The sequence below is a fragment of the Vulpes lagopus genome, chromosome 9 (assembly GCF_018345385.1).
Source record: "Vulpes lagopus strain Blue_001 chromosome 9, ASM1834538v1, whole genome shotgun sequence".
In the NCBI taxonomy this organism is placed as follows: Eukaryota; Metazoa; Chordata; class Mammalia; order Carnivora; family Canidae; genus Vulpes; species Vulpes lagopus.
In genome coordinates this window covers 13,953,822-14,025,910 of record NC_054832.1, presented here as the reverse complement: position 1 = coordinate 14,025,910, position 72,089 = coordinate 13,953,822, and the positions used below count along the sequence as shown (strand labels likewise).

The 72,089-nt window shown below is 43.6% G+C and overlaps 1 protein-coding gene across 3 annotated transcripts; it reads right to left on the bottom strand.

The window, feature by feature from the left end:
* Positions 1-33,685: 33,685 nt before the first annotated feature.
* On the bottom strand, positions 33,686-39,622 carry LRATD2 (LRAT domain containing 2). Of its 3 annotated transcripts, none has more exons than XM_041769477.1 (2): positions 39,158-39,622; positions 33,686-38,627 (listed from the first exon to the last, which is right to left on the bottom strand). In XM_041769477.1, the coding sequence occupies exon 2, from the start codon at positions 38,528-38,530 to the stop codon at positions 37,586-37,588; it is 945 nt and encodes a 314-aa protein (XP_041625411.1). In that variant the 5' UTR covers positions 38,531-38,627; positions 39,158-39,622; the 3' UTR covers positions 33,686-37,585. The 3 variants fall into 3 exon arrangements, with proteins under 3 accessions (XP_041625411.1, XP_041625410.1, XP_041625412.1); XM_041769476.1 differs by having other exon boundaries at positions 39,172-39,622; XM_041769478.1 differs by lacking the exon at positions 39,158-39,622 and adding an exon at positions 38,719-39,117.
* Positions 39,623-72,089: the final 32,467 nt, after the last annotated feature.

Below are 72,089 nucleotides of genomic sequence, written 5' to 3'. Positions count from 1 at the left end.
TCGGGACAGTGACTTTTCAGAGTGACTGCAGAAAAGCCTGGTTATTGCACTGAAGTCTCTTCCTACATGAGCCACTGTACTTAGCTCACAGGGACAGTCATGTATGGGAAGCAGGGATTATTTTCACTATGGTGACTGGGAATGTATGATATCTTATATTAATGAGGAGACAGGAACAGATCGTGTCAAATGCACATTAACCTTCAATGTGATGTCCTTCAGGATCCAGTCCCAGCTGGAATCTCCAGGTTTATAACCCATATCCCAGGCATATATACATATCTTTCTTTCCAGCCTGACCTAACGCGAAGTTCCTGGGAAAGCCATGCCAATTCACTACCTTATTCGCAATTCTCATGCGAGCACACACTTCCTCTACCCTTTGCTTGGTTCTTACTCATTCCGTAAGATTCAAGTCAGGTTCTTTTTTAGGAAGACTTTGAATTCGAAATCCCTGCTTTGACTTCCATGAAATTCTATGACTCCCATACTATATTGTGTTATTCATTTTAGCACTAGACCAAGAGGTACTGAAAGTAGCTGTTGACTTTCCTTGTTCTATCTCTATTTTCTAGAGAAGGACAGAGAACATAGTATTTTGTGATTATATGTTGAATGAAAGACAGTATGACACAGAAAATAAATATTATTTAAAGTACCTCTCCTTCTAAGGGAGTGGTTCTTTGTAATTGAAGGTTTCTTTGCTGAACACTGGATTTCTTGTGAGTGTACCAGCATGGAAACAGCAGCCTGAGATCTATTGTTGTTCTTCATAGTCAAAAAGAAAAAGAGAGAGAGACTTCGAGAAAAACAAATATTGTTAAAATATCCATACTACCTAAAGCAATCTACAGATTTAATGCAATCCCAGTCAAAATGCCAACACCATTTTTCATAGAACTAAGACAAGCAATCCTAAAAATTGTAAGAACCACAAAAGACCTCAAAGAGCCAAAGAAATCTTGAGAAAGGAAAGCAAAACTGGAGATATCATAATTCCAGATCTCAAGTTATATTGCAATAAGGTAATAATTGAAACAGTATGATACTGGCTTAGATCAGTGTAATAGAATAGAAAACCTAGAAATAAATCCTCAGGTATATGGCCAATTAATCTTTGACAAAGGAAGAATGAAGATACAACAGGAAAAGGCAGCTTCTTCAACAAATGTGTTGGAAAAACTGAATAGCCACATGCCAAAGAATGAAACTGGACCACTTTTTTCACCATACACAAAAATAAACTCAAAATGGATTAAAGACATAAATGTGAGACCTGACCATAAAAATCCTTGAAGAGAGCATAGGCGATATCAGTGATATCAGTGATATCTCTGATATCAGTCACACACAGCAAAATTTTTCTAGATATGTCTCCTAAGGCAAGGGAAATACAAGCAAAAGTAAACTATTGGGACTAACTACATGGGATTAAAAAGTTTCTCCATAGTGAAGGAAACAGTCCACAAAACTAAAAGGTAATCCAACTGAATGGGAGAAGATATTTGCAACTGATATATCTGATAAAGGGTTAGTATCCAAAATATATAAAGAACGGATACAACTCAATATCCTAAAACAAACAATCCAATTAAAAAATAGGCAGAACACATGAACAGACATTTGTCCAAAGAAGACAAACAAATGACCAACAGACACATGAAAAGATGCTCAACATCACTCTTCATCAGGGAAAAACAAATCAAAACTACAATGAGTTATCACCTCATACCTGTCAAAATGGTTAAAATAAAAAACACAAGAAACAACAAGTATTCATGAGGATGTGGAGAAAAAGGAACCCTTTTCCACTGTTGGTAGGAATACAAATTGGTGCAGCCACTGTGGAAAACAGTATGGATGTTCTTCAAAAAATTAAAAATAGAACTACCCTACAATCCAGAAATCATACTACTGAGGATTTACTCCAAAAATACAAAAACACTAATTCAAAGGGGTACATATATCCCTATGTTTGTAGCAGAATTACTTGCAACAACCAAAGTATGGAATCATCCCATGTGACTATCAATAGATGAATGGATAAAGAAGATGTGGTATTTATATACAATGGAATATTATTCAGCCAGGACACCTGGGTGGCTCAGCGGTTGAGTGTCTGCCTTTGGGTCAGGGCATGATCCCAGAATCCTGGGATTGAGTCCCGCATGGGGCTCCCTGCATGGAGCCAGCTTCTCCCTCTGCCTGTGTCTCTGCCTCTCTCAGTGTGTTTCTCATGAATAAATAAATAAAATCTTTTTTTTAAAGGAATATTATTCATCCATAAAAGAATGAAATCTGGCCATTTTAAAAAACATGGATAGAGCTAGAGTCAGAGAAAGATAAATACCATATGATTTCACTCATATCTGGAATTTAAGAAACAAAACAAATGAAAAAAGGAAAACAAAAAAAGAGAGAGACAGATAAACCAAGAAAGGAACTCAACTATAGAAAACAAACTGATGGTTATCAGACAGGATAACCCAGGAAGTGACCGGGCAGTCACCCAGGAGGTGACTGGGGGGATAGGGGAAAAGGGAAATAAGGATTATAGAGTACACCTATCATGACAAAAAATTAAGATAAAATATTTTTTTAAAAAGAGGGAAGAGTTCTTCCAGCTGGTGCCTAGAGGATCTCAGACCATACATACATATCCATTGAACACAGTTTTATTGAGCACTTACCCTGTGCCAGGCAGTAAAGATGCAATAGAGAGCAAGAGTGCTGTGTTCCTTGCTCTCAGGGAGGTTACAATTAGCTCATAAAATGTCACCATAGCAAAACGATAGTGTGGTCCCTTCCACTTGTCCGTCCCCCTCCCCCACCAAGAGATTTGATTTTCTCTTTTGTGGCTTTTGTATGTGTGTGTGTGTGTGTGTGTGTGTGTGTAATGGTCACTTTAATATTGTTGTGATATTTGTTCATTTCCTAATAAAATTGTCCAATGGGGGAAAGAGAGAGAGAGAAAGAAAGACTTGGAGGAGTACAAGATTAGAAACAGTGGAAAAAGAGTACTTTCTGGCTCTATTAGTTCATAGAAGGCTAGTGGCTATAACAGATACATCTCGAAATACCATTGACTCAATACAATGGAAGTTTATTTCTCACTCACATAAAGTTTAATTTTCTTTTTTTTTTAAAAGATTTTATTTATTTATTCATGAGAGACCCAGAGAGAGAGAGAGAGAGAGAGAAAGAGGCAGATACGTAGACAGAGGGACAAGCAGGCTCCACGCAGGGAGCCCGAAGTGGGACTTGATCTTGGGACACCAGGATCATGCTCTGGGCCAAAGGCAGGCACTAAACCACTGAGCCACCCAGGTGTCCCTAAAGTTTAATTTTCATGGACATCAAGAATGAGAAGAGTCCTGGAAAGACAGAAGGCAGAGAAAGGGCAGATGGGGTGGGGGGGAGAAGGACAAAGGGAGAAGAGAAGAGAGACAAGAGAAGAGAAAGAGAAGAGAAGAGAAAGAAGAGAAGAGAAGAGAAGAGAAGAGAAGAGAAGAGAAGAGAAGAGAAGAGAAGAGAGAGAGGAGAGAAGAGAAGAGAAGAGAAGAGAGGAGAGAAGAAGAGAGGAGGAGAGGAGAGGAGAGGAGAGGAGAGGAGAGGAGAGGAGAGGAGAGGAGAGGAGAGGAGAGGAGAGGAGAGGAGAGGAGAGGAGAGGAGAGGAGAGGAGAGGAGAGGAGAGGAGGGAGAGGAGGGGAGGGAGAGGAGAGGAGAGGAGAGGAGAATTGGGAGTTTGTGGGGAACTTGTTATAGTTACAGTGATAGCCTTGAGTCTACTGTGCCTTTTCCATGTGCTACATTGATCGATCATTATTGTACATGAGAGGATATATTTGCAAAGGGACCAGAATTATAGGGCCAGGACAAAGCTAACATGTGGATTATAGAATGAATAATTTCAGAGATGACACGTTTCTTCCAATGATGATCCATCTATCAAAACATGACTGACACTCTCTTTGGATACCTGCCCCCAGAGCCAATTTCCAGCCTTTTTAAGAAAAACACAACTTTTTTTTTTTTTTTTTTAAGAGAAAGCCACTAAATGAAGACCCTAGTTGTGGCAGAGCCAGGACTAAGACCCAGTCTAGAAATCCTATTGTCTCTCTACTCCACTAATGGAGCTAAATATGGGACAAGAAAATGGGAGCTCTGGGCCACTCAGGAACTGAGAAAGCAGCCTCCATAATCCACATGTGGCTTTATCTCGCTAACTACACCTGACCCCTGGATAAGGTGGTGTCTTTTTCCCCATTTACAGGTAAGGAAGCAGCAATTACCAGAGCCACATGGCTGGTCACTGGCAGAGGAATAAGAATCCAGACTGCAAATAGTATCGACAGCAATAATAAAAGGTGGTATTTAGTGAGCACATCTTCTACGCTAAGCAGAATTTTAAGAACTTCACCTGAGTTATTGAACTTTAATCTCAAGGCAAATGTATGAGGGAGGTACTAAATACTGTTCCCATTTTGCAGATGAAGAAGCGCAAATACAACCAACAAATCATTTATCCAAGTTTTCTCAGCTGTTGTGCAAGACGGGTGGCATTTGCACCCAGGTGTTCTGAATTTTCCAGATTAGCTTCCTCTCTCCCCAGTGTCCAGCACAAATCCATCTCTGTCGATTACACCCATTGCTTCCCGACAGCACATTCACCATGTAAAAACCCCTTTGAATATTTATCTAGTCAGAACACCCAGAGGAGAGAATATATTCTGGAGCCTTATGTCTGAGAAGATCACTTTATGGTTCTTTCCATCTGGATGATTAACCATCCCAGTTTGCCTGGAACTGTCCCAGTTGTCACTCGGAAAGTCTCGCATGCCTGGAAACTCCTCAGTCATGGACAAACCAGGAATGTCTGTCACCCTACTTTCAACTCTGAAATCTGTGTATTTATAAATTTTACACCAAAACCTCTGACCTACCCTAAAAAGAAGAAGGTCAACTGGACACACCCCCAGAATCTTAAAGCTTCTCTTGTTTGAAGCCAAGTCAACCACACCGTACTCTCTTTTTAACCCATGTCTTACAGCTGGTTAGGGAAAACATGCAAAAAATGTGACACCGTTGGCAGGAGTGAGAAGCTCGAATATTCTCAGTGGATTGTGCAGTTTTATCATCTGTGAAGACTGCAATGGGGAGGACGTTCTTCATTTTTAGTAAGTCATCCAAGCGGTACATTTGAGACGAGCCACCATTAGAAATTAGCAAGCAAGTCTCTCTCCGGCCTGTGCTGATTGCAAACCAAGAGAATTAATGAAGCCATGGACAGAAGCTGAGATAAGAAGCACTCAGGGGAAGCTGGCACAACTTCTTTAGGGACTTTACGTGTGTCAACACTGTCGGGGGTATAACCCTGGATTAGTGACTCAAACGGAGCACAGAAGTAAGTGAGCTTCAGCAACATGATCGTCTGAGCTGAGCATGTTAGCAGGGCATCTGGAGAGGAAAAGTTTGCCTGGGTGGGATTTGAGATTCGAGAAAAAATTAACCATTACCAGTTCCTTCACATTACTGCAATTTCATTTTAAGGTGTTATTTCTTTAGTTCACCACCCTTAACAAAAGATGTCATCCTCTGTGTCTTGGTCTACCAGGGCTGATATAACAACATTCCACAGACCAAGTAGCTTAACCAACAGGCATTGATTTCTGACAGTTCTGGAAGCTGTGAAGTCCAAGATCAAGGCACTGGTGCATTACGTTCTTGGTGGGAGCTCTCTTCCCAGCTTGCAGATGGCTGCCTTCTCTCTGTGTCCTCACGTGCTGGAGGGTGAGTGAGCTCTGGCTCTCCTTCTCTTGTTATAAGGATGCTGATCTCATCCCTGGGGCCTCATCCTCATGTCCCCATGACCTCATCTAAACCGAATCACTTCCCAAAGGCATCACCTCCAAATGCCATCACATTGAGGAGTAAGTCTTCAACATATGAATTTGAGGGCACACAAGCATTTAGTCCATAACACCCTGTGTCAGGAGCTCCCCGACCTGTGCAGGTTTGCCCCATCTCTGCAACTGATCACAGTTTTACTCAAGGTTAAACAAATACACACACTTGCACACACACACACACAATTTTGTTCTAACAAATTTTTAATTTGGGAATAATTTAAAATTTTTAGAACAATTGTAAAGATAGTACAGAGAGTACCCATATGCTTCTCGCCTAGTGTCCACTATCATTAACATCTTACATTATCATGGTATATTATCAAAGCTAAGAAACCAACACTGTTATATTATTTTTAATGAAACTCCAGACTTTATTTGTATTTTACCAATATTTCCATTAATGGCCCTTTTTATGCTCCAAGACCTAATCCTGGATTGTACTTAGTTGCCATGCCCCTTGAGTTTCCACTGGTCTGTGACGGTTATCACAGCCTTTCCTTGTTTTTGAGGACTTTGACGGCTTTGAGCAATACAGATCAGATATTTTGTAGATTGTCCCTCAGTTTGGATTTACATGATGAAAAACAGTTTTTATTCCATAATGCATCAGCCAGGATTTTGATTCTGCTCTGGCCAAATGACCTATAACAGAAATTGGGCCCTGCCTAATTTTTGTGAATAGGTATCCATTTTACATGCAGAATTTCTGTAGCTGGGTATTATGTCTCTGTCCTCAGTCCCTCCATTACTGAAGGGTGTCTGATCCAGAGGAAAGACCATAGGCATTAAAGCCATAAAAGATTGGATTCAAACCTTCACCTTCAGGGCACCTGGGGGCTCAATGGTTCAGCATCTGACTTTGGCTCAGGTCATGATCCCAGGGTCCTGGAATCAAGTTCCACATTAGGCTCCCTGCAGAGAGCCTGCTTCTCCCTCTGCCTGTGTCTCTGTTTCTCTCTCTCTCTCTGTCTCTCATGAATAAATAAATAAAAATCTTTTTTAAAAAGCCTAATTAAAAAAAAATAAGAATAGGGGCACCTGGGTAGCAATCAACTGAGAGTCAGACTTGGTTTCAGCTTGGGTCATAATCTTAGGGTCTTGAGACCTAGCCCTGTGATGAGCTCTGCACAGTCTGCTTGAGTTTCTCTCTCCCTCTTCCCTTCACCCCCATACTCTCTCTCTCTCCCTTTCTTAAATAAATAAATAAATAAATAAATAAATAAATAAATAAATATTTTTAAAATGAGAATAAAATGCTGGTTTCATGGTATTATTGTGAAGAATAAATGAGCTACCATGTAGCACTTGGAATTTTACATAAAACATGTGGGTATTTAATTAACATCCATTTCCTACCCCTTACATTTGCTCTTTTCAGCCATCCAGAGCCTGCCTCTGAATATCATGTTGTCACTTGTTCATAATAAGAATATATGGAAGATGGACTCATCACAAGAAAAAAAAATGTGTAACTTTGTATGGGGACAGATGACAAGTAGACTTACTGTGGTGACCATTTCACAGCATATATAAATATCAAATCATCATGTTGTATGCCTGAAACTGATATAATGTTATATGTCAATTATACCTCAATAAAAAGGAAAGGAAGAAGATGGAGGCTGGGGTGGCTCCCCAGCTCACAACACCCCAAGAGTGTAATTATCTGTGTGATTCATTCCTTTCTTATAGTAATGGATCTGCTTCACTAGTGGTCATGGAAGGGACATGTGACCCAAGTTAGCCAATGGTAGGGCTCCTCTTTGGCCATACTGATTGGTGCAAACCCAGAAAATCAGGGTCATTCCCTAGGAGTTTTACCACTGGGGTAAGAAGAGAAAGTTCTCTTTCATCTCTGGCCATGCAGTTAGTTGTAAGGATGAGCTGCTTGTAGACTCGCTTCCTGCCTTGTGGAGATAGCCAGCCTGACAACAGGAATTGAAGAATGCATGAAGAAGCAGAGCTAAGAGATAGAGAGAGAAATCAATGGAATTCTGGTACTTGGGTCCATTGATTCCTGAGGTCAGTCTACCTCTGGCCTTTCCATAGTTTGGTGATCTGGTTAAATCAATGATCCTTTTTCCTTAAGCTACTTTGGATTGTGACTTTATAGAGTACAATTAAAAAGATCTCAACAGATTGCTTTACTGAACGTTGCTGCCTACCATGACCTGTTTCGAAACACCTTGCTCCATACCTGTAATCTTTTTCTTCCTTTCTTCCATAGTCTAGTTGGCACTGAAGTGGCTTCCCTCTTTGGCTCTTTTCCCAACACTGGCTCTAAAGTTAAAAGTCTCAATTACTCTGACACAGACAATCTATTAAAGGAACAAGAATCAAAATCTCTAGGAGTGGGTCTGTGAGAATACACTGAAAAGAAATAAAATCACAAACAAGGTCACCTAGTTGTTCAGAACACACGCTCCAGAGTCCATCAGACCTGAATCCATATCCTGCCTCTGTCACTCACTAGTGGTAGGTAACCCACTTCACCTCTGAGCCTCAGTTTTCCTGTTAAAAAATGAAGATGAGAATACCTTTTTCATGTAGTTCTTGTGTGACTTCAACAAGATAACATACATGTGATGCCAAGCAGAGTGCCTACTATTTTGCTGATATTTAACTTTATAATATTTAACTTTATAATAATAGTCATTATTAATAATGATAATTAAAATTGTGTAAATCACCCAAATCCACCAATTCATCTTTGCCTCAGGAATGTTGGGTAGTCAGGCTTTGTGTCTGCCCTGATGTGCTGTAGTATGAAACACACATGAAGTACCACTCATGAAGTGTTCTTGCCACAAACATACAAACACACACACACAATCAAAATCAGAATCAAATCAATCCTCAAGGGCTCATTTGTAAGAAAGGGGCATGAGAAAGAAGAGGTTAAATGAAACCGTAAGGAAACAAACACACAACCAAAAAGTGGGACATAATAAAAGACAGATGACGATTTCTGCAATGAATCAATGGCAGAAGGAAAAGAAAGATAGAGAGAGATACAGATAGAGACTGAAAACAAGCCATGGTTATGATATTATCTTAGCATATACACTCAACGGAGAGATTCTTTAATAGAGTATTGGTTTTATGAGCCAGGTGGCTAGAGCTCATATCCCGATCAGCTATTGTCATTACACAAATAAACTCATGATTCATCAAGGGGTGAAAAGCCAAGAGTTGATGCAAGGTTCAAATGAGACCATGTCTACCAAATATCTAATACGAAATTGTATCTATACATAGTTTTGTAGACATCTCATTTAAATATCTATACATAGAGTTCCTGCAATGCCGACCATTTCTCTCCTTTTGCTCATTCTGTCCCCTTGAGTGTTTCAAGCTTATCTATAGCCTGCCACTATACCCATTAATGCAGTCAACAAACTCATATTGAATAACTATGAGTCTCAGGATGGCAGTAATTATAAGCACAGTAAGACAAAGTCCCTGCCCCAAGAGGATTTTCAATGCAGTCAAATTGTCGAAGCCACACGATGAAATAAAGGCAGAGGCTACTAAATGTGGCAAAGGGTTTGGGGCAGGAGACATGATTTCAAATCTCAGCTCTGCCATTCCCAGCTGAGTGAGTCAGGTCCACTCTGCACCCTGAATCACCTTGTTTTTGGCTCTGAGAGACCCATGTGTAGAGACAACTTCAACAGGCCTGATGCCCTCTGGCTTCCTACTGGGGTTGACCCTCCAGAGGAGCTTGGAGGCCAAGAGCAGAGGCAGGCAGGACAATTTTCTTCCTCGTGACTTAGGACCTGCTGTATTTTACTACCTGAGGTCCCTAGGGGCTGCTCTCACAATGGCCCTCAAGACAGTTCTCTCTTTCCCTCCTCTTTTTAGCCTTTGGGTAACAGCCCTGACGCTAACTAGTCCTGGAATACTGCACTATCCCTGTCACTTCCTAATGCTGCCCACACCTTTTAAAATAATCCTTTACTAGACTGTTATGAAGCAGTCTCCTTTGTGTGAGCCACCTGTTTCCTGATGGAACCTTGACTAGCCCACGGGGTGATCTCGGGTAAGTCTTAAACTTCTGGAGCCTTTGTTTACTCATGTGTAAAGTGGGACTAAGTGTAATCCCTTCCACCTGGCCCTAGGCAACTTTGATTAAGGAGAAGGCTGTGAGGTACAAGGAAGACTAAACAGGGGGAAGGAGAGATCAAGGTTCAAATCTGACTTCTGCTCTTACAAGTTGAGTAACCTTTGGCATTTGGCAACAGATAGCTTTGCAGCTCAGTTCCTTATGGATAAAGGACAATAGCCTAGGTTCAATAGGACTAAGTTTGGCTGAGATCCTAAAGGGGGACAAAGCTAAGTAGCCATTGTTCTAAAGAGAGGAGCTAGGCCCCTCTCCAGGAGAATGTCTGGTCTGTATCCAAATCAACATTCCCAACAGCTTGCTTACAAGAAGACTAGAAGCTTCCTTAGAGAGGAAGAATTCTTCCCAAGAACCCTAGTAATATTGGGTGTGAGGTCATTTCCACTCACCCATAGCAAAATGATGGTGTCTAGAATAATCAGTCTTGAAGAGAGCATTTGTTGCTAGAAAGCAGACTGGATGCTTGTGAGATGTGGAGATGCAGGGACCGGTCCCAAGCTGTATAGTCTTGGAGCATAGTGGAGTTCTTGGGACATCTTCAAATATGTTCTATTGGCATTAGTTGTTTAGAGACTAGTGCCTAGCACTTCCCTGGAGAAGACGGAGGATGGGGCCCATCAAAGCAGCCCAGGATGGCAAAGCAAGTATGTGCACATTTAACCGGGGCCGGGTGAATACCATGGAAGGTAGACAGCTTAACTTATCTGCTTAAGCAAACTAGGGTACCATGAGGTACAGAAACTGAGAGAAGTCACAAGAGGTTACTGTAGTGCATTGCCAAGCCAGTGTCCCTCATGAAAGATGCCACATGAGTGAGACAACATTTGGATCCTACCATTTGTAGGGACTTTACTAGCTAAGAGAACACTACGAACAGTATCCACCACCAGATCTCTCATCCTTCTCATTACCCTAACCTTGAAAAATCCATCAACTATTAGGGAAGTCAGGTAAGAAGCGGAACGAGGATTATTGAAGAATGGATCGAAGGCCCCATGCCTTTACTAGTATCTGAACATCTGGACATGCCTGAGCTGGGCAGAGGGAAGAAGCTCTAAACTGGATATGAGATTAAATTTTGACTTAAATTGGACTGGACATTTTAATACTTGTAAGTGACCAAGAAGTTATAGACCATCCCTGATATGCCATCAGGGGAAGGAAGAGGCAAATGAGTTTGAAGGCGATAGGGAGAAAAGTAAAGCTATTTTCCGATTGTATCGACCAGGTCCAACCTATTTCCAACAAACCTATTATATTCATTTTGCAGAGTATTTGTGAAAAATAACTGAAATAACCCATCATGCTATATCCTCGTGAATAGCAGTGGTATTATTAAAGATTCCAATGTATATGTTACACGTGCAAGTTAACACACGCAGTAGTCACATTCCAACAAGGTTAATGTGGAAGAGTGGTTGCCCCAGTGTGCTTCAGCCCAGGGATATGTTTTGAGGGAACCCCTGGCTCCTGAGTGGCCGGGCTGCTATCCAGAAAGCTAAAAGCCAATGCGAAAGGTCTACACAGTCTTTAACCATGACCACTGAACTGACATCCAGTCCAAATCCACAACACCAGTTGTATCCTTTGTTTATCGCACCCACATAATAGTCTTCAAATTCTTAAAGCAGCACACAAAATATTTGGACTCTGGTTTCCAAACCCACTTTCCACAAATCCTACATTACCTGTTATTTTCTTCTCCCTAGAAGCCGTCTGCCCTGCTTTTTGGTCATGGTTGTTGCCCTTGCAGGACAATCAAATTCTTTCCATTAAGACTAGAATACCTAGGTTTCTATGTTCTTCTAGGCTTCTTTTTTCTCCTCTCTTCAGTGATTCACCAACTCTATCATTAACTCTTACATCTCCTAAAGGCGGGTTAGGTGAGCAAACTTGCCTGAATTGAATGAGTGACAAAAATGAGCCCGGGGCATTAAGAAAATTGTCAAAATTCACATGCAGGACACAGGCCTTGAGACTTTAAGGAGATTCACTCCCTGGGGCAGCTGGATGGCTCCGTTGGTTAAGTGTCTGACTCTTGATTTCAGTTTAGGTCATGATCTCAGGGATGTGATATGGAGCCCCATGTCAGGTTTCACACTGGGCATGGAGCCTGCTTGAGATTCCCTCTCTCCCTCTTCCTCTGCCCCTCTTCCAACCTCTTCTCCCCACCCCACCCCCCAAAAAAGATGACGAAGAAGAAGACTCACTCCTTGTTTTTGCGTGCTCAGTGAATGTGGAGTGGATGTGCTTGTGACCGCACATTTGTGTGAATACCCAAAAGTGATCGAAGTTTCTGTGTAATCAGCATGTCCCTTCCTGACTGTATCCATGTGACAAGGGATGAAGGAGGAGTATCCTTCTTTAACCACTTCATGGTTAGCATTATGCAGACTACACAGATTCAAGAAGCCAGCTGGTATCAGAGTCTTGGCCACAACACAGCTTCAACTATCACTACTTCTTCACTGTGCTCCACTGCCTCTGCACATAGGTCTCTCAATGACCTCTGAGGAAGGGGTGAGACTCCTTCCTAGAAGCTAAGGAGAAAGGGAGTTTTTCTTCTCCTATGAGTTTGCCTAAAATATACTGGGCAAAGTTTACAGAATGTTTCAACTAACCCTCCAGTCTAGTAGTTCTTCATGTTTTGGAGGATGTGCGTAATAGCCATGGGACTCTTCTGAAAGATTTGGAAATTTTCTCAGAAAAAGAAGGCCACAGAAGACATAGATATACAATCTGTATAAGTATCAGAAGGTTCATGAACACTATCTATAGACCTTTGCAGATCAGTGAATTCCAGGCTCAGATTCCCGTCCTCATGGAAGTAAAAAAGTACCTCCTTGTCAGGCACCCTCTGAGTATCAGTAAGAACCAGAGGATCAATGATCCAAAGTGGTTCCTCTTCCAAGGAGTGTAGGGGGAAAGGGGACAAGGTCAGTTGGGTGAATGCTACTGAAAGCAGCTCTGTGAGAAGTCCTTGACTGAGCTTCCCCTTGCACTTTTTATTTAAGATTTTATTTATTTATTCATGAGAGACACAGAGAGTGAGGTAGAGACACAGGCAGAGGGAGAAGCAGTCTCCCTACAGGGAGTCTGACGCAGGACTAGATCCCCGGACCAGGATCACACCCTGAGTCTGAGCCGAAGGCAGACACTCAATCACTGAGCAACCCAGGTACCTCACTCCTTGCACTTTCTTGCAGCAGAAAGCAATGCTTGTAAGTGCCGCTATGCATTTCCAGTAAATTTGGTTCAAGTCCAGCTTGGATTCATGACTGCGATCCGTGTTATATGGATCATCATAATGTTCATGGGCCAAGTACCTTCTCAGCTGATGAATTTTATGAAAACATCTTTTTTTAATATTTAGCAAACTCCTTGTTGGAAATCTGCTATATGCCTTATATTTCATGGCCCCTGATTCCAGCATCGTTTCTCCTCCTCTATTACCCAGGCTGCAGAGGAGACTGATGAGCACACGTTAGAAATATAGTGAACATAATTTAGGGAACATAAGGGTCCCTGTCAGAACACAGGTGGGTGTCCATGAGGGAGCTGATCCAGAGTGCCTGGGGGAGGAGGGGCAGTCTGCCCTTAAATGCCATCTTAACTGATTTTACCATTAAACACATTGACTTTGGTGGAATGAAGGGTGGGATGTATGGAAATGAGACCAAAGGTATGGAATTCTCATGATGAGAATCATAAAGTCAAAAAGATTCTAAATTTTACAGACTGAAGAAAGTGGACCGGAAAAAGAAAAGGAAAAAAAAAAGATAAAGAAGGAAAAGAAAATCACAGCTAACCCACAGATGAACTACTTAAGCACCCATCTCATGGCCCGGTGTCACCCTGGCTTAAGAAGGCTCAGCAAGCCCCTGCAGCAAGAGCTTTTACCTCAGGGAGGATGAGGAGGGGTGGTTTTTAAATCTTCCCTCATAATAGTCATAAGCAGGGTGAGGAGGCTGCAACTATTGGGTTGATTAGTAACAGAGGTCACCTTGCTATCTGCACAGCTTTCTTGTCTGCTTTTTTCTCTGGTGGGAAGCTTAAGACCTGAGACAACACACTTAACCCCTTGGTTGTTTAGATGGGACTGTCAAGAAACAAATTTGTTTAAATAATGGAGGTAGCAAAATGATATAGGAACCCCCGAGGGAAGCTGCTTCCTCATTATCATGGTCACTGTCATCATATCGTCATGATTACCTGGCTAGATGCAAGAGTGGTGTCGAATGTGTGTGTGTGTGTGTGTGTGTGTTTGTGTGTGTGTGTGTGTGTGTGCATACATCTTCCCAGCAACCCTGCAAATGTAGATTTTGAGTTGTCATTTCATAGATGAGCACACTAAAGCTCCCAAAGACTAGATGTCCTCCCCAAGGGCTCTCACTTCACTCAAAAATCAACAGCACCAGAATTATGTTCCGGATGTTATTAGCTCCCAACCCCCTTGGGTTCCATTATTTACTTTATTTCCAATTAGTCATTTAGTAAATGGATTTGCAGACCTTGGCTATGATGTGCTGGACACCGTGCTAGGCTGTAGGGATACCAACATGAGGAGACACCATCCTTCAGGAAGTCCACAGCGTAGTAAAATAAACTACTATCTACTGGAATATTTGGAAATTTGCCTTCACTACGAAAGCACTGTACAAATACTGGCTGCTCCGATTGGACTAAAGCAGTGTCACTCTCATCTTTCACCCATTTCTTCAGGAGCCCTGCCAACCTCACTTACACCTTTGCACTCCTTATCTCCTTTCCTCCGGGGCTGACTTCCAGGCTACAGGTCAAAGTCTGCATCTGCTCTCTGTGTCCCTCTCTGTCGGTTCCCAGGTCACAGTTCCCTGGCTCTCTTTCTGTCTGCCACACACCCTGCTCCCCTTCCGGCCCTCCCCCTGGCCTGGTCCTGCTGTTAGTGCCTGGACTCAATCAATTTCTTAATGCTGTGATCAGTGGCTCAGTCAATTTGGAGAGAGGAAGGGAAGGCAAGGAACCAGGTCTGAAAGGCTCTGTAGGATGCCAAAGGAGAAGAGTCTGGCTCTGAGGGAGTGCCCCAGGAGAGGGTAGATTAAATTTATTGAGTGTCGGTGTTAAAAGCAAGGACTTTGGAGTCTTATAGACTTTTTCTCATCAGTCTTTCTAGCTATGTGACTTGGAGGAAATAATTAATCATTCTCTGCCTTGGTTTCTGGAGACTTACTAAACTCCTTACAGTGTGACTCAAAGTAGTGACTGAGTTATCAGAGCAAAATAATTATCATTATACAGCATTTGGCATTTAATTCAAGGAGTCTTAGGTGGCCGTATGAACACTCAATGAGATGTGGTCCCCATGTGCCGGACATGTTCAACTGACCAGCCCCAGATTCTCCATCCTTCCCTGTGCACCAGGAGGCTGACCTGGATGACTCCATTATTGGGCTCCCTTGCAGTTTGGTTTATCCTAGGCTTTGGCCAATTAGAAATACCAGCAGAAGAGGGAGGGTTGTGAAGTGGGCTGTTTATTCTCAGTCACACCTGGAGCAGGCTGTCTCCTTTCTCCTTGGGTCTCGTTTGTGTCAGACAGCTTTCTCCATACTGGTCAGGCCCTCTCTGTTTCTGTTCCATATGCCACTCTGTCCCTCTTTCTCCTGGACCTGTTCTTATCGTGTACTGCTTCTTCCTTCAGGGTTTCTCTATTCCCACATAGGACGTCAGTAGTCTCTTGATTAAAGTGTCCTTGAGTGTGAATAACCTGAAGGTGATGTCTTCTCCCAGGACCCTGACCGAAACCACCCCCTTCACTTTGCCTGAGATGCTGCTTGCTCCAAAAGAGGGCAAGAATCCAGTTTTGAAGTTCTTGTCTTCTGGCTTGAGTCTGTGTTGTTGGGAGGATTGAGAAAGAAGTACTAGTTAAAGTAAATAACCCTGGGGAGAACACGTTGTTGAGGAATAAAGAAGGAATAAAGAATAAAGCTCTTATGGAAAGAGCTTGTAATTGGAATGAGGAACCACCTATCTCAATTCTCTTATCTCTGGAGATCACCCCACAGCATCTTCCTTCCTGTCCAGCACCTCCAGCGCCCTCCTCCCCAGGGCTCCTGAGAGCAGATCTAGGCCCACACTAACTGTGGGGCGAGGAGGGGATAGGACTGACTGATGAAGAGCAGAACAGATGTTCAACTTCACTAGTAACCGAGAAAAGGAAATGAAACGTTTAATGGTTTTAAACAAACGAGGAGCGCTTTCTAAACCAGGGCACATTTTTAGATTGACAATTTTTAGCGCAAAGACTTCTGGTTTCAGCTCAGAGATGTAGAGCGCTGGAAAGAACATGGCTCTCACCCTCACAGCAATAACAAAAACAGCTGGACGAACTACAAGGTAACAGCTTCTCTTGCACCTGTCAGAGAATGGAGGCCACAGGACTATCCTGGAGTCTGGGAGAAGTAGGCATCTACGAAGGAGGCACATGATTCAAGCATTTGCTCCTTTATTAACCTGGGGCAGATGCCAGCTAAGAAGATTCAGTTCAAATCATGTGTGAGCATAGTGTTATGTGAAAAATACACAGACCTATATGCATATATGTATACAGGTTGACTCACACCAACAAACGGTGGGTATGTATTAATTTGAATTAAGGGTGGCGTAAATTGTACCATACTTAGTTCACTTCACGGAGTGGGTTTAATCATTCTCATTTACTCCATTGTTACCTTTACTTTTACACATTCTATTTTTAAATATTTCCAACTTCCAATATAATTACAGAGAGTAAGACATACATCCACCGAGCTCTCACTCCCCAGATTTAACCCATGCCAATATATGCCCCCTCCCACGCTGGCCACCCCTCCTCTGTTTCAATGGGGCTGACCCAGCTCCTTAGGCTTGGCAGACTTGCAGGAGCCCCGCACAATGCCCACCCATCTTACTGCCCATGGCAGCCTCACCATACCTGCACAACTGTACCTTGTATTCTCCTCTCTGGTTTAGCGACCCATCCCCTTCCTCTCTAAATGGTACTCAGTGTGGTGAGTTCATTTTTGTTTCGCTTGGAGCTGGTGAGTTTTTGTTTTCATGTGTAAGAAAAAGGATCTGCTTTCAGCCTCAGCTTTGAAGCAGAAATCGGCCTGTACCAGACTAAAATAGATGCTTCCTGTCACACAAAGATCTTAATGATAAAACCGCTGATTTTGGAAGCCCTGATATATACTAACTCATTTAATGTATTGTTCCATTTGCCTTTCTAGCAACACTGAGGGGTGTGTGGGGCCAGCCCTGCCCTTCAGACAGGAAACAGAACTGAAAAGGCCAAGGCTTATGGAGCCTTGTGTATCTATCAGGCACCCAAACCTGCACTTTCTTTTTAATGACAAAAGTACAGATTGTCTTTTATTTCACAATATCTAGATCGGTTACTTTAATAGGCCTTTTCTCTATCTGTGGCCTCATTCCAGAAAACTGAGGCTGAGAGGTAAATTACTTCCACATTAGCGAGGACAAGTGGGGCTCTCCAATATTTCTTTGTAGCTAAGCCTTCAATTCCTGAATATGACATTATTTTGAACTTAGACGAAGGGTATAGCAGAACTTCACTACTCTCTGTCTTAGGTCTGTGCCCTCAAAGCAGCCCCTGGGACGAGTGATTTGGGTGAAGGCAGGTTCAAGGACTGGGGAGGGCCCTCAAGAGAGAGCAAATGCAGGAAGCAGCATGGGCAGGGGAGGAGGCTAAGCCAGGATGTGGTCTCAGCAAGATCTAGCTTTAGCCTGAGCTCATAGGGAGTTCTGGAGCATGAAATATGCCAGTTAGTCATTGCCACTTTGAGGCATGGGGATGGCCTTTGTGGAAAGGTGAAAATTATCTTCTCACAGCAGCTGGGGAATTTGTGTGGGGACCAAGTAAAAGGAATCCCGAGAAGGAACCAACATCCCAGCTCCACTGTCCTCAAACATTTGAAAGATTGACGAGGGCCACAGTAGACTTTTGTATTATGATAGAAAGGCACAGAATGATTAGAAGGTTTGAATTGGAACTAAAGAAAACCTGCTACCTTTTAGATGATTGGACACACTGGATAAGGAGATTAAGTATGAGGAGGGGGTGGAAATGCTGGTCTTAAATGGTGAATTTCCTCTACCATCTGCAAAACCATTCAATTGCAGGGGGAATGAGTTCGGTCCATGGCTGACTACCTCCAGAGCCTTCTGCTATTCTTTCTGATGATGTCTTCACGGAAGCCCCATTGCCAGCCTTGAGATTGCTGATTTCAAGGCACTTTTAAGACAAAAATAAAAATTCCATTACTTTCTGAGGGAGATGACTGTCTGCTCCTTTTGAGCTGGGCCGGAGGGAGCATTCAGAATACATTGCTGGAAGTAAATGGAATTTTTCAGCTATTTAAATTGCAATTCACCCCTGAAAACTTCATTTTATCAAAACTCCAGGTTAATACTATTTTCCGTGCTCAGGTATTCTCCCCAAATACACATGCAGGAGATGCTGGAGCCCAGGGGACACTGTTCCAGAGACAGAGTTCCTTAAAGAGGCCGCAGGTACTAACATCTTCACAGCCATGTAACAAACAAAATTCAGAAAGGACTGACCTTTAACATGACAGACAGGTGTGCTGGGACAGAGGACGCTACTGAAATCAGAGGATTTAATTCTACCTGTGTGCTGGTGAGAAGGTCATGTAATTGTGGGATGCCTGGGTGGCTCAGCGGTTGAGTGTCTGCCTTCTGCTCAGGGTGTGAGCCCGGGGTCCAGGGATGGAGTCCTGCATCAGGCTCCCTTAGAGGAGCCTGCTTCTCCCTCTGCCTGTGTCTCTGCCTTTCTCTCTTGTGTCTCTCATGAATAAATAAATAAAACCTTAAAAGAAAAAAAAAAGAAAGAAAGAAAGTAATATAATCGCTCTGAGCCTTTTAGTTCACATCTCTGAAATAAGATTTGGGACACCTTCCTTGCCTATCTCAAATTGCTGTCGTGACAATTACAGTAGGTCACTTTATACAAAAGTGCTATACAAAAACCTACAATTAAATTTATAGTAGTCAAAATTCTAAGACAAGAATCCCCTCAAGAACACCACACCTTGGTAAACATACCTTATATAATCCTTGCTCCCCGAATGTGAACATGTCCTGTGAATATGATAGGCTAGGCACTCCCATGATTAGACTATGTAACTTCAGTTACATAACTTAACAAACCGGGGAGAGATTTTTCCTGCTGGCTTTGAAGAAAGTACGTTTCCAGGTCATGGTTAGGACATAGGGGTAGCCTTGAGAAGATGAGATGGACTGCCTGCCAGCATAAAAACAGGGACTTCAGTCCTACAGTCAAAATTTAAATTCTACCAACTACCCAAATGAGGGTGAAAGAAGAGCCTGGCTCAAAGAAAAAATTCATTCTAAGGCTTGTTAGACCTTGAACAAAAAATCCAGTTACTCTGGGCCAGGACATCTGACCTACAAAAATATGACATAATAAATGGGTGTGAGTTTAGCCTACAAGTTTGTGCTGATTTGTTACATACCTACAGAAAATGGATATACAATTAGTTGTTCTGAAATGGTTGATTGAGGACCTCTGAAACCCATTTCTCTATAAAAGCAATGAGAACATGAGTGAAAAGTGTCAAAATACCTGTTTCATAACTCTGAAAAATCACCAGTGGCTTCCAGTAATCCAAGCAGTATTTATTCAAGAAATACGGCTGAATTTGGGCAAGAATAGTGAGCTTTGTGGCATTTTAACAGACTTATACCCATCAGCCTCTCCCCAGCAATTCAGGAGCACTGGAAGCCAAAAGCCTCGCAGCTACAGTAGCTGTGAAAACAGCAGCTTAGCAGCTACTGAAGAAAGCAAAATGGGTTTGGAGCTTCCAGAAAGTCCCATTCCTAGAAATTGTCACCATGCGATCTATCTGGCAGTTTGTGAAAAAAAGCTCCACTTTTAAGGATGTCTTTATTTGATCTAATCAGGGCATGTTCTTTGTGAGGAGCCCCACCCACAGAGTATTTGTCAAATACAATCAGTGGCAATTGTTTAATATCACAGCTGCCCAGAGATGTGTTAACAGTTAGAGCTAACAAGTGCAAATCAAATATATTAAAAAGAAAAGCTGGATAATGAGATATCCATAGGCATCTTTGAAAAGCTCCAGCATATTACTGGGAATCCAGAAGCCCATGTGCATTTTCAGGACTGTGTATATGCCCCAGAAAGCGCTAAATATGTCCTACTCTCTCACCTCTGGTTATGCTGTCATGCTCTGCATGAGCAAGGAGTTAAGTATAAGCTAGAATCATAAACTGCCTGCCAGAGCACTGAAAACATAACTACACACACACACACATACACACACAGTCCATAAAAAGGCTGGAAGGTTATTAGTTCATGTAGTTTTATGGAAATCTCTTGTTTGGTCATTAGTTTATCACTTCAATAGCCATGCATGACACAGAATGCAGATTTTATAGAAATAGTCCAAGAAGGTCGCTCAACTAGCAAACTGCAGCAATAACAAAAAGCCTGGAGAAGAGAATCTGATTTTCAGACTTGACACATCATACTATTTAAAATGTCCAGTTTTCATTAACAATAGCAAACGATACAAGACATGCAATGAAATAGGAGGGTGTGGGTCATATCATACAAAAAAAAAAAAAGTTTATAGAAGTTATTCCTGAGAAAGCCTAAACATTGGACTCACTAGGTAAATCAGTTATCACAAATCAGTTAAATCGGTTATCTTTGAATACATTCAATTCCACTTGATCATGGTGTATTATCCTTTTTTACATATGCCTGGATTTGATTTGCTTATATTTTGTTAAGGATTTCTACATTTATGTTCATAAGGGGTATTAATTAGTCTAAAGTTTTTTGCTATTTGTCAGGCATTTCAACATAAAACAAACCCACATTTTCTTCTGAGTGTCTACTCTGCCTCCAATCTCTATTAGCCAAGAAGCAAGGCAAGAGCATACATTTGCTTAACCACTAATGTCACCTTGGACAAGTGATGTGAACTCTCTGAGCCTTGATGTCCTCATCCATAAAATGGGAATATTAATATCTGCTTCATTGTGTTGCTGCAGAGATTAGATGAGAAAATATGTATATTATGATAGCTTGACTTTTTCTCTCCATAAAAGATATGTTAAAGTCCTAACCCTCAGGATCTCAGAATGGGACTTTATTTAGAAATAGAGTCATTGTAGATGTAATTACTTAAGATGAGGTCCAACTAGAGTAAGATAGGCCCTTCCTCCAATATGACTGGTGTCCTTATAAGAGGATAATTAAGTGGTGACACAGACACAGGGGGAGAATGCCTTGTCACAATAGAGGTGGAGATCAGAGTTATGCTACCACAAGCCAAGGAATGCCTGGGGCTACCAGAAGCTAGGAAAAGGCAAGGAAAAACATTCCTCAGAGACTTTTAAGAGAGTTTGGCCCTATGAAGATATTGACTTTGGATTTTCTAGACTTCAAAACTGTGAAAGAATAAATTTCTATAGTTCTAAGCCACCTAGTTTGTGGTATTTTGTTATGGCAGCCCTAAGAAACTAGTGTACATGTAAAGCTCTTAGAACAACATCTGGCGTATGATAACTCCATTATAAATATTCTAGATGTTTTTCCTTGTTGTTTCTGTTAATTTTAAAATAATTTTATAAGTTAAGTAATTAGTCTGCTTGAGCTATCATATCAAAATACCACAGACTGGGTGGCTTTAGCAACAGAACCTTATTTCTCACAGTTCTGGAGGCTAGAAATACATCAGGGTTCCAGTATGGTCAGGTTCTGGCAAGGATGTTCCTCCTGGCTTCCAGACATTCACCTTCTTGTTGTGTGCTCACATGGTGGAGAGAGGAGAGGAAGCAAGCTCTCTGGTATCTCTGTCTCTCTCTTTTCTTTCTTTCTTTCTTTCTTTCTTTCTTTCTTTCTTTCTTTCTTTCTTTCTTTCTTTCTTTCTTTCTTTCTTTCTTTCTTTCTTTCTTTCTTTCTTTCTTTCTTTCTTTCTTTCTTCCTTTCTTCTTTCTTTTAATTTTTATTTATTTAAGAGAAAGCAAGCTAAAGAGAGAGAGAAAAAGCATAAGCCAGGAGGAGAGGCAGAGGAAGAAGCAGACTCCCCACTGAGCAGGGAGCCCAAGAGTAGGCTCAATCCTAGGACCTCAAGCTCCTAACCTGAGTCAAAGGCAGATACTTAAATGACTTGAGTTACCCAGGTGCTCCCCTGGTGTCTCTTTTTATGACACTAATCCTATTATGGAGGCTCTATCCTCATGACCTCATCTAAGCCTAATTGCCTCTTAAAGTTCCAACCTCCAGATACCATTACATTGTGGGTTAGATCTTCAATATATGAATTTTGGGGAACACAATTCAGCCCATAGTAGTAAGTATTATTAACTCTGTTTAATGGGTGTGAAATCATAACACAAGAAAAAGAATAAAGGATAATGGTATTAAAGGGGAAGATTCTTGCAGACATGCGACTTCCTCATGGGTATTTTCATACACAACCATGTACATACCATAGCAACAGTAGTATTACAGCCCCTGGACTCAGAGCCTGAGTTCAATTCCACTTTCTGCCATTCATGAACTCTGGGACCTTGGGAAAGTTACTTAACTGCTCAGAGTCTCAATATCCTTCCTTGCATCAGGGACAATTCCTAAAGTCATGGAGTAAGTCTGAGCACTCAATGACAAATACATGTCAAGAGTGTCCCAGAGTGCCTGGCACACAACAAACATCAAATAAAAGTTCAAATTTCAAAGATAAATATACAAAGCTGGTTGATGTAGCTGTGATAGTTAGAACAGATTTAGACAACTTCAAAATTCAACAATAAGTTAAAGAAACTACAATCCATTCCATAAAGAGATACTATTGAGACATAAAACAGAATAAGATAGCTAGAATAAGACAGATTTATGTTGACTTACTAAGTTCTTTCCTTGTACCCATCTGTTGTGTGACTTTAAGCAAGTGATCTAACCCCTCTGGGCCTGTTTTCCCATCTAAACTATGAAAATAAAAGCAGTACCTATTTCATAGAGGGTTACATGACATACAGTCCAGACAAGATCCTGAAAATCTTCCCGGGCACATAGAGAGCACATGATAAATATTAGCCATTAATATATTATGATTCCATTTGCATGGAAGGAAGGAAGGCAGGCTAACTGGTTAATTTCTGGAAAAAGATATAAGATTCTGCTATTAACTGTTACTTCTGGAGAGTTTGAGGAAGAAGGGCTTGAACTTTCCCTTTACCCTTTGGGTACCATTGGAAACAAACTAACCCCAAATTATTAGCTCTCCTACTTTCATTGGCTCACATTCCCTCTCTAAAAATATTCCAATCGTCTGACTCAACGAGTTATTTTCAAAAAGTCCGTTTTACCAGCTTTGTAGTCCTGGCTTGTCCCAACTGGTTCAACAGTTTCAAGAGAAAAGCAGAATTATCAACTCTGTGAATAATTAACAAGTTGAGTTTGATCTCTGGCCTAAGACTGACCACTGAACTTAATTATTTGCTGTGAACAAAAAGACAAGGAAAACTTCTGTATGTCAGCACTTTTTTTATGCCTGGAGAGGTAGGGAAGCCAGAAGGATCATTTGCACTCTGTTCCTCCTCTAGGAGATGAAGTCTCCTGCCCAAGGTCACAGGTGCTTGGGGTCTGGGACTCCATTCCTCAGGGACTGGGCAAAGTTTTGGAAATTAAACAGTCTCAAGTTTAAGTCATAATCGGTTGTATGACTTTGGACAAAATTACTCCCTCCATCCCCTGACTTCCTTTGTCATTTGTAAATGGGGGTGATAGTATTTATAGGCACTTAAGCTAATATTCTGCAGAGATATTAACATTTTTCAGCAGTCATCAACCAATCAAAACGCCTCACATAGAGCAGCAGCTGAATGCTGGAGGCCCCAGCTCTGCGTGCATATACCTGTCAGTCTGTGGGGATATTATGGGTGTCCCAGGGCAGTAGCCAGGTGGTCAGGAAAGGAGGTGCTGTGGTTGGTGAGGGATGGGTTTCAGGGAAGCAGCTATTTACCTACTGCTATGGAAGTATTTCAAGATTTTAGTATCTGCTTAGGTGTTCGAATGGCTACAGGATGGATGTGGTCTTTTGCAATACGAGTTTGCATTTCTAGGGGAATTTACTCTGTGATTGGCACTCTGCCTAACTTCTTTCTCTCATATGATTCCATATAATCTTCACAAACACTCTGGAAGGTGCTATATCAGGTTCATACTTTCAATGAGGTTAAATGCCTCTCCGAAAGTTACAATGGCCGGTAACTGGTAGACCAGTGATCTGAATTCACACTGACCTATGGCAGAGCCAGCCTCACACCTGCAATGGGAGAGAGTGAGAAATCCTGGGCAATAGTGCAAAACTGAAATTGAGAACATGGGGAGAAAGGGCGAGTTAAGAGAGCTGGGCTGGAGGACACTTCAAATGAGAATTAACAAATATGCTAGACACGCAGAGTCTGTGGGCAAGAATGACATTAAGTTCCTGTATCCCACCTGCACTTTGCAGATGGAATAAAATGTTGACAAAGATGAATCTGCATCAAGGGTAGACCATGCTCACTCTGCACTATGCCCATTCAAGCAACTTTGAAATTACGCCCAAATAATAAGTTTCAAGTAAAAGGGAAAACCACAGCCCTTTGCACATGGGGTGTCATCTTCCCTCAGCTCTTTGTCATCTCTCAGTTGGATTGCCCAGTTTCTTGCCTTCATCTACTCAGTTTTCAGAGTACCAGGGGCCAGTGAAGAAGATGTAGGTGCAATGTTCCACTTCATCAACTTTCAGCAGCACTGAGGAAATCTGAAGAGAAGCTTTTGTGATTGTGGGACTTGGAAACACTTGCAAAATGAGAGTGAGTGTAACCACTGGAAGAACCTGCCATGTCGCAGGAAGAACAACATTGGCCCAGGAGTCAGATAACTGTAGGTTGATCTTGTTGGGCCCATTTCATAGCTCAGCAATTTCATAGCTCAGCGAATCATGACTTCATATTAAAATGAGAATCATAGTGGCAACCTCCAAACTCACACTGAAGATTAAATGAAATACCATTTGTAAGATTCCAGTCATGGGGTCTGGAATATAGTATGTGCTCAGTAAACATTTAATTTCCTTTTCTCAGAGGCTCAATTTCTATACCTATTCAAGGAGGATGGTAGTAATATCTTAAGAGGGTGTAGAGATTTAATTCAATACCTAGGAAACAAACTTTGACAATGACTAATGTTACCAAGACGTTAAGTTGGCGTTGTCAACGATGGAAGGAGTTGATGAAGGTGGCTCAAATGTCCTTTAGTCCCTAACTACATCTCACAGTTGTGAGGGAATGAATGTCTCATTCTCTTTATTACTTTCAAGTATCTCTGATTCTCCAACAAGACTATTGAAGCATTATCTAGGACTCCGAACACAATTCATTCTAGCCTAGGGCTGTGGAAGTTCCAAAAAATGTGGTGAACATGTGCATTTCCAAAGGAAAGGCCAAGGAGGTCACAGGTATTGTGAAAATTTCATTAAAATTAAAGGTTTGTCCAAAGAGAACTGTAAAGTGGTGAAACTATGAGGCTCTGGATAGTTTTTCCCCTTACCAGTGAATCTTCAATTTTAGGATTTCGACTGGTCAGAAAACATTAGGGTGCAGACAATTTTGGGGGGCCATGATTCTGCATCATCTTGCTACATGGTATCACAGTACAGTTAGGAGTTGTTTGGTAACATTTAGATTCAGATATAAGCATATACCCACATATATATACACACACATGCACACACATACATATATGTAGGCATTTAGTTGTGATACATGGTTCATTTCCTGTTGCAGGTCAGTAGTCGAAGTGTATGAAAATGCTGCTCTAGAGCAAGAAGGAAAAACTTTGGTGCATTTAGAGAAAAAAAAAAAAATAGGCCTGTGAAGCTGGGATATAGCTGTAAGAAGGAGTGATAAGAAGTGAAGTTGACAGCATAAACAGAGGCCAGATCATGCAGGTCAACAGGCCATAGTAAAGAACTTAGATTTTATTCAAAGCACCATGGGAAGCCACCAGAATGTTGCACACTCTGACATTTTTAAAAGGATAATTTTGGATACCTTTCACTGTTACCTTTCTACTGTTTGCTCAAGTTCACAGATTGAACTCTAGAATTCCCCAGGCTGACCCTATCACCAAGTTCTTTGAAGAGAATTAGAATACTTATAATAGAATAAAACTAGTAAACCGTTGATTTGAATTCTTAGAGATACCAAAGAGACTAGCTCAGGTGGTAAAAAAATAAAACTCCCATTGAAACTCAAACAATTATGTCCTATTTTTCACCTCTAAGTTAGCAAATATTTTCAAAAAGCTTTACCGTAGTTGGCACAATCTTTTATAGATGGTCACATAGTCATTCCTATCAAAATCTAAATTTTTCAGGGGTGCTTGGGTGGCTCGGCTGGTTAAGCATCTGACTCTTGATCTTGGCTTAGGTCATGATTTTAGGATTGTGAGATCCAGCCCCACATGGGACTTTGCACTGGGTGTGAAGCCTGCCTGAGATTCTCTCCCTCTGTCCCTCCTCATCCCTCCCCTCACTCTCAAAAAAATTAAAAATAAAAAAAATCTACATTTTTGCATAACCTTTAATCTAGAAATTTCACTTCAATGATTATATCCTTTAGAAATATTCTCATGCATGCCAAGAACAGGTGTAACAAAAAATGTATGTGGTATCATTTATAATCAGGAAAAATTGGATATAGTTGAAATGAGTATCAATAAAACATGCATAAATAAGAAACAGAATCTTTTTACTATGAAAACTTGGGACACCTAGGTGGCTCAGCGGTTTAGAGCCTGCCTTCCGCCCAGGGCATGATCCTGGAGTCCCAGGATCGAGTCCCACATCGGGCTCCCTGCATGGAGCCTGCTTCTCCCTCTGCCTATGTCTCTGCCTCTCTCTCTGTGTGTCTCTCATGAATAAATAAATAAAATATTTTTTTAAAAAACAGGAAAAATACATGCAGCTAAGCATGTCTGAATGTTCATATAAAAAAATCTAGAAGGAATACGCAGCACACCTGATATTAATAACCCTTGGTTACAGGTGGAATAAGGTGAAAGAAGGCAATGGAAGATGTCCTTTCTTTTACTTTATACACTTTGGTATTTGAACTTCTTTTAAGTACATATTATTTTTGAACTGTAAGAAAAAAGTAATAAAATTATATTAATAAAAAATATTCATAGGCTGAAAGGGCAGGCAGAGAGAGGCACTAACCAGGAAGTAATAAAACAGTTACAGCTTTAAGATGATATGATGATTTCAATGCTTGAGCTGCACCTCCTTGGTTGTCAGGTTGGGGAGAAACTGAAGATTCAAATGAAATGATGCATTTGGCTTGTTTGTGTGCATGTGTACATAGGTTTGTGTGTGCATATATTTATGATTTTTCTCCAAACACCTGGAGGCAGAGAGTTTTAACCATTACAAAACCAAAATGTCACATCATCTCTTAACTCTGGTAAAGTTTCTTTGGCTCAACCTGCTCAGATCTGAAATGCACCTGTGAGATTTTGGTGAGGCGTGAATATAGGGCAAAAGTGAAAAAGGGGAAATGGATAGTCATAGCAACCGATCCCTAAGCATAAAACTTCCTGCCAGGAATACTTGTTTTTTGATTTTTGTTTTAAAGATTTTATTTATTTATTCATGAGAGAGAGAGAGAGAGAGAGAGAGAGAAGCAGGCTCCACACAGGGAGCCTGATGTGGGATTCGATCCTGGGACTCCAGGATAATGCCCTGGCCCCGAAGGCAGGTGCTAAACCACTGAGCCACTCAGGGATCCCCAACTTCTGAGTGATTTCTGTATATTACCAATCCATAACCCTGCATGATGGGAGACATGTTATTCCCACTTTACAAATAAATACACTATGGCCTCCCAAGCCAGGAAGGGCATGTGCCCCAGTGGCGCAGAAAGAAAGGTCCCGGGCTGACACCCAGGCCTGACTCAAATGCCAGGCAATGCTTTCCACAGTGCCTCTTGGCTTCCTCAAACACAGGGAAAGCAGCCTCAGTCCCAACTGTATTGGAACTGCTTGGCTATGCCTAAAGTCAGCGGGATGATGGTGTTAAAAGAGAACAGAACATTTTTAATGCAGTGAAATTATCCTTTCAGAGTTTTTAATAATGTGCCCTCGTTGACTGAAATCTGTATCAGCACTATGAAAAAGAGGATTTATTAAGCAATTGATAGTATTTTTCTCATGCTCCGCTCCCCCAGCCACATATAGAGACAGATGTGTATTTTGCTCCCTAAATAAAGGGTTGATGAGTTGGAAGCAGGATTATGTTAGAATCTTCCTCTGATATGATATCCGCCTATCTGCTTAACTTTGCCCAGGAAAGCTATTCTAGACCCTTTCCCATCCCCACCATGTGGGGTTAGCTGCCAACATCTCCACCCCTCACTAGTGCTACTATAATGCCTGGAGCCTGCCACTTCTCCATCATCACAACTTCATCGCAGGTATTGCACTTCCTGTGTTGCCCATCTTGCTCAGTAGAATATGGGTAGGCCCCTGGGGCACAGGGACCACATGGTACTCCTCTTTCTAGCCCCAGTAGGTAGCACATTGCCTGGGGTTGGCCTCAATTCATACTTAAAGAATGAATGAACACAATTCTAGCCAGACACATCATTCGTAATGGTCAAGAAAACAGAAGGGCCCTGCAGAGAAATGGCTCTTAAGTTTTGATAAGAGGAGCTGAAAATAGTCCAATTCCTAGTTTGGGAGAGAAAGAATTAAAGGAGATGTGTCTTGTGTAAAGCTATTCTGTGATCCTATAATGGTGGATACATTTTTCAAAATGATAGAATGCACAACACAAAGAGTGAAACCTAATGTAACTCTGGTTGACAATGATGTGTCAATGTTGGTTCATCCAGTGTAACAATGTGCCACACTGACTCTCATGCTGACCCTGGGGGAGCCTGTGTGGTTGGGAGAGGGGGTAGGTGGGAACTCTGCTTTCCACTCAGTTTTGCTGTGAACCTTAAATTGCTCTAAAAAATAAAGTCTATTAATTTTTTTTAAAGTACTAAAATAGATGTCAGCACAAAGAACTGCCACTGTTTGATGCTTTATGGCTTTATGAACAACCTTGCTCTTACTGAAATATAAAAAGAAATAGACTCCATTAGAATAAATCATGCACAGCCATTGAGATACAAGAAAATTCTCTCTATGGGCTTTGATGTATTGGCCGACAGTATAGCCAGGTAGCAAAGAGAAATGTACCCTAGTATGAAAAAAAAAAAAAAAAAAAGGAGAGAGAAAGAAAAAGAAAATTAGTGTATTTTTGAAAAGCAAAATTAAAACAGAACAACAGCAACAACAACAACAAAAAACAAAGAAATACTTTTTCTTCCAGAGGAAATTCTATTCCTAAAGGAGATACAGATTAATTTACTCTTATTATCACCTTTTCCCTCACCCATGACCCAGATTTGGTTTCTAATATTAAAGATTGTAACAAAATTTGCTAATTCAAAAAAATGTTTTGTGTGTGTAGTCCCTATCTTTCACAATAAAAGCATTCCCTGAAATTCAATCATCTTATTATCACTTTTTTTTTTTACATTTCCATATTATTTTTCCTACATATTAATTTTTTACATGAATGAGGTTTAGGGCTATAGCCAAGGAATAAGTATTAGTTAGTATTAATTATAATTATGTATAGCAACTTCTAGAACCATCTCAAAGGATATAGTTGCTCTTGGAACCTTGTCATGGACCCCTGCTGGAGTTGGGTACTACATACACAGAAATGTAAATTCAGGGTCCCAGTGTGGTAAAGGGACTTGCTCAAGGTCATATATTATATTTGTAGCCATGCCATTTGTGGCAGAGCCAATATGGCCCCTACTCCACACCTAAGTGCTCCATGATGCAGTTGATATACGTTATCTCACGTAAGCCAACGAACAGTCCTATGGACTAGACAGTCCTAGTAACTCCAATTTTTAGATAAGTCAAAATGGCTTAAAGAAGTTACTAACTTGCCCAACGTCACACAGCAGGTCAGGGGCTGGAGCAAAGATCTGAAGCAGGCCCGTGTGACCTTATTTTGGTCTGAAGGAGGAAAGTGAGTCACAAAAGCACTGACAGGAGAGGGGCAGTTTGAGTAGGGATTGTCACAATCTCCGCCACAGGAGGGTGGAGGTAATTAGGGGATGGTCAACATTCACCCAGGGTTTGTTAGTGTTACTCATGATAAGGGTGTAAAATCTCTCTTGGAAGAGTTGCTTCTCCTCTTCCTGCCTCTTCTTACCTCTGGGGTCACTACCTTCAGAGTTGCTGCAACAGGAGTGAAAATCTACCTGCCTCTCAGATAATGCTGCCAAAAGTAGGAGCAGAATAAGGTTCTCTGTATCCTCCTTGGGTACAGAGAAGGGAGAGGCAGCCAAAGGGTGGGAGTGGCGATGACCTCTCAGTGCAGGAATCCTGGCCTGGGGCTTTGGAGACCAGCATTCCAGTTCCAGTCCAGAAGCTGTCACTTATTAGCTTTGTGACCAGGGACAAATGGCTTCATTTCCCTAAAGCTATGCCCTCAACTATAAAATGAAGCTATCAGCAGCTGTCCAGAAAGGCTGTTGTGATGATTAACACTGGAGGCGGAGGTGGGTGGGCGACACCGTGACCTCATCGCTGTTGATATTATCACCGCACTATCACTTCTAATTCACCTTCATCTCTCCGGCACCTTATACCTTAAAAGTTCTTAAGAAATATTGGTTGAATTGATGAGTAAACATAATAAAATGCATAAAAAAATTAAATGGTTCATCTACTAAAGATCAAATCCTCTAGCAGTAGCTAAACAACTGCAGTACTGAGTTCTCTCTTTATCTTACCAGTTTCTTGTAGCTTAGCTAAGAAATACTCTAGAACTAACGGGGAGACCTCTCTCGACCAGACAAAAATTCATTTTGAATAAGGCTTTTGAACACCTAGAATATCCTAGATTTTCTCTTTATCAATCACAATTGCAATTGATCTGCACTTTAGGTGGGTTGTTTCATTTTGTGCTCACAACCACCACTTAAAGTAGATACTATTATTTTAGTCCAATTATATGATTATATACATTATGTTATTTTGCAAGTACAGCTGAAATTCAGAGTTAAGTGAATATGACCTATGTCATAGGTCACATTCTACAGAAGATAAAATAAGGCTTCCGAGCATATATTTAACTTCCGCCAAAGTTACCAGCTTGACAGTGAGCAGAGCCCAGAGTAGAGAAACCCGGGTAGGTTGACTGTCAAGACTTAACCACTATTCAGTTTTTCTTGCCTAGGTCAGACCCTCTACTTCCAGTTTAGCTTAGCCACTGAGAATCCTCAGTTATGAGGTTAAGGTGAATGCTTATTAAGGTAATCAAACCTTGGAAGTTAAGCACATTGTTGTCCAAATTTCTCCCCCCAAAGTAGCAAAGCTCATCTTTTGAGTCATTAATGGCCATTGATAACGAGGCACCAAAGTCTACATTCTGATGGTGGGCCTGTGTTGGCCAATCGAACGAAATAATGTCTTCTGCGATCATGACTCCAAGACCAGGGCATGAAGGCTGTCAAACTTGTGCTGTTTTACCTCTGCTTCCATCCAGCCTGACCTGTGCCACTTCTCTCAATCTCATCAGGTAAAGGCCCGAATTCACACTCTATTTATAACCCAGCTGGCAGTGGAGTTCTGGGAGAGGGGACAGTGTCACTCCCTTGCTCCCTGTTTGATTCATCCTACAATCACTGCTACCTCACCCTCCTCACATCATAGAGATGACAGCACCTTGAGGAGATAGGAGGGCTTTCTACTCTGGCAAACTCAACCTCCAGGGTCATTCACTCCCTCAAATGTAGAGTGAAGGTCTCTCTCTGCCAGGTCCTACTGGAGTAAGAAGCAAAGGCATTTTGAGGCCACTCAACATTCTTTCGTCCCCTCCCCAGCGTCCCTCCCTGAATCAGTGTAAGCCGTGCCCACTCTGAAGCACCTGGCTCTCTCCTTTACCCTTCTCTCGTCTCCTCTGGAAGAGTTGAGCATAAATGCTTCCTCAGGGAAGCCTTCACCAACTCATTGATGGAGAGATCCCATACACCCTGTACGTTTCCATCGACTGAAATTAAATTATTTACAGTGAATTCCTTTTTGGTAAGAAGTCACCTGTCTTACCTGTTAGAATGTGACACTGAGGACAGAAACTATGGATCTGGTCTATCTTTTTACGATACGCACTGGGAATTCAGGAGCCTCCAAGTTAAGTACTTTGTGAATATTAGGTATATTAGTTACATCCTTTTTGCCATCATCTGTACCTTCAGAATTTTGGTCTGAATTCTCTAATGGGAGTACTCTAATTCAACCTACACCCATCTGCTTTACTTCAAGACCTACCAACCATCAGCTCTGAACAGGGCCGCCTTTTATTATCATGTCCCCTACAAAAAAGAGTGAAATGAATTCCCCCTGAGAAACCAAGACTCTCTCAATGCGTTTGTCATCTCTGCACATTCCAGTATCTGGGCTAGAGCTCAGCATCCTCTACTCCTTCATAAATCCCTAGCATGTTGTGATTGCAAATACACACCAATCATTCTTGCATCTACTCTGCAGATAAAATGGCTCTATTTGCTCAATAAGCCATTTTCCCAGTTAATTCAGTAAAAGGAAATAAAAGCCCTTCTCACGTATTCTGGGTCTGTTCATTTTGGAGGTCCTTTTAAACGCTTCCAAACATGTCATTTTCCTACATTAAGCAAGCTCAGTCCACTTAAAGGGAATGGAAACAGCAGCCTACACCAAGATCACCCAAGAATAAATGAACTTTCTGTATCAAGCTCCCTTCCCTCTATTTTCTTGTACAAGGAGAACCATGATAAATTAAGGACTCCCACTCTAGGGATAAATGGCCTCCTGCTGCCGAGCTCCCTATTACTTTTTGCATTTCTGGTTCTTTCTATTTAAAATTCTCCTAAGAGCCTGTTGACAAAGCCCAGGCTTTTGAACCACATGGGACTGTGGCAGTAGCTTCAGGTGCTGGCCTAAGCAGTGCTCGTGGCCTCCCACACACCAGTCCCAGATGCCACATCTGCCTCTCTATCAACTGCTGGCATCTGCATCCCTTATGATGCCAACGGTGCCATGTGGTCACATTTGTCCGTTTTCTGTAATTCAATTACCCAGTGAACACATTCCCTTTGTCTGAAACTGAAACCACCCAAGATGCAACTGATCCTAATACCAAAACGCCCCAGTATACATTCCAATATGGGAGTGTGGTGATCAGCAATGTTTGCATTGATTCTGAAAATCAATGTGCACTGAAAATTTATGTTTATGAGACATTTTTCACGAACACTGATAGCCTAGAAGCAATGGGTGATTAATTCTCACAGAGCAAATGCAGGGAGGGCTTTGTCACTAAATGAATTCATCGAAATGTTTACTGAGCAATGTAAAGATGAATATCCTCAGAAAAACTGCAGCTTGATATTTGAACCACACATAGCAGAAAGAGGTATACAAGTGGGGAAAAAATTATAAATTCAGTTAACACTAATGAATGGTTTATTGGAAACCTTTATAGCATTTTTCAAAAGGACTTGATAGATTTCATTTTAATAAGACAGTGAAGAGGAAGTGGTTCAAAAGATGTCATCGATCTTTTATTTTAACTAAACACTGCCCTTCATTTTGAAGGAAATGATACAGTTTCAAATCGGAACCTCCTTCTCAAGAAGTGGTATGAGAACATAACATTGATTTAACATACAATCTTCAACAAAAATAGTTTACACAATTCACTAGGAAATAAAATACACATAGAATTTACCATGTTAGTAAATGTAATTTTCCATGGGGCACAAGAATTACAGCTAAGAACAAAACATAGTGAAAATGTGAATAACCAGTCAAGTTTGTAGTTACCATGATTTAAAGAAAAAAAATCTCACAAATGTAACTTCCCAAACAAAACCATTCGATGACCATGATCACAGATTCTATTCTAATTTATTTTAAAAAATGGTTAGACGATCACATAATATCAAGAGTCTTCGACACAGTGGATTCGATTTTGTTAGGAAAAAAAAAATAGAAAACAAGTAGTCATTATTTTTTCTTAACTCTCCATAGCATATGTGGTACAAAATTAAAGTTTTGCTTCCAAAAATATGTTTCCATGTGGTTGTGGTGCTGTCTAGTGGTGCTCTTAGGGCCAGAAACACCGAAGACATGAGAAGTTTAACCACTGAAGTGTCATTTTTCATAAAAACTAAAGATTTCCTTAAAGGTCTGGTGTCAAGTCTTCTGCTAGGCATTTTAGTGCTATAAAGTCATTTTCAATCACGTGTGGAATAAAAGCTACAAAAAGTAGGAGTTCTTTCAATACAAAAAGTGGTGTCGCTGACGTTGTGGGCTCCTTTGACATACATGAGCAGTCTCAATAAAATATTTGCTCAGATAAGAAAATAGAATTTGTTTCATTACTTTTAGGATATGTTCCAGTCCGGGGTCCTGCTTATCCCTGCCACAACTTCTGAAGAACATTAGAATTGATATTTCTTTCTTTCAAAGAACATACGTAATTCACAGTACAAAAGAGTTTTAAAGTCTTATTCCCAAGGAGAAACAAAAATCATTAAATATATTTACTTTTTTAAAGTGCCAGATGTAGCCATAGCCTGGACATTTAAAAACTCACTTATCCACAACACTGCCACCTTGAGGAAAGAGGGGAAGTTGACGAAGTCCCCTTTCTTGGAGCCTTCATTGGTTGATTGTTGCTTTACTTTAGAGCTCTAGAGAACCCTAAGGAAACTTCCAACGGAATCATTCTTCATGTTCCAGACTTCACATCTCTGGTAGCCAGTAAAAAAACGCTTGCATTACATTGGAAAGTAGATGGCTTTCCTCTTCTAGCTCTTTTTCAAAAAAACAAAACATAAAACCCCCCACCTCTTCTCTAGAAGCAGAATGCTACTGTTTATGGGTGCGGATTCTACAAGAGTTCTTCAAGTGGAGACTTCCCACAAAAAGCAGTTCCTTTGTAACGACAGACACTGCTGTACCTCCGGGTGACTAATGACATTCACTTTCCAATTGAGCGCCAAGGAGGGGGACACACAGGGAAGTGGAAAAGCTGGCTGGCTAGCCAGCCCAGAGCTACTAGACTCTGCTGTTCTGTTCTTCTCCCCTCTTGCTGTCTGCACGCTGGTCTTTCAACCACCACGTTAAGTGTAAAAGAAAATCCAAATCTGTTAGATGTGGGAGGCTCTCCTAAATGTCTTTTACCTTGCTTGGCTTTGCCACGAACAAGAATATATAAACATGAAGCTGGGAGATTATTTCACATGGAAACTAGAGCTACATTTCCCCCAGGCGACTGACATTTCTCCAAGGTCCCAGACTAGGGCTCTGAGTGTGGTTCATCTTTAGCAATGTGACAGGACCTGTTTGGTGATCCTTGTGAGAACAGGGAACATAGCTAATGCCCCCACAATTATTTCATGTTGAGGTGCGACGATGACGGTCTAGGCTTTTTAAAGATTATGGCATCAACTTCCAGGTTTGAAAAAAAAAGTATACAAAGAAATCCTTCAAGTCTTGTTGCTGTGACTTAGAAAAATCCCCAGGGAGAAGGCCCGAGAACATGGCCACAGCTTTTTAGGACGCTCAAATAGGATTCCACTCCTACTGTAAGAATTTGTTCAGAAAATGACTTGTTCGGTGTCATCTCAAATGACTCCCAAGGGAAAGGAAAACTTCACCCAACTTTTGAGACAGCATTAGCAATGCCAATCTGCGGCACAGCAGCACCGTTAAATCAAGGGCACACATCATGCGAGAGCTCTCATGAATACAAGAGATGGATTATAAAAATTTCTAGAGGCCCCACAGTATAGCAAACAGGATCAGTGGCAGATTCAGAGTACAGGCCAGACTGGTGCCGACAGATCTCACAGCTACCAACCTGTGCCTTAGGACTGTCACCAGATTCAGTGCTGACTACACCAGGTGGCATTTAATTTGTGATGGCTGTCACCCCTCTCAATTGCAGGAGCGCTCTGAAAGGTGGGGGGGGGTTCTCCAAGGAACAAAGAGACTGCTGCAACACAATAAGACTTTGCATCTTGATTAAATTGCATCAGGTGTGGCTAGCAAAACAAACACCTCATCACTGAATAGACCTCAAGCCTAAGATTTTATCACCTGCAGAACAAAAGTGAGCGAGGGGGATGGGACAGCCAAGAGGCAAAAATAAAAAACAAAACAAAAAAACCCAAATCAAATAAAATCACAGGCCCACCACCAAAGCCTTAAGAGTTTAAAAAAGGATTATCTTCACTGTTCAGGAAGGGGATCAGATGATGAGTGGGAGACGGATTCCTGCCAGGGCAACCCCATTTGACTACTTCTGTAGTGGATACTTTATGGGGTGGCACCGGCCAACCCTCTGTGTGACCTGCGATGAACACAACCATGCAGGTTTAATTAGATTAGAGACACAAAGGGCTATTCCCTCCTTTGATAACAACGTGGCTCTAAGTGCCTACAACAGCAGGCGAGAAACAAAGGCGGCAAAACAGAACCATAATTGAATCCTTCCCCAAGCCGGCCCGTGACAATGATTTACTTGGAGGGAGCAGGAGACTCCAGTAGAAGCCAGCTCCCCAAGATGAATTACTTGGGGGGGGTGGGGGGAGAGGGAGGTAGCAAAGTCTTTGTCTTGTAGCCCAAGTTCAGGCAACTATTCATCACACTTCACAGGGGGGCTGCTCTGGTTGTGGCCTGCTGCTCCCAGACCTGGGCCTGGACTCTCCAGCCTTCTACCCCAGGAATCCCCCCAAAGTAAATCACCCCAGCCTCCCACATCCCCCCCCCCACACACACACACACCCCGAGGTGGAGGTGGGGGTGCGCCTATCTGCGGCTTGGCTCTCGGCCAGCTGGGCGCCGCCACAAACCTGCTCAGGCTTCAGTACAGGACCCCCTCCAAGCCCGGGGTGGGGGGGGTGGGGGGGTGGGGGAGACAAGGCAGGCACCAGTCCTCTGAACTTTCCTCCACCCCCGAGTGCTTCAGAAGGGTCGAGTTTGGACCCAGGTCCGGCAAGGATGAAGCGTCGGGCAAGTCCACCTTTCGGCCCAGCTCCTGGAGGGAGCCAGATCCAGCGGGCGGGCAGGAAGTGCCCCGGCTAAAGGGCGCCTAGTGCTCCCTCCTGCTCCTCCTCCATCCAAGAGAACGAGCTCAAGCCACAGCTGGCTGCGCATTTCGCCAACTCTCCTTTTCTCCAAATGGCCCAGGAGCCCAGATGGGGCCCGGAAGGTGCTGGAGGAGGGAGCGAGAGGAGGGAGGGGGGGCGGCGGCAGCTGCTGCTGCTGCTGCTGCAGCTGCTGCTGCTGCTGCTGCAAAGGGCTCCCGCCCAGGGGCTCGGCACCCAGCTCGGCCGCTCAGTGCACCGCCGCCTCCCGGGCCTCGTCCTCCCCGCCGGGCGCAGGGGGGCGCCCGGGAGGCGGCGTAGTCCGCGCCGCGTCGCTGTCGCCCTCGTCCGGCTCCGCGGGATGCAGGTGCATGGCGAGCTCCTGCAGCACGGCCGCGCGCCCGATCTGGTCGTTGCGCCGCTTCTCCATGATCAGGTCCTCCAGGCTCTGGAACTCGAGCGTGTGGCTGCGCTGCGCCGAGAGCTGGATCTGCAGCCGGTAGGGCTGCTTGCCGATGCGCAGCTCGCCGCCGATCTTGAACTCGCGCTTGCCGTAGCGGCACCAGGCGGCGAAGCTCTCCGAGTTGCGCCAGCTCAGCTCGCGCTCCCTGGCGCCCACGTGAGCCAGCGCGTTGCGCACCACGGCGCCGGGGCTCAGCGGCTTGTAGCGGTACAGGTCGTTCACCACGCGGCCGCGCCGGCCCTGGCTCGCGTCCGTCAGGAAGCTGTTGCTCACCTCCAGCCGGTGCAGGTGCACCACCTGGAAGTTGCCCACGTACACGGCCCAGTGCGGGTACTGCGCCTGCGACACGAACTCCACCAGGTCGCCGGGCTTGCACTTGTTGAGCAGGTTCTCGGGCGTGTAGGTGCTGAGCGCCGCCGAGCCGGGCGCGAAGCTCTTCTGGTAGATGCACTCGTCGCGGTAGAACACGGAACACTCCACCTCGTGCAGCCGCGGGTCGTAGGGCTGCGGCGGCGGCGGCGGCGGCCCGTCGCCACCCTCGGGCAAGCCGTCGCCGCCGCCGCCACCATCAGGCCCCTGGGGCGGCGGCTGCGGCTCCACGTCCTCGTCGTCGTTGGAGAAGATGTAGGAGACCCCGATGCGCGGCCCGTCGTCCCGGTCCACGCCGGTCGGGTCGGCCGTGGGAACTTCCTTGTAACTTAGGTGGGTCAGTTTCTCCACCTGGTTACCCATCCCGCTGCGGATACGCGTTCACACGGCCGAGGGGGCAGAAAGCGAAAGCACCACCTGGGTCATCGGCACGGGTCCCCCGGACAGGGGCCGAGACCACCTGTTGGGAGAGGAAGGCAAGGCATGTAGGAGCCCCTCCATGGAAAGGACGAACTGGTTAACACAAGGAAGGAGGGCTGGGGGCTGAGCACCTGGAGCCACTTTACGGGGAGGCTCGGACGCGGCGAGCCTTGCCTCGCTTCTCCACCTCTGGGGTCCCGGTCCCAGGAGGCCGGGCAACTGGGGCCCTCCCCGCCCCCAGCACTTCACCTCGGTCAGGCAAAGCCCATTGCATCAGCAGCCTGTACGGCTTCCGCCGGCGCCCTACCTGCCAAGCCCAGGCAGGAGGGGTGAGGAAGAGAAACTTTACTCCAGTCCCCCTTTCCCTAACCCTCCTTCCACCCCAGGGCCCTAACTTAGCCCCTAAGGCGCCCCCCCCGCAACCGCTCACGCCTCCATCTCCGCGCAAACCCGCGAGGATCCCGCAGCTCGGCCGGGGCAGGTGAGCCACCCTACCTGGCTCACCTGCGGCGCTGTCGCCTCCCGTCTCGCCGCCCCTCCCCCGCGCGCCCGCCCGCAGGCTCCGGTTACCTGCGAAAACTCACCCGCGGAGAGGAGGAGGCCTTGGGGAGCCGACCCCCCACCCCTGCTCCCAGCCGCGCCTTGGGACTTCTAGGGTGAGTTTGCAGGTGTGGGATCCGCAGTCCGTCCTCTCCGGGCGCGGGCGGCGGCGACGCTGGGCAGGGGGGAGCGACGCATGTCTGCCCCCGCGGCTACGGGGCGCCCCGAGCCTCGAGGATGGGAAGCGACGGGTTTGCACCGCGCCCCTCCCTCCTGCTGGGGCTGCGGCCGCCCCCCAGCCTGCTCCCGGGGGAGGCGGCGCGGCGCGGCGCGCGAGCAGCGGGGAAGGCACGAGCCTCGCTGCCCGGCGGCGGCGGCGGCGGCGGCGGCGGCGGCGGCGGCTCCAGCCCGGACCCGGCGAGCAACAAGCGCCGGAGCGGGAGGGACGGGATTGTAGATCCGGCTCCGGGCTCCCCGGGCGGGAGCGCGGCAGCCCCTGGCGCTTAAAGAGACAGACGCTCGCTCGCGGAGCCCGGGCCTCTCCCACACGGCGCGGAGCCTCCGGGGGCCCCGCCCCGCCCCGCCCCCCGGGCCGCGGGGCTCCGCCCAGGCCCCGCCCCCGCGCCCGAGCCGGTTTAAACCCAGCTGGCAGGTACCCGCTTGGCGGGCTGACACCTCGGATCGCGGTGTCTACACTGGCCGCGGGGGGTCCCGGCTGCTTCCTAGAGCAGGGGCTCGCCGTGCGGGGCTGCGCTGCTTGCTGGGCTCGTGCTCTTCCGAGCTGGCGGCTCTCGAAAGCGATTGGAAGGACCTGCGCCACCTGCCAGCGCAGAGGCGACAGAGGGACTGAGGGTTTGGGGGTCTGTCCTGTTCCCTCTCCGCCTCGTTCCCAGAGACCTGGAGACCTGGAGACCTGGAGACGCGAGCAATAGTCATGGGCTAGTAAACAGGCGTTGGCTTCTGGATTTCCTTTCCTGGAATGTATTTCTTGCCCAAGGTCATTGAGAAAAGGATTTCTTTTTTTTTTTTTTTACTGGGACAGCTGGAGAAGCGTTTCAGTTGAGAGGTGTTTCTAGAACGTGTGCTGTGAAACTTTCAGGAAGGCAAAAAAAAGAAAAAAAAAAAAAGTTCACAGAAAGGAAGGCCTATTAAACTGAACGAAGAGGGAGTGGCTGGCTTTGCTCCCAGGCCCTGCCCTCTGTTTGTAACCTGTCCCTGGAAGGTGGCACAAAGTAGATTTCATAACCTCTTGTTGTTTGCAGAGTGACCGAGTCATCCGGTGGGTTAGGAAAAGCATTTGCTCAGAAAAAAACCATTTGCGCTTGTCGGTTTTCCCTGGGGATGGGGGATCTAGGAATTGTCTAATTGTCCTTAAATTAAGGACAAATTAGCAGAGGCCCCTGGTGGATCTATTTCCTTCTTGCTGACTTAGGGAAGGAAGTGACCGAAGAGGAGGATTGCCTCCTAACCTCCACCACAAGGGGACACTTGTTCCCTCCATGCTGATTTTGCTTTTTGTCTTTTGTATTTGCCGGTTTGTGTTTTGTTTTTCCTTTCATTTTTGTCCCTTGTCTGAGATGCAGGTTACCAAAGGGTTCTTTGTCTTAAAAAAAAAAAAAAAAAAAAAAAAAAAGGCTTAGGCATTCGCTGGAACACCAGACTCATTCGTGGTGGAATTAAGAATGCAATTTAAGACCTCTTCTACCCTGTTTTCCATCACTGTTTGTTTTAACTAAATTTTTCCAGGTAACACTATTATTAATTCAGTATGCATACCAACCAGTGGAAACAGGAATATACTAACACTACTGTGATCCTTTTTAGTGTGAGAGAGAGGAAAAAAAAAAAAAAAAATCAATCTACTTAGGCCCTTTTGAGCCCGAACAATCGATATTGGCAGGGCCCTGATGGAAGTTAGTCCTTCAGCAAGTCTAAGATCACAGTACAAGTTCCGCCAAAAAGAGACTTGTGTGTGCCTGCTGTGCAGATTAAAATTACAATATTTTCTAAACAGCCTCGGGCACATGTTCTGAGGTGCTGCTGTTACCTGAACACTTGGTGTCACCACCATGTGAGCTCCTGGAGGTACTCATTTTACCGGGAGGAGTTAGGCTCACAGAGTCAATGACAGTCATTCCATGTCTGTTAGTCTGAGAAACCTCTGCTAGGGTAGACCACTTTGCCGCAGCTGGTCCTGGGTAGGTTGGCTGGGAATAGGAGAATCCGTAGGACACAGAAGTATGACAGTGTGCTGCCAGCACTCTGGGACAAAGATCTAACAAGTAGGAAACAACACCTAGTTATCTAGGTGCCTGTCCCCCTGTCTCGAGCAGCTGTGTCCAGGTATGTGATCATGGCTCAACAATATTTCTTGAATTGAAACCAACTGGAAAGTCTCAGGGGAAACAGGTTCTGAGTCATTTTTATAACCCAGTGCTTCGTAGTTAGTTAAGTGCTCCGTAAGTGCTTGATGGATGCTTTAGCAGAATTCCTGGCCACATTAATGGTCCCCCTCCTGTGTAGCTTCTTCCACTAATTCCTGTTTAGGGCCCAGCCTCCATCTAGCCACCTGGGGCTCTTGGTCAGAGGTTATATAAGGGCTCCCAAACGTGCTTTGCTCATCTCAGATAATCGTTTAGTAAATTTAAATTAGCTGTCAACAATCTGGAGACTTGGGAAATCTCATGTTCAAATTTCCAGATTTGCTGGAAAAAGGTAACTGTGTGAGCCCACCAGGCCCACATTCCACCACAATGGCAACAAAGAACTAAAACTAAGCGATCATTGCCTTGGAGATGAGATGTAGTCTCCAGTTGGCCCCCATCCCATCCCACCCACCTCAGCTACCTTAGTTCCTTGGCTGGCCTGGGGAATCTCTGTGTTGGCCATCTCTGCCATTCGAGTTCTATATTATACATTGTATCACTTGATTATATATAATTCAGCACGTGATCATTTGCCATCTGGTATTATTTTTTAATTCGTGTATTTAAAATGTCTTTTCTAGAGAGAGCTTGATTCAAAACATGTTTCTGGAAGAACTGCTAGGTACCTACTTGTCTTATACACCACACATATATGGTATAAGTTCAACAGGCAGCATGCTGGGCCTTGAGGTATTCATGTCACCATGGAGGAGACAGAGAAATAAGTAGACATCTTAGGACAGTATGGCATGTTCTGAAGGAAGGGGAAGTAGGAGTGCCTAGGGGAAGTTTCAAGGCATGTGGGCACAAGTGAATGTCAAAATGCCTGCCGTCAAGGGTGTTGAGAGTGACAAAACTGTAGATTAATAATGGCAACTACTATTTTTTACTATTTTTTCTGATATTGATTCTATTTTTCTGTTTTATTAAGTTTAAAGAGGCTGGGTGACTTCTCCCAGCTGGCAAGTGGGATGATCCCACAGGTCCCCTTGACTTCAAGCCTTGTGCTCACAACCACTTTGTTTTAAATAGAGATAAACACATTCTTTAAGATTTGACAAATACTGGGATCCAGAGAGAACGCCAAGAACACAGTAGACAAAGTCTACTCTTATGGCATCTATATGTTGATGGGAGGAAGGCAAGTGGCAAATAAGTCAATGGATAAGAACTTCTGAGAGAGATAAGGGCCATGATGAGACCAAAATAGGGTAATGGGATCAGCTGGCTGCAGAGAGGATGGGGGGGTGGGGGTGGGATGGGTAGCCTACTTTGGATAAGATGGCCAGAGATGGACTCCTGAGGGAGGGAAACTTGAGTTGGCACTCCAATGAGCTGGCCTTGGCATTCCCTCCACATTCCCAACTAAGGTGGGAAGGGATTAGGATGTTCAGAAAAAGGAAAGGAGCCAGTGAGCAGGGGCTGGTGTGGGACGTACAGTCAGGTAGGAAGCTTTGAGGTTTGAAGGTCTTCAAGCTGGCTGGCCCTTGGAAAACGACTCTTCAGGGCCAGGAGAGGAAGCAGGTCAGATCCAACGCCAGGCTGCAGGACGGAAGGCATTCCATGCAAATGGAGCCTGCAAACAGAGGAGGAAGGCCATGTAGGCACCATCCCCAAGAACAATGGCTCACTGAAGACACAGTTCGTTGGATTTGGATTCTCAGCCACACTGTAGCTTCATCCCCCCCAGCCCGGTGTGACCCACGTGTCACATCCCACACACATCCTTGGAGGAGGCGCTCAATAGAAACAAGCTGTGTTGAATGCCAGTTAGTCACTTTCACGGTATTCCTGTCCAAAGCAGTGGGGAATAATCGAGAATTGACATTTCTACCTGACAAGGCACAGGCCCTGACTCTGCAGGTGTAGTAGTTTGAATGGCTTGCTCCAAGAATGTACAAAACAGGAGCACGAGGGCGGAATTATCTGATTAGGCAATCTGGAACTTTGCCTGTTCCCTGGGCTAGGCCCCGGCCTCCCCGTCGCAGCAGATAGCTGAGTGAATTTGCTGGAAAACAGATTCCTCACACCTCCTCCATCTATTAGGAAACTCCCAGACTTACCTGCGCCTGCTACCTGCTACCAGGGTTTTGTTGAAACCATAGGAGGTGAGCGGTAGCAGAATGGAAACAGAGGACATGGGCCGGTGTTGTGTTTGCCACATGCATGACCTTGGAGCCTCTCTTCTCCATTTGGCCTCCTCTCCTGGTCTCTAAAATAGGGCTGATGGTATGGTACTCCTGGTCTTGCTTGTGAATCCTCCGATGAGACAGTTTCTGTGGAGGCATCTTGTAAACCCAAAAGACTGTGGAGATGCCAGGCATTATTCACACACCGTGGAAGAGCCAGATGATGATTTTAATATGGGAAGGAAAAGGATAACCATTTGTTGTGGGCATGGTCTTACTAAATTTCCATGCCAATCCTGTTTTTAACATTTCCCAGATAAGCACCCAAAGCCCCAGGGATATGAATCTTGCTGACTGTAAGTGAGAGAATCTGGATTCAAATCCAAATATGGCTGGTTCCAAGCCTGCTTTTCTCTCTGCAACAAGCTGCCTTGGGAACACCAGCGTATATGTTCACGTAGATATTGGCCAGTCTAAGGACCAGGCAGCTGGTTGTGTCTTCTAGATGTAGAGTGACCAACTTGACCTGGTTTGTCTGGGACTATCCTGATTTTAGCATGTCCTAGGCAAACTGGGACAGTTAGCTGCCCTATGTGGGTGCTTCCCCATCGTGATATTGCCTTCCCTGAACCAAGGGCTTTCATGGAGTTGCGTGGTGGGTGGAGCAGGGATAGGAGAAGGGAGCAAGGCGAGTCAGGTGTTTTCATCAAGACCTACTCTCACAAAGGGCCCCCGTTTCCAAGTGAGGTTATAGACACAGCAGCTACTGCATAAGCAGGACCATCCAATAAAAAAGGACAACAATAGCCTGCTTTTGGCATTTATTCTTTTTTCTTTCTCCATTTTTAATAGGATGCTTCCACAGGAGGTGAGGGCTGGGCCTCTGTCCCTTCTGAGAGCTGGTGCCCTGCCAGCTGCTCTTCACACCCTCTCAGCCTGGCTGTCTTGGGTTTTAAAACCTGCATACAGAGTTTTATACTTTAACTGAATTATTCCTTGACCTTCAGATTAATGAAGGAATCACCAAGGATGAAGAGTGGCATCCTTTTCCTCAGCTTCTACATTCTGCTTGCTTTGGGCCGCAGATAACCAGAGCAGGCTCTCTCAAGCAGGCTGGTCCAGAGCTAGGCTGCCCTGCGGGTAGGCATGAAGAGGAGATGCCCTGAGAAGGGGTCTGGGGCTATGCTGCCCACACAAATCCATTAGTTTTCCATGCATTCATCCTTTGGCTAAACTGTGAGGAAGCTTTTAATCCTTTTCTAGAAGAGGACTCACTAGTGGGAAAACACTGAGGCCTGTCCCTTCCAGATCCTTGCTGTTTGGGGAGGCCCCTGACAACATACTGTTGATGTTGAACCGGAGAGTTTGATTTGTGCTCCGGAGTCTGAGCTTGTAGCTGGGCTCCTGCAGAAGCCTCATGAAAGATGCATTTCACCAGGCGGTTCCAGGGGAGAGACCGGCTTAAATCACAGCTCTATAAATCCAAATATTGGCATATCTGCAAATCCAAATGTAGAGATTTCAAAAAAAAAGTCTAAATTCTAAGAATCTTATTTTGCACTTCTTGTGCAAAAAAGGGGAGGATGAGATATTTAGAGAGGAGACAAGGCTGTCAATAATGAGAAAAGCTTCAACACAGCAAATCCAACCTCCTTTTCTTTCCTTGGGCATTCTTCATGCTTCCAGGGAAGAAGAGCTGACATGAGAGAGGAAGACAGCATTTGTTCAGCATGGCTTTCTGCAGGACCGATTAGAGGGGCCACCTACCGAGGATTTGGGGCGTAGGGCTCAACAAATCTGGTTGGTCAATTTATGTCTCTTTGCCCAAGCCACTTCTAGGCCTAGGGCCAAAGGAAGCCCATGGGGCTCTTAACCCACTATAGTCTGTTCACAACCCAGCAGCTCCTAGCAATCCCATGAGACCGTGAGTCAAGCCAGGTCTCCCTTCCGGTCAGAACCTTCCTCTGACTCCTCCTCTTTCTTGGGGAAGGGCCAGAATCCCTAAAATAGGCCCTAAAGCCCTGGCCTGTCTTCCACCTTACCTCTCTGACACCCCCTCGCTCACACTTCCAGACACACCGGCCCCTGGCTGTTCCTCCCCTCCATGGTGGCCATGCTTCTCTCTCACACCCTTAACATTTGCTGTTCCTTCTGCCTGGAACACTTTTCCACCAGACAACTTCATGGTGTGCTAAGTCTTGACTCAGATGACAGCTTTCCGGTGAGCCTTCCCCGGGCAACCCTATTTAAAATTCCAAATGTCCTCCCATACATATTCCTTACTCTTCTTTCCTGCTCAGTTTCTCTATCACTTATTCAACTCGCGTATCACATTTTTAGGATTCTATTTTAATTTCTATATGATTTTGTTTATTACCTTTCCTAATTCGGTATAAGCTCTATGAAGTCAGAGATTCTTGTTTTGTTCACTGAGGTATCCCTAGTTGCTAGAACAGTGTTTGACACATATTCAGGTTATTCTTAATTTAGAGATTACTTGGAAAATTCCCTAAGTGCCTGTAGTGTGCCAGGTACTATCCTAGACAGTTGAATCTTTAGAGCGGTTAAGAAGTTGAAGCCAGGTTAACACAGCTAAGTTTCACCAGGAAATTCTAACTCTGCCCTGTTCAACATGGTAGCCACTAGTCACATGTGGCAGTTGAGTACCTGAAATGTAACTGGTCTGAAGTGAAATGTGTCGTAAGTGTAAAATGCACACCGATTTTATAATATGGTACAAAAGAGTAAAATATCTTACTAATTTTTTCCAAGTGATTACACATTGAAATTGTAATATCTTAGATCTCTTGGGTTAAAAGATGATTTTACAGAGTTGGGACACCCACCATTAACATTATCGAGCATGTTCTACTCCCTACCAACTAAGTACCTTTCAGAGAGGCGTTTGGGGAGACATGCTTAAAAACAGTACAGATTGACCTAATAAGTATATTTCTTTTTGTCAATCAGTAAGAGAGGTGGGGGACTGGCTTTATGCCTCAGACTGTGTAGGCTAAGTCTATATACTTTCTATGGGTTGGCTGAGTTGAGCATTTGAGCTTAAGGATTATGCTTCAGATGATGAAGAATTCATGGAAGTGGTAATAAATAAGATACTAGCAGCTATCATCTGTGAAGCGCTTACTATAAATAACACCATCCTAAGAGCTTTATGTGTATTTACTCATCTAAACCTCACCTAACAAGCTAGGCATTGTTATCAATATCCTCAAGCATCTTACCTATGACAACATAGCTAGTGATTTTTGGAGTCAAGAGTCATAAGAGTGATGTGTCACAAGAGAGTGTCACACAGTAGGGGTAACCTCCGGCCACCCAACTGCCGCAGACGGTAACCAATATGGCTGAGTTCCTTTGTCTTCATACTTCACGTCCCTTCTGTCTTTGCATTCACTCATGAATCTGGCTCCTCACCATCCTTCTGGCCTCATGTCTCCCCATTTGCCCCCTCTGTATGGCCCAGCCACATCAGTCCTTGGTTTCCTGTCCACATCACGCTTGTGATTACCTCAGACCTTGACATGTCCAATCCCTGGGCCTGGAATGTCCTGGACTTCCACTCTTCATAAAGCTAAATCCTTTGTATGCTTTAAAAAAAAAAAAAAAAGATTTTATGCATTAGAGAGAGCACAAGCAGGCAGAGTGGCAGGCAGGGGGGGAGGGAGAAGCAGGCTCCCCCGCTGAGCAGAGAGCCTGATGTAGGGCTTGATCCCAACACCTGTGGTCATGACCCCAGCCAAAGGCAGCCCCTTAACTGACTAAGCCACCGAGTGCCCTAATCCTTTGTATTCTTAATGTCTCCAATTAAGTCAAGTCCTTAGAGAGGGTTTTGCCAACTACCTTATTACCCACCTCACCCTTCCTCAGCCCATTTGTTTCCTAGTAACACTTACTACAATAGTGATTGTATTTGCTTCTTTCATCATTGCCTGTGTCTCAAGGAGCCCAGACTGATGTGTCACCATTGCACTCTTACTGTCCAGTAAAGTGTCCAGCACACGGTTGATGCTTAACAATTATGCACTGAGTAAGCAAACCCTTCTTTCGATTAGCTTGATATTCTCATTTTTCATAGCTCAGGAGAAGCATTTCTTCAAAAAATGATTTTGAGTTGCAAGAATGTGTTCGGTTTGCAAAACGAATGTGTGAAGTGGAACCCTGAAAAAGCTGAAGGAGTAAAGTGGGTCAAGGGAGAGAAATAGAAAAGAAAAAGAAAAAGGATGACAATAAGGGCCTATTAAGGGGAACAGATGTCAAGAAAGGACTTTGCTAAAGCTCATGGCATCAGGAGTTGATGAGTTAACTGATGAGACTGCAGGAGCGAAGGATGGAATGGGGTTTTCCCTCTACGTGGGAAGGACTTACCTGTGAGCTAGCCCTGCCCTGGACTCTGTGGCCGGGGCTGAATGTGTACCACTGTGCATGAGGGTCGGCTGCAGTGCCTGCCAGTCCCATTCCAGGAATCCTGGCCTACTTTATGCCATCCATCGTTCTCACTTGCTATGCAAAGGAACCAAAACCTGCCCCTCACCCTCTGGATGCTCATGGCTCCATCACATCAACTAACTAGCATCTACAAAACAGCTTAGGAAATATTCAGTAAGCACTTTTTAAAGTAATGGGTTAATGAATGCATAGAATTAAGCCTTTGTCTTAAGAGTCCTAAAAGCAGTTGGGGATGCCAGACAAAGGATATTTAGAGACTGAGCCAAAAGGATAAGTATATAAGCTATGTTTACCGAGCTTTTGCAAATTGGAGAAGCTATAATCACTCTGTCCATAGCTATTGTAGGGGAGGAAGCAAATAATTTTGCTCTGTCTTAAGTTCATTGGCTGGGGTCCTTAAATTAGACTAGCAAATGACAGATTAACAAGAGAAAAACAAATAAAAGCTTATTAACGTGTGCATCACACATATACATGGGAGCACCCTGTGAGGCGTAGATCAAAAGGGTGTTTGGAACTTGGGCTTATATAGTATCTTAGCAAAGTATAGTAATTTTGTAGAGAAGTGACAAGACAAAGGACTTTGAACTTCTAGGTAAAGCAAATTATGGGAAGGCAAATATATGGGGAAACTAATAGTAAACTAATGGAAATTTTCTCTGTGCCATCTTGTCTCCAATGGTACAGGAAGTGGAGAAAGAGCGACACCTTAACAAGGGGAATTTGCCTGAAGACAGAGGGGGGAGGGCAAAGCATTGCTTATATCTGCTTCTTTTCAGTTGCCTTCCACCTTGTGCTAAAGTGACACCTTTTGGGGTAACATATTATGCTGCTCTTCACAGTGAACCAGCGGAAAGATGAGGTCTTGTCTCTGAGATAGCGGGAGACTTCATTCTGTGCCAGGTTCTGTGCTAACTATTTGTAATCATTACCTGGTTAACCCTTCTCATAACCTCCCAGAACAAATTCTCTTATGATTCTAATACCCATTTTATAGCTGGGGAAGGTGAACCATCTAAAGTGGCAAGCCAGCCAACCAACAGGATATGGACCCAGCCAGGTCTGAATGCAGGCCCTATTGGACAGGCGACCCTGGTGGCCCAGCCACTATTTTTCCCCACCGATGTGACCAACAACAATGGGAAGGAGCTTCTTGGTAAGCCAAAATGTAGCCATTGACTGTTTCTATCTCCTTCTCCTCCTCTAAGTGGGGCGTGCTTCAACCAGAGCAGCTAGCTCAAGGGTTTCAGATCGGTGTCTTAGACTTTAGCACAGCCACACTGACTTCAATAACAGACTGATAGAAGATGGCCCCATTGGGAAAAGGAACCTGAACTTTCTATATCAGCAGAGCCCAGGGAGAGGGAAAAAGAAACAACCTGAGGACCCTGACTAATTTGATAAATGAATATATTACTGTGGGAGGGTCTGAGTCATTAGAGCTTTGGGGACATGCCAACTATGATAAATAAATTGGATTTCAGTGTGCTGTACCGAATCGCTACGTCCCGGCAGGCACTTAAACACGACACCAAACCTGAGCATGAAGAAGCCTGCCATTTTGGCAAGGTCAGAAAGATTCCAGCTCCCACCTGGCAAATTTCCCTCACCTAGGGATGTGCAAATTCCTGCTCCAAACTGTCAGGGACTAGATCAACATTTACCAAGACCATACTCAGCTCCTTTCCTTCCATTGTCCACAAACCTCAGGGTTTCTGGCCTCCTAGGTCGTTATGTAAATGAGTTACCAGCAGACTCTAACAACCATTAACTAGGAACAACTCCACCTTGACCATCTTCTAGTTAGCTGGATTTCTGCTTAACTGAAGGTTAAATAAAACCTGCCTTGTTTCCTTCCTTGTTATTGAAAATCTTTTGAAACTGTGTTAGTTCACCTACCTGCCGAAGTTTCTGGAGCAGAATGGAAATAATTACATTTTTGCTTGATGATCAGACATCTTGCAATGCCTTGGGGCGCTGTTCTTGCCTAGCGGTTAGGATTAAAATTTCACTGTCGTTGGAGACTTTTGTGAGAAATTGGGCACCAAATGTTCTAAGTTGAAAATAAATTAATTTTGCTGAGAGAAATGTAGCATCTTGCCTTCCCAGTGCCTAGCAAAGTGTCAGGAGCATTTTCTCAAAAATGCTGATGGAGTCAAAGGATGCCTGATATGAATTTATTTCTTGCAGCTTTTTTCTCCCCCTAATAATGATTGTTCCTGCTCTTTATTGATTGCTAGTGATCGGTTCCAGATGTTGTGCATGCATTACAGCATTTTATCCCTTGTTGCCACCCAGAGGGTGGACTTTATGCTACAGAGGAAGCAAAGGACCCTCAGAGAGGCTGAGTGACTTGGCATAGGTTCCAAAACCAGGAAGGGACAGAACAGAATTCACATTACTTGAGGCTTTTATGAATGGCAGTTTTCCTCTGCATATGGGGGCTACATATACCAGGACTGCCCCCAAACCACAAGAAAATGGAGCCTAATAGGAAGTGGAATTCCCTGTAGAAAGGGACAGACACACATACGCCCCATGGCCATAGACTCCTCCGTCTATTAGGGAATCAGTACAGGGTAGTAATTTCAAGAAGTGATTTCCAAATTATCCATGGGAAAGGACAAGTCTGTTGGTTTGGTTTCCTGGTTTGGTTTCTAATTTCTAACTTTTTGTGCACCTTTGTCAAATAACATAGAAATTACTAGGAGGATGAAGTCAAAAATAAAGTGACATACAAGCCATACCTTCGGTACTAGACTTGGCAGATATGATAACCTGTCAAATAGTCATAAAATTTCCAGCAGCTTGCTCCCAGTTTTTGTTCTGCTTTCTCTGTGGACAGGTAACGAAGAGTAGATGGATGGACAGAGGTGCTCCCACTCCACTACATAGCGCTGCGTCAGATGGCCCCTCCTCCAGGTGTGGTCTGACTGGGCAGCATAGGCCTCACCTGGGAGCTGAGCTTGTTGGCTATGCAGGATCTGGGCCCCCGCTTCCACCTGCTGCATCAGAATCTGCATGGGAGCAAGGTCACCGGGTGATTCTGGGGCATCTTAGTGCATAGGAAGCACTGTCTTAGAACATAGGCTCTGAAGTCTGACCACCTGTTTTAATCAAGCTCTTATCTCTTACTTCTGTGTGACCCATCTCAACCTTTCTGTGCTTCCAGTCTCTAGTTTTCACAACGAGGCCACCCCCTACCCCCACCCCCAACCCCACCTCTGGGCTACTGTGAGCACTCCCAGGTGATCTATCCAGGGGGCTAAGGCCAGAGGATTACACTCAAGGGCACCCAGCCCCGAACCCCATGGAGTCCTGCACTATAGCTATTGTGATTGTTAATGATTAAAAAAATTTTTTTGAGGGGGTTCCTAAGCCATCCTATTGTCTTTGAGGTCTAGGCATTCAGGCCAAGGATGTTTCCTTTGATGGTCACGTGATCTGTTAGCTGCATGGAGGGCTCCCCTTTCCCTGCTGGACTCACATGATTTAAATGGCTGCTGAGGCCTTTTAAAGCCCATTGGGACAGCTTCCTCACCCCACTGAGGACCACCTGTTCTTACTAACCATCCCAAACAGAGCGAGTCTGCAAGGGGGCCCTGCAGGCTGGTAAGTTTTGGCCTCCCAAGTTGTTGAGGGCAGATCTCACTGTAGCTTGGTGGATCTTTCTGGCCCATGGAGCCACCACAGTTCAGCCAGGAGAGGGGATACACGCTCTGCTGCGGGTGGTGGGGTTTCTGGGGCAGCTGTGACTCTTGGATGCTCTCTTTCTTTCTCCTGTTATCTCTACAGATGAAAACCAGCGTGTCCACTGGTGAGACGAACTGTTCCGTGAGCCGGGGCCAGGAAAAGGCAGCAAACAAAATGAACAGTCAGCCGAGTAGCGTTTGCTGGAGATTTACGTGGAAACCTGCTCACAGATGCAGGGCTGCTGGATTTATAACAAGGGTGGGATAATTTGTTCTTGTGTGCTAAGATAAGGGCAAACAAATTTCATGCTGTGATGTAAGCTCCTATCTGCAGAAGTCAGGAAAGATTCCCGGCCCTGCTGCCGAACTGCGCGCTTGACAAATTATCCTGAGAGGCTTATTTCTCTAGAGACTTCATCTAGAGGTCACGCTGGGGCCTGAGTGTGAAAGGTGAAAGGACATGCTGGTTGCAGAGGAAGGACACTCTTGTATTTCTGTGCATCTGGAAGCCCAGAAATGAAAGTGGCCACAATGCTGGCTATAGTATTTGGAAAATCCCTGAGAGATGTTGGGGTGGCATTGAATAGCTCTGTGGGATCCGTGGGCATGGTTGAGGAAATATGGTTGGAAATAGATGTTCCCATTTCACACCACACTTGGCCTTGGTCCAGCAGACACACACAAGCACTGGCTCTGCCCTTTATGCTGTCAATGGCAGGTAGGTAAGTGTCCTGTGTTCCTAGCTTTCCTCATCACACCTCCATGGAAAGAAGCCTTCACTAAGCTGCAGGAACTTGCTGGCTGTCTCTGCCACCCCTTCCACTTCTCGAGGACAAAGGCACTGTCTTGATCATCTTTGTATCCCACATGCAGGAGTTACTCTATATATTTGAATAATGCTTACAGAAATAAGAAAGCAAGCTAGAGCTCAGAGGGTGAACCCCTAAGAAATGTCGAAGCCTAAAATTTGGAAAATTATTATTTTGTAGTATACATTGTTTGGTGTTTTCCATATATTTGTTTTATAATACTAATGATTCTATATCTAATTATTATTATCTCACAAATCTTCCACTGGAGACTCTAGAAGCAAGAAAACACAGGTCTCACGTAGTGAAGCCAGGATTAGAACTCACAATTATTAGGCAACCAACCTTTCTTTGCCCAAGCTGATCTCAGAGTCTTGATTCCAGGGTATATCACTATCCATGTTCCTTTAGGGATTTCCCTGGGCCTGGGCCTGGTCCCATTTTTCCCATCTGTAAAATAGGGGGAGAGACCGATTAAGATCCCATCAGCTGCTTGTCAGTGGGTGTCCGGAGCACAGGAGGAGGTGTGCAGTCAGGCAGACTGGGCAATGTCAAGTGTGAGTCCCCAGTAAACTGAATGTTGTTTCGCCAGTGTGAAAAAAGTGAACAGGGAGCCAGTCAGTGGCACAGAGCCTTCTAGAGGCAGTTCCTCCCAGGGCCTGGAAGTCTAATCTAGGACTGGTGAGTGACCAAGCTGGTGTAATAGAGAACAGTGATCCCAAAAGATGTGCATGGTCCTGTTTGTGTGTTTGCAGAGTAAGGCACACATATGTGCACACTTATGCACACATGGATACAGCCATCAAGAGAGTGTCTGTCTGAAGCCAGAGACACAAGAGACATAGAATAAGATTCTTCTATGTTGCAGATGATACCATACAAACTCTCCAGCTTCCCCATATAGGACTTTGAAGATTATAAAGGTCTTTTATTAATCAGTCTCCCTCTGCCCATGATTTCCATATTCTTGGGGCACACAGTGTATATTATATATTACATTTTGTGGAAAACAAGATTTTATGTGTGTGTGTATGTGTGTGTATATGTGTATGTATATGTATGTATGTCACTATATATATATATTGTTTTTTCCATGATTTTTCCATATATAGACTGTTTCTAAAACTTTATCCAAAAAGCTGGTAAGCACAGTTGCCTCTGGGTAGAGATCTAAATGCCAGGGATACAAAAGAGAATAACTTTGCATAATATCCTCTTTTATTATCTTTGAATCTTTTAATCATGGGTATAGATTCCTTCCTCAAAACAGGAAACTTAAACAAACAAAAAGCTATGGCCAAGTGTCTGTCCTACACTCGGCTGTTTCTGAATAGGTTCCTCAGAGCAGACGATTATTTCTGAATGTGATTAACTCAAAGTATTTATGATATGGTTAAAGGTCATTTGGGGTTCCTGGGAAAGAAGTAGACTGAACGAAGGCCCCTGGCGGTGAGGAGGATGGAAATGCCCAAGGGGGTGGCAGTTCCTCAGCCTCAGCCAGTAAAGGCCAGACCACTGGGGCGTGACAAGTGCCAGTCATTCTAACAAATCAGTTAAGAAATAAAGTGAACTCTTTATCTTGACACCTGGCTGAAGGGGCTGTATTTAGAAGTATTGGGAGATTTGAACTGGACTTAGGGAACTTTTTTTTTTTTTAAAGTAATTCAGCAGCATGTACCAAATATTTGTTACTGGACTAAGCTGTGGCCACGGAACAAAGATGCAGACTTTTTTAAAAAAGAGAGTTAAAAAAAAGAGAGAGAGAGAGAGAGAGTAAAGAGAGTTAGCTGACTTTATTTAATTATTGCCATAGGCCAGATTGTTGGGTAGGCATTTTACAGGTCTCATTTAATCTTAAATGATCCTAAAAAGTATTATTGCCTTTTACCTGTGAATGAAATGAAGACCACAGGAAAATAGGGGTTAATCAGATGTGGCCCTAGATGTCACAGCTAATATGGCAAAATCACAACATGACACCATGTCTCTTTGATTTGAACCCTAGGCTTTACCCAATTCCATCTAAAGGAAGCTGAAACTTATAGTCTTATTATAATAACAAATACTATGATAAGGTAGTGGCTCTCAAACACTGACTACATCAGAATCACCTGAAGGGGTTATTCAAACACTTATTGCTAGCCTCACCCCCAGAGCTTTGGATTCAGTAGGTTTGGAGTGGGGCCTGGAAATTTGCATCTCTAAGAAGTTCTCAGGTAATGCTGATGCTTCTGGTTTGGTGACTCCCCAAGAGAACCACTGTCCTAAAGAGCATACAGTAGGGGCACATAAAGCTTCATTGGTGATTTTAGGATCAAATGTGTTGGGAACAGGGCAATTTCATGCTACTTATATTTCTTGTAATTATTTGCTTTGGGTTTTAATGAAATGCTTTCTGAAAATATCTACCTGTTTTTATCTATTTTAAGGTAAAAGAGGAAAATACCTTTGTGTTTACACATGAGCCAGAGGGAAAGGGGAGCAGTGCATCTTAAGGTATGATATGCAGAAGTGACCCCAAAACTCCCCAGGGGAAAGACCAAATCCCTGATCAGGACTCTTCCAGTCACAAGTGACAGAAATCTAACTCATTTCTCTTGAGATTGAATTGGGCTATGTGAGAAAGCATCTCACTTTATTTATTTTATTTTATTATTTTTAAAAATTTTTATTTATTTATGATAGTCACACACACAGAGAGAGAGAGGCAGAGACATAGGCAGAGGGAGAAGCAGGCTCCATGCACTGGGAGCCCGATGTGGGATTCGATCCCGGGTCTCCAGGATCGCGCCCTGGGCCGAAGGCAGGTGCCAAACCACTGCGCCACCCAGGGATCCCAGCATCTCACTTTAGATAGGTGTCTTGAAACCAATTTTCTGTTTTTCCAGTACAACAATTCTGTAGTTAGAAGGTCACCAGTATTGCTTTAGCAGCTCACCAAAATCAGGTCTGGTACCTTTGTGATTCATTTTTATGTTCTTTTTTGAGAACCCAGTGTCTCAAAAGAGCTGCTGTGGTGCCAGTCATCATACCTGCACTCTAGTAAGGAAGGTGGAAAGTGGTGGAAAGCGATATGGTCTGCCTTCTCAATTGTTATGTTCTCCTTAAAGGCTTCCACTGCGTCACATGACCACATCTAGCTGCCAGGGAGATGGACAGAGCATTTAGGGGTGGAACGTTGCCCCCCTGCACAAGATTTTTCAGTTAAGGGAGGAGGAGTGACTGGACATTAGAAGTGCACTGAACAATCTTGCACAGCAGATTAGGCAAAATCCAGAAGACAGTGGCTTCAGGAGAAAGACAAAAATAAGTGGTTTCAAGAAAGAAGAGTTAGCTTTTGCTGAATAACAAGCCACTACAAAACTCAATGTTTTTTTTTTTTTTAAACTCAGTGTTTTTTAAAGCTTAAGTTTAAACAAACATCTATTTGCTTATGAATCTGTGGATTGGCAACTCCTGTGGGAGACTCACCTATGCTCCATGCGGCGTTCTCTAGGCTTAGTGTTGCATCTATGACCTTAGCCAGATGGCTGGGACAGCTGGGTTCTTCTTTCTACACAGTCTCTTGTTCTACTGTCACCTTCTTTATGTGGTAGCAGGACCCAGGGACCTACAAGTTATTTATTGTAGAACAACAAATCACTCCAAGACTTGGTGAAATAAACAACCACCTTCCTTTTGCTCATAACTCTGCACCATCGTTTTGGGCTGGGCTCAACTTGATGGTTCTTCTGCTTATCTCTGGTATCCCTCATGGAGCATAACTGGGGCCAGATGATCCATGATGGTCTTCCTTTTATGCCCAGCAAGTGGTGCTGGCTATTGGCTGCACTGCTTGTCTCCAGCAGGGTAATCTAGGCTTCTTCACGTGCTAAATTCTGGTGTGCTTTTGGTGAGATGCTTTCAGTGAGATGCTTTCGATGAGATGCCTATCCTGCAGCAAAGCAATTAGGATGCCTCTATTGGCACTATTAGCAGTTCCCACTAGAAGTGTGTATTTGGGCAGGGGTTGCAGAAAGAGCAATTTTGGAGACACTACCCTAAAAATAAAGTGATATATCCTCTGGAATAATGGAGATATTTATTGGCTAGATATCTACTGGCTAGAAAACACAAATATATGGGCACAGACATTGGAGACATTTTGAAAAGAAAATCTCATCGACTCTCTTGTAGATGTTTTTTGTCTTGTTAGCTGATTGGGAGGGTCGGTTTTAATAAGAATTTAAGCTTGGCTTGAATTTCTATTGTTTTCCAAAAACACTAAACTAACCTACACATTTCCCCTATTTTATTTGAAAAAATACAGACTAATATCCACCGCTGCTGGCCCCAGTGGGAAGGTTTCTAACGGTGTTCTTTGTGGCAAATATACAATAGCAATTACATTGTCTTGTCACTCACTGACCCCTGAGATTGTGTTGAGATGACAACACAGAAAAGCAAAAGAAGAAAGACCTCGGTCCTTAATTGTCACATTGGTCATATCAATAAGGATCTATTTTTTTCCCTTCAATCCCGTTAGGAATTCAGGATTATGCTAATGACTTTTCACATTATGACTTGTGAATATATGGGAATGAAAATTGCTGGGGCTGCCTCTGCTATGCATGGCCTCGGATGGGGGCATTCCAGGTGAATGTCATTGAGGGTCCCCAGCTTGAGTGGAGTATATGGACCCATTCTTGCCTTTTTAATTGGAGTGAGGGGGAAAGTAAAGAGAAGCAACCATGGAGTGTAGGAATGCTGGTCCTTGGAGAATGCAGTCCAGTTTCCACAAATAGCAGAGATTCCTGAAAGGCTTTGAGGCAAGCTCTACTGGGTAGCCATGGCGATGCTATGCTTCTTGCTTCCCTGCTGCTGGGGGGAGTGAGTTTGCTCCCCCATTTCCAGGGGCCTTAGCTGGTACAGCCAGGGCTTATTTCAGAAACTCTGAGACACAACTGCTACTCAGAAGCACTCCATTAATTGGTGGAACTGGCTCCTAACTGTCTCGGTGCCCTGCGGCATTTCACGGACTCCCCTTCTGCCCAGAAAACATTTGCCAGTAATTGTGGTGTCACCACTTTTAGTTAACAAGTTCTGGTTTGCCTTCAAGGGGTTGTTGAGTTTTCCTTTGGATTCTTTGTTAGCAACTGGGGTGTGTTTATAACTAGGACTGTTGAGGAGTCTTGGCTGTGACTTTGGAATATGAAAGTGGTCTGATTTCACATATACCCAGTTCAAAATCCACGTCTGTACTCTTCCATGGTCTCCCATACCCATGGGTCCTGGATAGACATATATGGGAGATGGCTGGATCCAAACTGGGATTTCTCAGACAATGTGATGGGAAAACCAAAGTGAGAAGAGCATCATTTCAATCAGGCAAATTGTGCTAAGGTCCATGAGAAGCCACAAGGAGACCACCTGCCTTTCTAAAATAACAATGGGCTACAGAGAAATAGATTGAGCTACAGAGCAAAGAGTCAGTTCAGACTACTTAGGGCATACTTGTGGTGCTAGGGGTGGGGATAGGAGCTGGGTGGGGGGGCATGTGGTAGGCAAAGCAAGGGAAGGTTTCATGTAAGTGCAATAGAGATTTTTCCATAGTGGCATCTGAGGGACCCACAAGGGGGAAAGTGAGGTGTGAGATGAGTTTGTGGCTAGGAAATGGGAAGGCTTGCACTCCTACTTCAGTTAGAATCTATCTATTTGTATATTTTATACATCGAGTGACCAGCTAGGATGCAGATTTTTAAAAAAATTAATAGACTTTTTAGAGCAGTTTTGGATTTACAGGAACATGGAGCAGAAATTACAGTGTTCCCATATATCCCCTTTCCTCTCCACCCCCCAGTTTTCTCTTTTATTAACATTTTGCCTTAGTGTGGTACATTTATTATAAATGATGAGCTAATACTGATACATTATTATTAAAGTCCATAGTTTAAATTAGGGTTCACTCCTTGTACATTTTATGAGTTTTGACAAACCCATAACGCCATGTATGTACATTATAGTGTCAGAGAGAATAGTTTTACTGTCTGAAAAATGCCCTGAGCTCCATCTATTCAGCCCTCTCTGAACTCCTTGGAAACCACTGAGCTTTTTACTGTCCCCATAGTTTTCCCTATGTCATATAATTGCAATTATACAATATATAGGCTTTTCAGATTGGCTGCTTATACTTACCAATATGCACTTAAGTTTCTTCCATTTCTTTTCATGGCTTGAGAGCTAAATTCTTGTTATCACTGAATAATATTCCATTGTTTGGATGTAATACAATTTGTGGGATGTAGATTTTAAAAGAAGTCTTCTACAGTGTTTAAAGTGTTTAAGAACCACTGGTTTAGAAACAAACACACATTTAGAGTTTAGAGTTTACAGCTTTCTTCTATGAGACAGCCAAGATGTTGGGTAGGCCACCTCCAGGGACAGCCCCCAGGTAAACAGATGTGAGAGTGGGTCAGAATGTTTGGGTTCACAGAAGGCCTAAATTCCTGCATACAGATAAAAGGCAGTGTTTAAAATGGCTGGTATTAAGAGGAAGAATATGAGACCAGGAATGAGAAAATATGGTCCAATATGAGTTGAGCATAGAGTGACATTTTGTTTATTTGATCATTCATTCATTCAGCACTGATATATTGAACACCTAATTAAAAGATGTCACACTTGGTACTGGGAATAGAATAATGAACAAAACAGATGCAACTGATGGAACTTTCAAGAGGGTCACACACTCACCAAAGAGGTCACACTAATGAATATACAGTTACATACAGAATGAAGTGTCCTGGGGGAAAACAGCATGACTGTGATAGGAGAGCTAAGGGTGGTTTCCTATAGGAAGGGGCACTTGACCTGAGGTCTGAGGAATAACTAGGAGTTAACTTGGGTGAGGAAAGAGGCTGTTACCCTTGTGACCAGCCCCACTAGCATCCTACTTTTCAGACCCTTCTGTTCCATTATTCTCTCTATAAGGGGTAAACAGTAGGTATAATCCTCTGAGACCAACCCAAATTGTTGTCTATCTCCACATAATACAAAGGGGCCAAAGACAAGGAAGCTTTATTTCTTGCTTGCTGTGTCCTCTATCTCTTTTTTTCCTACAAAATATATTTTGAGTAGTCATGATATTCCAAACATGGGAAGTATAAAATTAAGTAAAAGATGGTGTCTCTCTTTGTGGATGAGGCTGATGAGTCAATATATAATTGCATAACACACTCTGACAGCAGCCCTCACAGGTTGTTCTGAGGGCATCCAAGTGTGTTCCTCCTGTAATATGTATTGAATGCCTGCTGTATGCAGCGCATTGTGTTGGGTCAGAGATGAAGAGATGAAGGGGGCATAGGAGCTACCTATAAGGACCTCACTTTCCAGTGCAGGAGATGACCTGTCAACATAATTCAGTACAGTGAGTCCCAAGATAGGCACAAGAGATAACAGAACTACTTATAAAAAGGCATTGGTGAGAATCCTCGCTTAAAATCTTTCTTCTTTAGGCAGAGGAAGTAGACGTCTTCCGAATTTATGGTAAAATGATTTATGGAAATGCATCTACGTAACTATTTTAGCTAAAAAATTCTTTTCACTTAATCTGAGGCCTGAGATGATAAATTCCACACTCTGCAGAGAGAGGTTCAGTGTTGCAGAATTAAATAAAGATTATGCAGCTTCCTGAGGTGGAAGGCAGAAACTAGCATGCTGAGGTCAGTCCTGCTTGGATGCAAGTGGCGTCTTTAGTTCTGGCTATGAATTCTCTTAGGGTCTAGTGAATGAATTAGATTTTGGGGGTCAAATGTAGCCCTGATTTTTCTTTTGGAATAAAGAATCAACCATAGCTTGTCCTAGTCGATTGGCCCCAATGGGACCCTCTCTTGGCTCAACCAGGGCCATTAGAGAAAGGCTGATGGTGGGTCTGGAATATGATTCCCAACCAGGATTTAAATGTGTCTGATGGCTCCTCCCAGCCTCTCTGCACCATCAGGTGTTTTCTGCCCCGATATCATTGAGAGAGTCCAGTATGCAGGCGCAGCAAGCCTGGTGAGGATGTCTTTTTTTGGCCTGCTTTCTTTTGGGTAAGCTCTTGGCCTGATAAAGAGGTTGACACAGTGCAAACCGTCTGCATCGTCTCATTTTGCCCACCACACATTCCCTTGAGGTGGTACACAAGGCTGCATCTCTAGGATTCCCAGTTGGTCTTATGCTTTAGTTTTCTAAAAACTATCTATAAAATTGATGTGATAATAGTATCTATGTCAGAATTCTGACAGGAAATAGAGGCTGTACTCAGGTTAGGGTCATTCACACAGGGTTGTTGTTGTTGTTGTTGTTGTTTGTATTTAAAGAATTTATTTATTATTTAGGAGAAAAAACACAAGTAGGGGCAGGGGCACAGAGGAGCAGAGGCAGAGGGAGAGGGAGAAGAAGACTCCCCATTGAGCAGGGAGTCCCATGTGGGCCTCGATCCCAGGACCCTGAGATCGTAGCCTGAGCCGTAGGCAGATGCTTAACCAGCTGAGCCACCCCGGTGCAGCTAAACAGGTCTTCTTTATAAAGAGAAACTGTAAATGTGTGGAAGTGGTTTAGGAAGCCACACCACGTAGTGAGGTAACTCCGGTTCATAGCACAGAGCTGTGGCTACACACAGCCAATAGGAAAGAGGGAAGAGACAAGTGACAGGAACCCAAAGAGGGAAGAGGTGCTTAGAAACAGCCTCTGAGAAAAGCTAAGATCTTAGTCTACCAGAAATGGCCTCACCGAGAGAGAGCCTGACCTCCTTTCCTTCCTTTCTCCAGAACCCTACTCTCTTGAGGCTGCCTGTTGGTCTAACTCAAGGAGAATCTAGAGGCAAGAGAGCGGGTGGTACAAGCTGTACCAAGAGGCAAAGGGGAAGAGGGTGTGGACGGCGGTGGAGGGCAAGTGGAAAATATCCAGCACAAATTTCATAGTGCAGTGGAGCTGATTACATAATGCAATGACCTTAAGGGCTTGTTGACCCTAGGGGCACAGTTCCTGGCACTGAGTATTTAAGGAAATTTAACCATGACAATTAGTATTTCTGTTTTCTAGCTCACATGTAAAAGAATTGGCAATGCTTTAGGGCTAAGCACATGATACAGGGCCTAATTGGAATACCAGAGGTTATGCATATGGTCCCCGCCCATGCCCAGGTAATGATGAGTTTGTGCTTCCTTTGGTATAAAAAGAAAATTGAGTGTTGTTTCTCTTGTCCTGAGGAATGCTCAAATACTTCCTCGAACCCATCCCACTTCCTGCACTCCTGTCATCTTCTCTTTGCCATTTCAGGTTGCATGGGAATGTGCTATTATAAAGAAAATGTGACTTAAGCTACTGATCACTAAAGTAATGGTTCTCAAAAGAATAAGGGCTGTTTGGGTTATGGAGAGGCAGGAAAGGGGGCATTCAGCTTCCCAAAGTGCAGTGTGTGCAGGATGTATGACGATGACATGAGCTCTCATCATCAAGGAGGCTGACTCCTGGAGATAGGTCCATCCCCAATCTCAGTATTAACAGACCTGCTGCATGGGCCTTCTTCCTTAACTTTCAGTATCAGCATGATGAAGCAGTCTGGTGCCTAGATTGCTCTGAATTCTGTGTCTTGCCTCACAGGAGTATTCCACAGATGAACAAACATACAGAAAACACACGAGTCTTTTGCATGGGGAAGGGAGCCTGCTCTCCGACTGCCCATAACCGAAGTTCATTAGTCAAGGTGGGGTGCTAACCCCTCTTACCGATGGTGTGAACTTGGATCAGCCATGTCACCTCTCTGAGCCTCAGTTTCCCCATTTGTTAAGGTGGGATAACAATATTTTTCCTGTGAAGTTATTTGGAGTACATGAAAGGAAATCATGAGTGCAAAAGAGCTGTGGGCACTCAATACATGGCTCTCTCTCTCGAAATCTATTTTATGTAAAAAAAAGTTATATTAATTAATGTATATTAATTATAGTATTTATTCAACTTTTAATTTTTTGAATTTTAAAAATATTTTATTTTAAACACCAATAAGTGCCCCAATAATAAGGATCCAGAGATACTTCACAAAGATTCTCTAACACCAACTGAAAATGGAAATATTTCCCACTCTTGCTACATTCAAGTGCCATGGATTGACACAGCTTTGCAGGTTTCAGCCTCCTTCCACTTGCTCCTGCTGATCCTCCATCTGGAAGGCTGCCCTCTCACACCCCACACCATCAACTTGTGTCTCTAGTTTCTGTGTTTACCTTTCCCTAGAATCATGTTCATATACCATTCAAGGCCTCACACACCGAGATGCTCTGTTCTGCCCACAGGCTCCCTGTTGGGCTATGCCCTCCATGCAGGTAGCACCTGAGATGTAAGACCAGCAAACATGCTTTAGTTCCAGACATGCTCTCTCATTGAATCGTCACATCCACCCTCCGGGGCACTGTTACCAACACTTTATGGATGAAGAAATTGAGGCATCAAAGATGTCAGCGTTTTTACCGAAGGTCTCAAAGGTCCAAGTAGCAGAGCCAGAATCCGACCCTGGTCTGACTCAGGGGGTCTTCGTTTTTTTCTGCACTAGCTGTGTTGGTGTTACTAGCTCTGGGTAGACTCCCTGCCTCATCATAGGTGTTCCAGAAGTGCTTGTTGAATTAACCAGAACAAACACCTAAAGCTATACTTGGAAAGTTTCAACTTCATGGACTATATACCCTTATGGGAAGGAAATGCTGATGTAATGAATCTGTGCCCATGATGCATAGGAGAAAGCTTGGTTTAAACTTTGTTGGTTTTTTTTTTTTTTTCAAATTTTTTAAATTTTTTAATTTAATTTATTTGAGAGAGAGAGAGAGTGTGTGTGCATGTGCATGAGCGGGGGTGTGGGGGGAGAAGTAGAGGGAAAGGGACAAGCAGATTCTGCACTGAGTGTGGAGCCCCACATGGGGCTTGATCCTACGACTCTGAGATCCTGACCTGAGCCAAAATTGAGAGTCAGTTGCTTAACCGATTGAGCCACCCAGGTGCCCCAGGTTTAACACTTTAAAGTCATCCTGCTATTACGTATAACACAATTTGTGTAGGGTCCTTTTTCTGTAAAGACACTTACCTAGCATGATATGAACACACACAACCGCACATTCCACACACTTCCCTTTCCTCGGCAGGGACCAGCTGGGTTAGCTTGGGGAGTAAGATTGCAGCACCTCTCTCTGTGTCCTTGTAAGGAAATTCCAATAGCTCACACTTAGAATCTTGCCTTTGGTGGGAAGCAGCTCACTGCACAGAGGAGCAAGATAAGTGTTATCGTGGCCATTGGACTTGACTGAAGTTTAACCCCCAGGTCACTGGGAGGCCAGAGCAGAAGAGGGGAAAGAATGTTGGCCTCTGAGCCAGCTGAGCTTCGGGGTGTGCTCACGCCCCCTGTTGGCCTTTCCGTGGAGTGCTGTGAAGGTCTGTACCAGCCCCTCCCTGCCCCAAGCCACGCTTCTCCCCGCAGGAAGGGAACCAACCCTGCAGCTCAGAAAGCTCTGAAAGCTCGGGCACCTCCCTGCGTGGCCCTCACTCCTCTTTGCCCATGCAGTCCGTCTCCAGTTCGCACAAAAGACTCTTTCATAAACTGGTTACCTAGATTTGAACTTTCCAACAAGGCTTTTTTTCCCCCCCCTTTAAGCTCTGCAGCTAAAATACCAGATCCTGCTGTTGCTAAGATTAAGGATTTTCTCCCTCAGCTCAGTTTCCATTGACTAGGAAAGACCAGGCGATGGATAACTGTTCTCTTGCCAAAAGCAGAGAGGGTGCTTGAGCTTCTGGGGCTTATACTGGGATCCGACATTATTCAGGCCTGCGCTAATAGTCCTTGGGTACTCCTCGAGCTCTCACAAAAGTCACACGCATTTGTGTCGGTAACTAAGGCCCACGGAAACAACTCAGCCCGAAGTGCACACAGGAGAACCGTGGAGTAGGAGTAAAAGGTAATTTAACATGAATATTTATATACTGTACATACTGCATGCCGTGATTCACTCAGCTTATTTTCAGTTTATGCATTTGCTTCCCATTTGCGGTCTTTATTTATTACAAAGTTAAGGCCCTTAGCGAAATAACACATCAGAGTGGGTTTTCTCCCCCGCCCACCCCCGTCTTTAAAAAATTTTTCCTGCTTTCTAATCTATTTCTGGGAAAGTGTGCCAATATAGCAACAAAACTGGTCACTGCTGCCAAACCCCAAAGAGACTGATGGAGTATTGTACTGAGTGGAGTCTTTGCCAAGCCTTTACTGTGGAGGGCTGCCCACAACCACCACGGAGCTGGGGCTGTTCCTACCTGGCACCATTAGTGACAGGAATCACCCACTGCTCTGACTTTCAAGGTGGGAATGCAGGTGCCAAGACTGCTAGAGTGTTCACTGGATGCTAGATCTGGAGCTAGAGAAGCTTGGGTTTATGGCTCAGCGCTTCCCCTTAGTAGCTCAGTGGTGTCTAGCAAATGACTTTCTGCATCCTTTCTACAAACGCTCTCGGTCTCCATTTTGTCTTCTATAAAACAAACATAATGCTAGAACCATCTTCACAGAGGTAGGTACATATTAAAATGTATAAAATGCATGTATGCGCTCTGCTTGACACACGACAAACTCTAAATATGCATGTGATCCTAACAGTAACCTGGACGTGATGAGACCAAGCATAGCCTGGGGAGGTCTAAACCTCCTTAATGAACACACCTACTGCATTTTGGACCAAGTTGTCTGATCCCTGTTTGCTTCACTCCAAAGCTTACAATCTGTTCATAATGAAACCCACCTCAGTATCTCTTGCCACTTTCTACCAGGAGTAGAAATCCTGGAATGCAGTTTTGAAATGTGTTCAAAATCTGGCAAATTTGAGCTTTTGGGGTCCTTGACCTAGATACAAATGGTAAGAAGAGGTTAAAGAAAAAAAAAAAAAAAGGATGCAAGTCATCCTCTTTTTTTTTTTTTTTTTTTTTTAAATTAACTTTTATTGGTGTTTAATTTACCAACATACAGAAAAACACCCAGTGCTCATCCCGTCAAGTGTCCACCTCAGTGCCCGTCACCCATTCCCCTCCAACACCCGCCCTCCTCCCCTTCCACCACCCCTAGTTCGTTTCCCCGAGTTAGGAGTCTTTATGTTCTGTCTCCCTTCCTGATATTTCCCAACATTTCTTTTCCCTTCCTTTATATTCCCTTTCACTATTATTTATATTCCCCAAATGAATGAGAACATACACTGTTTGTCCTTCTCCGATTGACTTATTTCACTCAGCATAATACCCTCCAGTTCCATCCACGTTGAAGCAAATGGTGGGTATTTGTCGTTTCTAATTGCTGAGTAATATTCCATTGTATACATAAACCACAGCTTCTTTATCCATTCATCTTTCGATGGACACCGAGGCTCCTTCCACAGTTTGGCTATTGTGGCCATTGCTGATAGAAACATCGGGGTGCAGGTGTCCCGACGTTTCATTGCATCTGAATCTTTGGGGTAAATCCCCAACAGTGCAATTGCTGGGTCGTAGGGCAGGTCTATTTTTAACTCTTTGAGGAACCTCCACACAGTTTTCCAGAGTGGCTGCACCAGTTCACATTCCCACCAACAGTGTAAGAGGGTTCCCTTTTCTCCGCATCCTCTCCAACATTTGTTGTTTCCTGCCTTGTTAATTTTCCCCATTCTCACTGGTGTGAGGTGGTATCTCATTGTGGTTTTGATTTGTATTTCCCTGATGGCAAGTGATGCAGAGCATTTTCTCATGTGCTTGTTGGCCATGTCCATGTCTTCCTCTGTGAGATTTCTCTTCATGTCTTTTGCCCATTTCATGATTGGATTGTTTGTTTCTTTGGTGTTGAGTTTAATAAGTTCTTTATAGATTTTGGAAACTAGCCCTTTATCTGATATGTCATTTGCAAATATCTTCTCCCATTCTGTAGGTTGTCTTTTAGTTTTGTTGACTGTATCCTTTGCTGTGCAAAAGCTTCTTATCTTGATGAAGTCCCAATAGTTCATTTTTGCTTTTGTTTCTTTTGCCTTCGTGGATGTATCTTGCAAGAAGTTACTGTGGCCAAGTTCAAAAAGGGTGTTGCCTGTGTTCTCCTCTAGGATTTTGATGGAATCTTGTCTCACATTTAGATCTCTCATCCATTTTGAGTTTATTTTTGTGTATGGTGAAAGAGAGTGGTCCAGTTTCATTCTTCTGCATGTGGATGTCCAATTTTCCCAGCACCATTTATTGAAGAGACTGTCTTTCTTCCAATGGATAGTCTTTCCTCCTTTATCGAATATTAGATGACCGTACATTTCAGGGTCCACTTCTGGGTTCTCTATTCTGTTCCATTGATCTATGTGTCTGTTTTTGTGCCAGTACCACACTGTCTTGATGACCACAGCTTTGTAATACAACCTGAAATCTGGCATTGTGATGCCCCCAGCTAAGGTTTTCTTTTTTAAAATTCCCCTGGCTATTCGGGGTCTTTTCTGATTCCACACAAATCTTAAAATAATTTGTTCTAACTCTCTGAAGAAAGTCCATGGTATTTTGATAGGGATTGCATTAAACGTATAAATTGCCCTGGGTAACATTGACATTTTTACAATATTAATTCTGCCAATCCATGAGCATGGAATATTTTTCCATCTCTTTGTGTCTTCCTCAATTTCTTTCAGAAGTGTTCTATAGTTTTTAGGGTATAGATCTTTTACCTCTTTGGTTAGGTTTATTCCTAGGTATCTTATGCTTTTGGGTGCAATTGTAAATGGGATTGACTCCTTAATTTCTCTTTCTTCAGTCTCATTGTTAGTGTATAGAAATGCCATTGATTTCTGGGCATTGATTTTGTATCCTGCCACGCTACCAAATTGCTGTATGAGTTCTAGCAATCTGGGGGTGGAGGCTTTTGGGTTTTCTATGTAGAGTATCATGTCATCGGCGAAGAGGGAGAGTTTGACTTCTTCTTTGCCAATTTGAATGCCTTTAATGTCTTTTTGTTGTCTGATTGCTGAGGCGAGGACTTCCAGAACTATGTTGAACAGCAGTGGTGAGAGTGGACATCCCTGTCTTGTTCCTGATCTTAGGGGAAAGGCTCCCAGTGCTTCCCCATTGAGAATGATATTTGCTGTGGGCTTTTCGTAGATGGCTTTTAAGATGTCGAGGAAAGTTCCCTCTATCCCAACACTCTGAAGGGTTTTGATCAGGAATGGATGCTGTATTTTGTCAAATGCTTTCTCTGCATCTAATGAGAGTATCATATGGTTCTTGGTTTTTCTCTTGCTGATATCATGAATCACATTGATGGTTTTACGAGTGTTGAACCAGCCTTGTGTCCCAGGGATAAATCCTACTTGGTCATGGTGAATAATTTTCTTAATGTGTTGTTGGATCCTATTGGCTAGTATCTTGTTGAGAATTTTTGCATCCATGTTCATCAGGGATATTGGTCTGTAATTCTCCTTTTTGGTGGGGTCTTTGTCTGGTTTCGGAATTAAGGTGATGCTGGCCTCATAGAACGAATTTGGAAGTACTCCATCTCTTTCTATCTTTCCAAACAGCTTTAGTAGAATAGGTATGATTTCTTCTTTAAACGTTTGATAGAATTCCCCTGGGAAGCCATCTGGCCCTGGACTCTTGTGTCTTGGGAGGTTTTTGATGACTGCTTCAATTTCCTCCCTGGTTATTGGCCTGTTCAGGTTTTCTATTTCTTCCTGCTCCAGTTTTGGTAGTTTGTGGCTTTCCAGGAATGCGTCCATTTCTTCTAGATTTCCTAATTTATTGGCGTACAGCTGTTCATAATATGTTTTTAAAATCGTTTGTATTTCCTTGGTGTTGGTAGTGATGTCCCCTTTCTCATTCATGATTTTATTAATTTGAGTCTTCTCTCTCTTCTTTTTAATAAGGTTGGCTAATGGTTTATCTATCTTATTAATTCTTTCAAAGAACCAACTCCTGGTTCTGTTGATCTGTTCCACAGTTCTTTTGGTCTCGATATCATTGAGTTCTGCTCGAATTTTAATTAACTCTCTTCTTCTGCTGGGGGTGGGGTCTATTTGTTGCTTTTTCTCTAGTTCCTTTACGTGTAAGGTGAGCTTTTGAATTTGAGATCTTTCCAGTTTTTGAATGTATGCTTGTATTGCGATGTATTTCCCCCTCAGGACTGCTTTTGCTGCATCCCAAAGATTTTGAACGGTTGTATCTTCATTTTCATTAGTTTCCATGAATCTTTTTAATTCTTCCTTAATTTCCTGGTTGACCTTTTCATCTTTTAGCAGGATGGTCCTTAACCTCCACGTGTTTGTGGTCCTTCCATATTTCTTGTTGTGATTAAGTTCTAATTTCAAGGCATTATGGTCTGAGAATATACAGGGGACTATCCCGATCTTTTGGTATCGGTTCAGACCCAATTTGTGACCCAGTATGTGGTCTATTCTGGAGAAAGTTCCATGTGCACTTGAGAAGAATGTGTATTCAGTTGAGTTTGGATGTAAAGTTCTGTAGATATCTGTGAAATCCATCTGGTCCAGTGTATCATTTAAAGCTCTCATTTCTTTGGAGATGTTGTGCTTAGAAGACCTATCCAGGGTAGAAAGAGCTAGATTGAAGTCACCAAGTATAAGTGTATTATTATCAAGGTATTTCTTGAGTTTGGTTATTAATTGGTTTAAATATTTGGCAGCTCCCACATTCGGGGCATATATATTGAGGAGTGTTAAGTCCTCTTGTTGGATAGATCCTTTGAGTATGAGATAGTGTCCTTCTTCATCTCTCACTATAGTCTTCGGGGTAAATTTTAATTTATCTGATATAAGGATGGCTACCCCTGCTTTCTTTTGAGGACCATTTGAATGGTAAATGGTTCTCCAACCTTTTATTTTCAGGTTGTAGGTGTCCTTCTGTCTAAAATGAGTCTCTTGTAGACAGCAAATAGATGGGTCCTGCTTTTTTATCCAGTCTGAAACCCTGCGCCTTTTGATGGGGTCATTAAGCCCGTTCACATTCAGAGTTACTATTGATAGATATGAGTTTAGTGTCATCATATCTATTCAGTCCTTGTTTTTGTGGATTGTTCCACTGAACTTCTTCTTAAAGGGGAATTTTAAGAGTCCCCCTTAAAATTTCGATGCAAGTCATCCTCATGCCAGTCCCAGATGAAACTTGCTTTTTAGAAAAGTCATCCTAATATTTTGATTTGCGCCTGAGTTCTGTTTCTATGGGAGCTGCAATTGCCAGCACTCCTAAACTTCGCTGCTGCCACCACGGTCTTGATGACTGGTTTACAGAGAGATTGCATCTCTCCATCCCAGAGGAAGATCTTGTCCAGAGCTAGATGTCATTTTCTGAGAGAAGCAGAGACACATTGGGCATGCCCAGAGGAGGGCCAGCAGGTTGGTGAGGGCTGTAAGAACATGCTAAGAGCAATGGTTGCTACATCTCAGGTGAGGAGGCCTGATATGTGGCAAACATGGTAATCTTTACCTTTGAGTCTTCAGACGGAAGGTCTTGCACAACAGGTAGAAAACAGTTTTGGATTCAACTGGAAAGAGAAAGTCTCAAGCCTGAAAACGGTTCAGCAATAGAACGAGCTCTGCTGAAGGAGAGACTTTTTCATCTCTATGGGTGTGTCTGATGGGCTGAGGAGCAATTTTTAACCATGTTGTTCCAAGGGTTTATTCATAGATGAGAAGATAACTAAGGTCCCCTCCAACTCAAAGATTCCACTCACATGATATGTCGGGTGCTTACAGGTGTGCAAAAGGCTTTCCTTCACCTGTTTTCTTTCACTCATTCATGTGCAGTTAATCTGCAGGCCAATGAATGGCTATTGTTCTCCCACTATCTGACACAATATACCAAGTACACAACAGTAAACAAATGTTGCTCTCAAGTACCTTGTGGTCTTATGGGAGAAATGGACAAGAAGACAGACATTTGTAACAGAACATGGTAAGTGTTGGAAGAGGAAGCACAGAGAATGCCAAAAAAGAATACCTACCCCTGTCTGGAGTTGAGAGAAGGTGTCCTGAAGGAAAGAACATCTAGGATGGGATCCAGTTGGACTGAGCAAGGTGAACAATGGAGAAGCATAGCAGTCAAGGCATTAGCCTGAACCATAGGCTGGAAGCCTAAAAGCACAAGGCAGGATGGGGAGCTGTAAGCAGTTCTCTTTGGCTGGAACAGAGTCTGTGGAGGTGAAAACAAGGACACAAAGAGATGAGTCTAGAAAAGGAAGTTGTGGTAGATGTTCAAAATGGCCACAATGTTCTTTTCCTTTCATCAACAGGGGACATCTATTTTTCCATCTCAACTATTGAATCTGAATCGCCTATGGGACTTGCTTCAGCCAATGAGAAATTAGCAAATAAAATGCAAGAAGAAGCTTGAAAAATGCTTGCACATGAAAGCTTCTTGCTACTCTTGGAGACTGACACTGACAGTTTTATAAGTTCATGATAACCTGCTGGATAATGAGAGGCATTGTTCCCAGTGTCTTCTTAGTCAACTATCTTCAGATGCAGAGCTGCCTGGCTGACCTGCAGTTGACCACAGATGCATGAGTGAGCCTAGCAAGGCTCATTAGAAGAACTGCCCAGCGGAGCCCAGCCCAAATTGCTGACTCATAAGTTCATGAGCTAAATAAATGGCTATTATTTTAATCAACTGAATTTTGAGTGTTTTTTTCTTCTTCTTTGTCAGTAAAAGCTAATTGATATGGCAGCCATACAGATTTATAAATCATGTAAAGGAATTTGGGCTTGAATCTGAGAGTGCTATGGATGCTTCAAAGGGTTTAAGCCATGGAAGTAGAAGTGTCAGATTTGTGTCTCAGAAAAATCACTGTTGGCTCCAGTCAATGAGATCATGTGTGATTAAGTATTTGCAAATTGTAAAGAAGTATGCAAATCCAGTTGATGACTAAAAATATTACATACCAATGGCCTAGAGACATATGGCATACAATTTCAAGGTAAGCCCTTCAAATCAAACTCTCCCAAAATATCCAGCAATGGCACATCTGACCATAAACAAATTATGCCCCATGTGCCTTGCTGCTGATAACCAGCTCCGGGCCTGGGAGGAGAGCTGGCCAAAGCAAGGTGGCAGGGGGAGGGACAGAGTGTGCTAAGAACATGGAAAATTCACTTTTCTCAAAGATGACTTGGATCAGCAATTTTTTAGGCTAATTTGGTCCCTGTAACAAATACTTGGCCTCAAGGAACTCTTTTAGAAGATTACCATAAGGACAGGATCAAAGAATTGCACAAAGATTAGTGAGTTTCTTCTTTGCAACATTATTTATACTGTGAAAAAGTTAAATGTCCAATAAGAGGGAAATAATGATGTTACATTATTGTACAACTATATAATAGCCGAAAACTATGCAAATATTAAAATAAAATTTTTAAAGATTGTGGCACGGAAAATGTTCACAATATAAATAA

Coding starts and splice junctions, on each gene's coding strand:
- LRATD2 (XM_041769477.1), bottom strand. CDS start 38,530: ATGGGTAACCAGGTGGAGAAACTGACCCACCTAAGTTACAAGGAAGTT.